The sequence below is a fragment of the Homalodisca vitripennis genome, chromosome X (genome assembly GCF_021130785.1).
Source record: "Homalodisca vitripennis isolate AUS2020 chromosome X, UT_GWSS_2.1, whole genome shotgun sequence".
Classification (NCBI taxonomy): domain Eukaryota; kingdom Metazoa; phylum Arthropoda; class Insecta; order Hemiptera; family Cicadellidae; genus Homalodisca; species Homalodisca vitripennis.
This window is the reverse complement of record NC_060215.1, coordinates 141,990,093-142,051,416: the sequence shown is the minus strand read 5'-3', so window position 1 is coordinate 142,051,416 and position 61,324 is coordinate 141,990,093. Positions and strand designations below refer to the sequence as shown.

The following is a 61,324-nucleotide window of genomic DNA, read 5'->3' as shown; positions in this document are numbered from 1 at the left end:
TTTCTGTCCATAGGTGCAAAACTTTTGTCAAACTCATGGGCTTCTTGGGCATGGGCTTCATTTTGGTAAACTTAGCAAAATTAGGATAATCTAATCCAAAGGAGATTAATAAAGGTGTTCCTCAAGGATCTGTTTTGGGTCCAGTACTGTCGGTGTTTTTATTGGAGACCTTCAAAAGCACCAGGGGAGTGTTGCTATCCAGTATCATATGCGTATGACCCAGTCCTCGTCAAGAACAACAAATCAGTTCAGGCAGTGGAAATTGACACCTACATGTCCATAACTAGAGCTCAGCAATATTGCCTGAACAACAATTTTGTTCTTCAATACATCCAAAACAAAATACATCTCATGGGGAAGAAATGAAGATGATGTATCTTTGGCATTAGATCTGGAACAAGCCCTCTATGCTAAACATTTGACAATCGTCCCTCATGGAATCAACATGTAGATGTATTGTGTTAAACTCAGTACAGCACTTATTGTTTTAAAGAGACAAACTAATTAGCACTCTAGAAGCTACCAGAATAGCTTACTTTGTACTACACATGTTGTGCTTAAATGACTTTAAAATGTATGTGATTTGTATTGTACAGGTACAGGTATTTCGGATAAGACAAAATTTTAATGGGTTTTTAATAAATTAAAATGTGTGCATTATAAACTCTTTTAATAAAAATATAGTGGTTTTAACAGCACTTTATTACAAAACAATACAGTTTTTGGCAATGCATGACAAGTTAAACAAGAGTCCTTCATAAAAGTATAAAATGATGGGCAGCATGACAAGTTATATAATAAACATTACAATTAAAATAATACATTAAACATACATATTTTACTGTGGTTTTGGTCTCTTCAATACTATTTTAAATCCACATTCTAAATAAAGGCTGAATTTGTATTGATAACATTCAATAGCACAAACAAATACATTAGTAATGGGATTAATGGTTCTGGTCCAAATGTGGAGAATTATACATTATAGGAAGATCAGGGATTCCATAAACTAAACCTGAGCATCCAAATCTCATACACTATAGTGTATAATGATTTCAATACATTCAGTATTCCAACTTTACTTATTTCTAAATTTTAAATACTTCATTGATGGTTGTTAATACAACTGAATTATTTATTTTCTTCCATGTAATGGCACAACAAAAAACAGACTGAAGCGGTCAAAAGAAAAGTTGGAGATGGATGAAAATAATTTACATGCTACATACATAAATAATTTATTTAGAGGTATTTTTTATCCTTGAAAATGTATCTAAGTCTGTACACGTAACACCCGTTACAACACAGTGGGTTATGCACAAGTTGGTTACACTTTGTTAAATTAAAAATAAATAAACTAAGATATTAATAACAATGTTAGCATACATTTGTCAATTGTAATTTAATGATGAAATACATGTTTTTTATTCTGATTTCTATACATTACCGTGGAATCCCCGAGATGTAACATCCAAAACAGAACATAATCACCAACCCCATTAGTTTTATAATAAATAGAAAAAAGTATACTTTAAAGTTATACATTTTATTCTTAAGTATTGTTCATTTAAAATATTTTTGAACAATTCCTATTTCTATATATTACTAATTATACATTTCTGCAAGATATATACATATCCCTCTTAAAAAACTCTTCACTTAAAACTACAAAAAACAAACATTTTCTATACTACAATAGTGTGAACCTTGGATAGTTCTATAAATAAAAAAGCCAGCTCAAATTATTCATAAAAGAGCGAACTGTTAACAGTAGCTCTTTCAGGTTAATGTTCCGCCTCTTTCTGACAATGTCATTTCGCCTTCGGTACACCTAACTTCATGGCACACAAACTATAGTTACATATATGGGCCAAAAAAGGCCAAGATAGGCTAATAGAGGATGAGAGCAGTTACCAGCACAGTTCCTGCTTCCGTTCAATCATTATTGAAATTGTTAAGTGAAACTATCACTTACATATTAGAAAGTCTAGATAATAAAATTAACAAGAAACATACAACGCAATTACTAAAGTCTACATTCATTTACAACATTTAAAACTGAGACTTCAATCTAATATAGAGACAAATCTGGCCTACATAATACTAAGATACAGTTTTCCAAAATATAGGTCAATGACAATTTTTTAGTCACTTACTACAGGTATTTTAAAAAGAAGGTAAATTTATTTATTTGTAAATGTTTCTTGTACATTTTATTTCTATTATTTAGATATGTGAGATTGAAGTCATACATCAACAAAAAAAATTACACTTAAGAACACCATAATGAATTCCATGTTGATTTCTAGTGTTAATCAATAATGAACACTAGAAAAAACAACAGTGCTATTATACTCCACCTGCAGAGAGCCAATTTGATCCGTGTAAGCAAACATCCTGGTTTTTCTTTATCTCCCTAGAGAAATTTTTCTTGACAGAGAAAACCATTGCCAGTCGCACTAATTTTGGTTGAGGTCAAAATGAGACAGTGTCAAAAGGTAAAAAATATGAAATAATTTTTTTCTCAGATCACATTTTTCTTAGCTTTACAGACTTAAAGGAATCAACCGTCAGACAGTAAATAAATATTAAATCATTATCAACCAACCATATGTGGACCTTCTAGTGGCGCTTTTAAGACTCTTTTATCTAGTTAGATGTAACTGATATTTATGTGTCTGATGGACTAATTGTAAGAACCTAGATAATATCTAATCTAAGAAATAAATTATAGTCTAATATTTTAACCCTTCGATATCCTCCATTTTGACCCTAACTAAAATTAGGTGGCTGACAAGCAATTTCTTTCTGAGGAAAAATTCCTCTATCGATTTCCAGAAAAGACAGGTTTTGTGCTTTTGCAGAGCAAATTAGCTCTTGGCTAGTGGTCTATTGATGTCAGAGTCAAAACAAATTTCAAAGATTGATTTATTTTGTATCTGGCTACTTTGTCAGTTTAAAATTTGTTCAAAGGAAACTTGACTGCAAAAGCTTGTGCATTACTACTCTAAAATATTTTATATTAAACACGTAATACTTTAATAGAAGGAACAGAAAGCACTGGTTACTTTTTCCATCAATTTTTAACCTATCGATATTATTTAATAACTTTTCAATATGAAAAAGTAACTATACAATTGCTATCTGTAGTCTACAAATGTACAAGTATGGTACAATAAAAGAATGTAGTATTTGGTTCGTTGTAATGCATGTGAGTTATTCATTGTAATTGTAATCTGCTGTGTTTATAAATTATTTCTCAAAGGAATGCTGAGACTGGGGTAAATACAGAACTTGGAACAAATAGCCAGACTGTCTTCATACTAAAGTCTTGGTTAGCTGTAAAGTAAATTACACATTACAATTACACAAAGTAATAAATGACACGGTTTCAGCAAACACTGTGTGTTAATATTGTTCTGTAATTGCTTACATTTTATTATAAAACTTACACTACACATTTATTCAAAAAAATCACAATTACATATTTCAATTAACCCAAAGAAGTGCAAGAAATTAGTTTTAAGTGCATAAGTCTGTAGGCACAATGGCAATACATGGAAAACTCACAATATTAAAATGAAACGGCAACTACCCAACCATGTTAAAAATGAAGGACTATATACAACATAACGTACTTATTCATGACTGCCAAAAGTAAGGATTCATTGCTAGCCTTCTTTCGAAGTTTTGGTACCAGTTGTGGACGGCTTGACACTGGGATGTAGCTTTCTGCTGGGTTGGGCACCATCTGTGCTTGTGTTGTGATGAAACTTGTAGCGTAGTTCATGAAGTTTTGGAGCATCTTCTGAGAAAACTCCATGAACTGTGTTTGCGTGTTGGTCTTGCTGGCCTCCAACATCGTAATCTGCTGTTGGACCACGTCCACTGACTCCACAGATATACCAATCTGGGCGTCATGCGAAATCGCTCTCTGTATGAATTGCAAGAATCCCACTTGCGAATCTGTCTTCTTCTTCAGCCCGGATATCTTGAAGACTGCTGAAGGCTTGTCATTGGATATGTATCCCAGCAATTGCCAGTTGGGCGGTGCATCAGGGTCGGGCCAACTGAAGTAAACTGTAACACAAAACAGTTTGTTCATTGTTTGAAATGCAATAAATGTTACAGAGTCTAAAATAAGCCCAGATGCACACACACCTGACAAAACTTAAATGATTTAACATACTACAATGAGACCCCACCATACTTAAGCCTTTTTTTGTAACTCTAGAAGTGACAGTAATTTTTTCCTGTAATGTGTGTAATGTCCGTCTTTTGTCTAGGGCGTTTTAGAGCTACACACAGATGTTTTTCGTGTACTAAACATCCAAATGAGAAGATAATATATATATTCTAACATTTCTGTTCAGAATGAAATCAAGAAAATTATTTGCATTTGAAGCAAATCATAAATAAATTTTGAAATTTAATTTTTGTAATGATATAAAATAGTTTAAAAAATACTTGATACTCATACACTATATCGGCTACACTTAATTTTAGTGTGTTATCGTTACAAAAATTAAAGAAACATGTAGTGAACAAGAACAAACAACATGAATATGTGTATTGTCAACAGGCTAAAGTTGTCAGATGAGCAGTTGGCGCAGTTGTTTTACTGTACCGGATACTGCATACGTAGTAAACTACCCACTCATATTTTAACCTACTCAATCCTTAACTTGTCTTGAGCGTATTTGAAACCTATCCAACTCAGGGTAAATATACTGATTTTGTCTTAAAAAACAGAACGTACCTACCCGTGAGCACAGGTAGGGTACATCTGGGTATGATTTGGCCTTTGGATAAGGGGGTTGACCCTTGAGTGGGTCAATTGGCTCTTGGGTAGGGTAACTTGGGGCACAAGCATAAAAGTCAGATTTTTTTACTCAAGACCAATATATAATCCCTGAGTTGGACAGGTTTAAGAAAGGACACAACAAGATATGAGTTGGGTAGGTTAAAATATAATTAGGATATGTTAATACAAATGTGGGATAGTGATATTTTTGTTACTTTGAACTGAAAACATATTCATCAAGTAAGTGTGGCCAGTATAATGCTTAAGTGCCTAAATTTATATCAATGGGGGGGGAGGGGGACATGCTTATCAGTTATTGTAAGGAGAATAGAAATGTGAGATAACCATAATGTGTTAAATGTCATCTAGTTTTTCAGAAAAAACTTTATACACACATATCTGAAACCATAGCAAAGCTAAACACAGCCAGATCTGCCACCCATGCGCTATCATGACACCGCTCCCCCTTCAGCAGAAGACCACTGCACATTTATCGCATCGCTTCACATCAGCTTACTATCTTTAATAGTGTAATAGCCTATCTAGCGAAAAAAAAAAAACAGGAATGATAAATATATGATTAGAGCCTATTAATCCTTCACTGCCAATGTGCGCAGTTGCGCACCCTGTTCAAAAACTGCAAACATACTTATTTGTGCATACTGCCTGTTGTGCGAAAATCGCCAACATATGCTATAGAAGCCGTCTCTTATTTGTTATATGCTGGCTTTCAATGTTCAAATGCTTCGAAAGTAAGCTGTTATTTATTACTGTATGTACAACCCACAGAAAAAAAGGTTTTATACTTTGTGGTTAAGCCATTTTCTTTACTGAATGTCTATGGTTTTACTTCGAGTTTGCTTTGTTGTCGTAGTGGTCGATCTCATTAATCGTGAGTTGCTTTGTGTTTTATACTTTATTTGATGTTTCTGGTTGTAAAAATACATATTGTTACGACTTAGACAATGAGAAAAAGGAGATCACCTGTCAGTGAATGCACATTGTTTAATAATCTTGTAGAAAGTGATGTTGCCGTGACAGATGACTCCGATCTAAATGATACGTTTTTAGACAACATTTGTGATTCAGACTCTGAATCTAATTGTGATTTCAGTGGCAATGATTCTGACTATGGCGATTTAGTTTTAAGGGATGATGGGAGGAGAGAACCCTGCCAAGAGTAGGCAAGGTTAGGCCTACTACATAAGACTATGTATCTGTTGATGTTCTCATAGATAGTATGTAAACACTACACAGAAACATTATTGCCAAACAATGATCTCAATGATGTTCCTGCCGATGTTCCAAATGAGCAAATGAATACCAACTTGTCTTATTCTCAATGGAATGTTATTGATGAAAATAATGATGAATTGATCGAAGACCAATTTCCTTTTGATGAAATACCAGGCCCAAAGTATTTCCCTCCATATGATGCCCCCACCTATTTCTTATTTTAACTTGTTTTTTACAGTAGGCCTACTAAATACTTTTGTTGTTAGAACAAACCAGTATGCCAGAGATAACATTGCATCTTGTGGCCCAGCTATATCACCAGGCTCTAGAGCACAGGATTGGAAAAATGTTATGCTGTCAGAAATAAAAGCTTTCATAGCTACCATTATGAATATAGGAATTGTTAAAAACCCCACAATCCAACGTTATTGGAGCACAACTGGTTCTCTTTAAACTCCCTGGTTTAGCCTTAACTGCTTTGAATGTTTACTACAATTTTTTCATATAGCTGACAATCATTTGAAGCCAAAGCCTGGTGAACCAAACTATGACCCTTTTGGTACGTTTCTTCCTTTACTAAATCATGCAAATAGTCTTCAAGACCTATTATACCCCTTATTGTGACATTTCAATTGATGAGGGATTCATTGGAACAAAGAGCCATAATCAAATACTTCAATACATGCCAAATAACCACCACCACTGTTGGGGGATGAAAATGTGGATGCTTTGTGATTCGGTCACTATGTATTGCCTAGCATTTTTCTGCTACAAAGGGAGTAAACACACACACCTAAAGAAAAAGCCCTTGCTTTCAACATTGTATAACATATTTTATAAATAGGCCAGTACCTTCACAAAAGTTATCATCTTTTTGTTTTGAATATGATAAAAAAATTACTTTTTGTGATAATTTGTACATTTTACAAAAAGTACACCTGGAATATAACATGTTTAGGGGTGTTTGCAATATATTATATAATAAAAAATTGATAAATGTGTAGTAATAAATTGAAGGGAAATATTATTTTGTTTTAGGGCAATATAAACTATGTCCCATTACATAAAACTATTCGATATTTATTAAATTAAATATGATAAACAATGCACTAGCCGGCAAGAGCACAGAGAGTATGAATACCTGAACAAGTCCACGTTTGCGTTTGCAATATAAAACTTTCTACATCATACATGCCAAGGGTACAAATACGTAAACAGCGATGTGAAACTATCAAGTACTGTGCATGTTGAATAAAGCACACAGTTATGTTGCGCTCTGTGTATTTTTATTCCATTATATTAATATATATTTCACAGTTTAGCGTTGCTACGCATCGCATCACGTTGCGTCGCTGTTTGTGAGTTTGTAATCTAACAACGAGAGGAAAACTATAGCTTTCATTAGCTCATTTATTCCCCCAATCAATAGTGTATAAATCACATTGATATATTGACAGAGTACATTATAAGGAGTTATAATGCGAAGTCATGTTTGTTCGGCATACTAAGATAATGTTGAGTAACAATACAGAAACGGCAATGGTCAACAAGACAATGTTGATTAACAGTACAAGGGTTAAGTAGATGAACTTTTTGTCCACTGCAATTTTTAAAAGGGGGTTAAAAAGAATACAACTTTATTTTCTTACATGTAACTATGTTTTTCTTTTAACAACTAAACTATAGAAGAGACGCTTTGAAAGTGAACAGTGCGGGGGGGGGGAGTGGGAGAGAGATGTGGAGAGGGAGAAGAAGCGCGGACTCACTTCCCCCTCCACATTCCTTACCAACCACTCCTCAGTCGCCACTTTACCACTCATTGGGTATGTGTTATATAACAGCTGTTTTACAAACCCAGTAATAACAACAACAGCTGTTAACAATAAATGTTTATTAAACACTTCCTAATTATACTAACATATTAAATAGATGCACTATTATTAACATTAATAATAATATTTAATAATATTTGTTATTACATAATAACGAGGAGAATAACAGCTTAGCGTAATGTTCCAAAACGGGGAAGCAGAGAACCAGCAAGAAATAGATGGAGCAAAGAAAGAGGGTGTGGCGGTAGGCGTGGTCAAGCTACTGCTCCCCCCCCCCCCCCATGCGCAAGAAACCTTCGTGCAGGTCGCTTTCAGTGCGGCTCATCTATTGAATTTTTTTTTCCTGTACAGTATACCCTAAGGTTTTCTTTTGATTGTTAATGCTGAGTGCTTTGTTTTGCTAAAACTGTGTTTTGACTTTTGTCAGTTTTAAGTAAGTACGAAAACAATCACTTAGAAGCACTTAAACATTTTAAAGTTATCTTAATACTTTGATCATTGCATATTGAATCTCTGTAAAATTAATGTTTTGTGTTAATGTGAAACTGTCTACTTACTTAGTCCTGCAAACCCGTCCGGGAAGAGAATCTGACCAGTCATGAAGATCACTATGTGGTTTACATTGTCTGCATCACTTACTACAGACACAAACTGTCTCTCCGCAATCTGCTGAAAATTGGTTTGGACCTAAAAAAAACAAATAATTTAAACCATACACTTTTCAAAATTACATAGTAAAATAGTACTAAAATTATACTAGTACAATGATTTATTCAGAGTACAAATAATTTTCAAGCAAAATACTTCTAACAGGCAGTGACTCAGTTAGACCTATTGTTGAATATTATCAGTTAAAATCATTGAAGATTCAATATATTAAAATGGGCATACACAGCAGAAAGAATGTGAATGAACCACCACAAAATTTTGAATTTAAATACACAGACAAATACTGAGTTTTACCAGCTAAAAGCAGTTTACATGTTAAACTAGACTTTAGATTATATTCTTGTCAAACATTTCTAAATACATCCTGCGTCAAATAGAGATTCATTGAAAGAGAAGTGTCCAAAAATAGACTTGGTATCATTATCCATCATTTCAGATTAAAGTAATTAAGCTAGATATATTTAAGTTGAGCATTTAATAATTAACTCTTTTAGTACAGTGTAAAAAATAAATGTATCTCAATCAGTGTCAATTTTACTACACAACAAGATGAATATTTCGAACTAATCACAACACTACCACACGATGAAGAATAATAACAAATACATAGTAGACGCACACTCGTGACAACCGAGAAAGCAGTAATAAACGCCACAGACATGTTTGGTTATAACTCTGTAGGAGACGCAGAACTGACGAGCAGGTGGTCGGAGTTAGACAAAGGGCGCTCCCTTCCCCCTGCCTCAGAGTGAAGGTAGTTTATAAATACTTTCTTGACAACCATGATAAGCACTGAGCGTACACCAGGCATTTCAAAGGCCTTTTGGGAACTAAAAAAACTCTCCAAGAGACATAATCTATAATATCGGATACAACTGTACTTGGCATTTTTGTCAAAGTCTACCATTCTAATATATCCGTCTACGGCAAACGAAGGATTAAGTTTGAAGACTATATTAAGTATTATGGAAAGGAACATTTAATTGGTGACACAACAGAGACATTTATTATTCGACTGTGTAATTCGACATATGACGTCTGATGGCAGCGTCAATAACAGTGAACAGGACACCAGCGAGGACGCGGGAATGGATGATGAGTGTGAAAGGAATTCACCATTGGTCATGCCATTATAGGTAACATAAACTGTAAGAAGTATATATTAACTAGGACAATATAGTTCACCATTGCTTCTAAATAACTGATGCGTACATATGTATCGAGAAGGTAAAAATTGATTTATTGTCATAGGCTACCAGATATTTATTAATTTTGGGACTTTTTTGTAACCTATTCATTTGTTTGGAAATTAGTTTACATACAATGCACCTCTAAAGAAGAATCTATTTGAATATCTATTTGCACACTATGATGTAATTCAACATAATTTCTTTAAAATGTTCAATATTTTATTAACTATATCACAGATTATAAACACTTAAAGTACTTTCATTCTAGTAAAATAATATTATACTACTGTAAAGTGATTGACTATTGAAATTTTGAATAGGAGTGCTGTAACGTGTTTATGTGAACGGAAAGTAAAGTATCAGTAATATTATCCAAAAATTACTTGACTCTAATTGTTTTATATAAACATCCAAAAGTGTAGATAATGTTTATTTTAGCCATGTTACCTAAAAAATTCCTTAAAATAATATACTTCATTTACAGAAAGAATTTTTAAGCATTCGCAAACCATATATTGCCCAAAACTATGATCGTCAGTCACAATACCTGAGAGGACATTGATCTATTTAGTGAGAGGTCAGACGCCATTCTGGAAGGTGACTGTAGTAAAATTCTGCTTATTCTCATGCCCGGATGCAACCTCCACCTTCTCTCATGTTCAGTGCGAACCCACTTCGAGACAGCCCCAATGGATTCACACCTTGGAATACCACAGAACGGTTGAGGGCCTGTCATAATTGACCCTGAGCCCGGTTAGCCATGGCATCAGCTCTTTCATTCCCAGGAACCCCCTTATGACCAGGAACCCAACAAACAGTTACATTGCTGATTCAAGGGAAGAAACGACTTGATAGCAATCCCAGAAGATTTTGGATTTGAACACACAAGAGTCCAGTGTCATCAGTGCTGCTCATGAAAGTATCATGGCTCAGAATATATCACACTGCCAATCAATATATGCGAGTTACCGAAGTGTGATTAATTTATGATCCGTAGAAACCGATACCGAACAGTATTTTCACAGTTGCCCCCAGAATATGAGCATAATTAACATAATCAATTACTGGCTCTCTTAAATATCTTGTGATATAACGCAAGAATAGAATCTCACCATCATGACAACACAACTACAAAGTAAATAAAAACAGGAAAGACTGTTGTTCAAGTCACAATGTGTTCGTTATAGACTCCATTTGTTATACATCTACACATGGCCAATGAAACAACAGAGTGTAAGGCTCCGGACATACGTAAAAATTGGTTGGACAATTTGGATTGAACAGTTTGAATTGGCTGATCGGTCGTCACTTGTGTAAGAAAGTTATTCAGGCAATTAGTTGATCAGAGAAATGATGGGATTTCTACCGGCTGTCGTCAAAGCAATGCTACTCTGACGATGACAACAGATGTGTATGAGGAATTCGGCTGGCCTTCACTGACTGGCGAAAATATTATTTCAGTCGAGGTTTGAATGTGACCTCCAATCGGACGACCAAGCGGATTGTATGTTAGGAGCAATTGTTCGGTTGACTATGATCGCCATCTTGGATCATTGCATATATAGGGGCTTAACGCAACATAGGGATGGAACTAACGAAGGTAAATACACAACACTAGTGGAGGCAACCTTGGACTAAACAGTTTCTTTAACAATGGTGCCTACTCATATTACTTAATTGCGTTTCACTATAATACAGTTAATTGGTTTTGAAAGTATTTTCACATGTTTGATTGCAGATTATGTGAGGAGTTAAAATATTAGGGAATTAATTTACTTCTGAGAGTGTAAGTTCATTGTGTGTTTTTTGTAAATTAAGCTATTTTTATGTTATTGAAATTTACCACGTGGTACGAAGTTATGGTTATGTTTTTCATATATCGCCATCAGCACGGGGAACTGCTTCTGCAGCCCACACTAATCTCATAGTATCAGCAAAGACTCAACATGAACTTGAAGCAGCTGCTTATACGCAATTGTCAAGTATGCAACAGTACTTTTTGGCCAATGATTTAATATTGAACATAGAAAAAACAAACTTTATGTGCTTTTCAACAAAATAAAACAGATATAAACTTCAACCTCATATTTTCATAGATAACAATAGTATTGAGCAACTAGAGAATACCAAATTTTTGTGTTTAAACCTCGATGTTAACCTTAGCTGGGATAAACATATTGACCAAATAATATGTAAAATTAATTCTGGGCTATATGCCCTAAGACACATGTCATATTTTTGTGACATACCTGTTCTGAAAACTATTTTTATGCTCATATTCAATATCATATCTCTTATGGTGTATGTGTCTATGAGGCTACTTCTTCTCAAAATCTTAATAGGATTCTCATTTTACAAAAAAAAAATCATAAGAATAATGTTAAATTTGGTAATTCTGAGAAATTACTTGGTCAACCCCAAACTTTTTCATATTTTACTACGATAATCTAGAGATGTATGTAAAATTTAAAAAAACATAATTTAGGCCCCGGAAAGTTAACGTAAATGAAAAATAATACTGAAATGAGCAGAATTTTGATCCAAATGAACAATGTTTTTCTTAGATTTCAAGCTTCAAATTAATTAGTTGTTATCAAGTTCAGACGAGTGCCTCCGGCCACACCGAAGAACGAAAGAAAAAAATTCCTCAAGATAGTACCTATCAGTAAAATATCAAATTCTAGAGGGCAAACTTTGGTGCGTTGCAAAACGCTGTGTTCTTTCAAAAAACGTTTCAATTTTTCCTGAACTTCACTTGAAACCGTGAAACTAAGTAACGTGTTCTCACACCCATCACATAAAAAAGGATTATTGGAGGAACCACTATCCATAACGGTACTGTCACAACTGGCCTTCCGAGCGTCTCCTGCAAGCCACTGTTATCGCGTGGACTTTGAACCTTCTTATCGCTCGGCAACTTGTAGGACGGCCTTGAACTTGAATTATACGTTTCTTGCTTTCTGAGAACATATCCTTATGACCGTAGTAAAATATGAAAAAGTTTGGGGTTGACCAGTAATTGCTCAGAATTACCTTAAATTTAAAACAGGATGATTCTGTGAAACAGCATTTTTCAAACTTCCAAACTTTAACAATGGACGGCCTATATATTTTAGACAGTATTCTGTATGTCAAACAACAACACAATTGTTTCAAATTAATGGATGACACATCCATACAATACAAGGAATAAAAGTTATACAGTATTGCCTCGACACAAAATTTTTTACCAAAAGACCACTTACTCACGAGTAAATTTTTTAAAACATATCCCTAAAAGTATTACTGACATACAAGATAATCACAGATTTAGTACAGTTTTGAAGGACTATATTGTTGGTAAGGCTTTTTATTCATTAAAGGAACTTTACTGTCAGTAACATTCTATCTTAATGTAAGTTTTACAATTGTAATAATTAATTATTTATTTCGATCAATTGACACTATTCAATGTAAAGAAAATATGAATAAATATTGTTCTCTATTGTCTATTGTATAGAACAATGAAATATTATTCCGTGCAAGAAAATTAGTTCCACTTTTAATGTTCTATAACTTTGTTACTTGTCTTGTCCACCCATTGAAACCTCATATTGTTTTGTTCAGGAAGACAATAGCAATAGGTTAATGACGTGAAACTCGTATTTTGCAGGTCAGCCGTTAACGTCACAATTACCTATAAAATAAAAACAGCTGCTATTAACATAATTATTAATATCTATAGGTCTAATTTTTTTATATTCGATAGTTTGGGTATTTCTAATTGATAGTTGATTTGATTATGTGTGATGGCTATTTATTATACTGCAGCGCATTCCATTAGCTACTATATTCTTTGCGGTGTTCTTTTACTTCCGGCCTTTCTGAAATTGTACTGTTTTCTGTTGGATTTTTTTAGGTAATTGTTACATTAACGGCCGGAGCGGCAAAATACGAGTTTCGCGTTATTAACTTAATAGAATTGTCCTACAGGACAAAACAATATAAGGTTTGACGGGGTGGAAATGAGAAATAACGAAGTTCTAGAACATAAAAAATAGAACAACTGTTCAAGCGCAGAGCAATATTTCCATGCTCTACATCCACATCGGGCATCACGTGACCTTTTGTGACCACGATTCAACCTCGTGATGACGTTATCGGATGCGACGCCATCTTTGCAAACCTAAATGAAAAATAATATTGAAATGAGCAGAATTTTGATCCAAATGAACAATGTTTTTCTTAAATTTCGAGCTACAATTTAATTTGTTGTTATCGAGTTGAGACGAGTGCCTCCGGCCATCAGCGCAGGTTTCGGTCGGTGCTGTCCCGCGCTGATGTCAACGAAAGAAAAACATCCCTCGAGATAGTACCTATCAGTAAAATATAAAATTCTAGAGGGACTGATCAGAAATATAAATTGAATTGTAATGGAAAGGCAATTATGTACCGTGCAAAAAACTTAATAAATCATGAATACCCCTAAAATGAATACGTATATAAATGGACATTAACCCATAGCGGATCGTATTGCTTTGGCGCGCGGGCACCAGCGGGGGTCAGCAGCTGAACGAACAGCAATAGTGCGCCACATCGTATCGCTCGCTATTTTAGGCTATACTAGAAAATTCAGCTGTAAAGGTATTCGTTCAGATGGGACATGGGCCTGCTGGGGTATCCGTGATGTAGGAACAATAACACGGGAGCAAGGTTCCGGGGTGGCAGAGATGATAACTGAATCATAGTCTAAATAAAGCGGTTCCGGCGAAGCGATTACAACATCCCAGCCATTGTATAGACTAAACCCGCCAACATGTACGTCTGCGTTGTTTAGTTCTTTGTCACTAACCTCAAAAGTATTATAATAACAATTGTGGAAAACACCCAATCAGAAGCGCTAAAAAGCAGATAGTAAACCCATATGAATGATTTTTCAACTTCGACATACAACTGCGATCTGTAAGATATTTATAAAAATTTAGAAAACTCTAAACGTAGACCGTTGTTAAACATGGTTGACAAGTGAAGACGATCGCCCGATCTATCAGGCATTACTAGAACTATTTGGAGGGAAACTTAAAAGCGACCGCTTTTGCGAGCTGAGCTCGTCATCGTGCTGTTAGGCCCGGCCGCTGCGTGACGAGCCCAGCTCGTCAGTGATCCGCAATGGGTTAATAGAGAACACTTACCATTAGTGTGTTCCACAGAATGTACAGAAACTAAATAATCTCGTTTCGGTCGAAACGTAATCTCTTAACATGCCCGACAAAACATTCCGACACACCAATTCACTACGATTGGTCGAACTAGTGGACGGTTGATCCATGATCGTCACGCACTCACTCGATCCAAACTACAGTACACAATATCTAGTGAAGCACTGACTTCTGCCCCGGAGCGTTCAGATAACAGATACACTATCAGTCCCAGCCGCAGATAATATTTACAGATATCCAGACACAGCACACAAACGGAACATTAAAACAATAAGAACTTAAGGTAAGTTGCACCAGTAGTAGACACTGTTCCAGTAGTTGTCAGGTTTGATTTTGATTGCTAATAATAAGGAAACCTATCAGCTGATTGTGTTTTATAAGACGGTAAAAAAATATACATATTCATATGTTGCATTACAACTCCTTGCAGCAGTTCAGTTAATAGTTTCCCTCCGAAAATGTTATTGTGAAAAAACAACTCTACAAGGAGCTTCTCCGATTTTACTGTTTTCCTAGAAGAAACCATAAGGAAGGTAAGTTCATCTTTATTTATTTTGTAGCAATAATAATGCTATAAGCATTCAATACTATGAATTTCAGTTTATTAAAAGTAAATACTATTTGTTTTTTAGTTTTACAGTTTGATATGAAAAATATTAGGTTAGGCCAAATAGGTGTGTCAACTACTAACACACAAATTATGCCATTTTTCAGTAGTTGACACCCCCCTGTCAACTACCCAAACATAATTTTTTTTATAAAACTTTGAGGTCATATGTTATTGACATACAGTTCATTTTAATGAATACACTTCCTTAATACAATTGTCCAAATTTGGCCCTTGTTCCAGTAGTTGACATGGGGTGACAACTACCCACAACAAGTCATGTCAACTACTCAAACACACCTTCGTAACTTATCAATTACATTTTGTCAGTGTTTTAATTTGTTTATAATGATTAATCTTTAATCAAATTTAATTTTGACACTAATTGACATTAAAATCATAGCACTAACACCTACTAAAAGGGTATTTATAATCCTAGGCTTATGAATATAATACACCCATACTCTTCTTTAAAGTTCAAACTCTTGTGTGAAGTTATAAGTTATTCAACATGATGATTTTTTTGTAATGTTTTTCTAAAGGTTACATTACGAATAAATATATTCTGCTTTATTGTAGGCCTATAAAAAAGGGTTATTGTTTCAGATCAAGATGCCACCTGTTAAAGGACAAATGCATTCATATTCTGAAGAGCAAATGCTAAAAGCTATAGCTGATGTAAAGAGTGGAAGAATCTGTTGCTTCTGCTGCAAAAGCAAATAGTGTTCCAAGAACCACTTTGCTTAGCAAAATTAATGGAAAAAACACCATACCATCGCCGTATGGGACCAGAGGCAATATTATCAAAAACCGAAGAAAACTTACTTGTTCCAGTGGTTGTTCGAAATGGCAAAGTGCGGTTTTCCCCGTAGGCCAAAACCAATTCTTAGACACTGTCCAGTGTTTAATAAAACATCTAAAGAAGGAAACCCCATTCCACAGATGGTAGACCTGGTAGGTCTTGGTTTGCAGGATTTTGTAAGAGAAATCCTCAAGTAAGTGCTAGAATAGCACAGAATTTGACTGCATCAAGAGCAGCAGTTTCCAAAATAGTTTGGATAACTGGTTTATAGAAGTTCATAATCATCTCAAAGAAGAAGGCAATGACAACATATTGGAAGACCCTTTCTAGAATTTTTAACGCTGATGAAGCAGCATTTTTCTTAAACCCTAAAAGCAATAAAGTTTTGGTGCCTCGGGGATCAAAGAACGTTTATCAAGTAGTTAATACTGATGAGAAGAGTGTCTTACTGTATTAATAAATTGCAGTGCCAGTGGAGCTATTGCACCCCCCCATGATTGTATTATAATTATGAAAGAATCCCTACAGACATCGCAGAAAGTGTGCCTTCAGACTGGGCAGTAGGAAAATCAGACAGCGGGTGGATGACAGGGGAGCTGTTCTATGAGTACATAACGAACATATTCTATCCATGGTTGTTGAAAAGAAAATGTTGCAAAGACCAGTTATACTATTCATAGATGGACATGTTTTCTCACCTCACTTTACCTACTAGCACATTTTGTTCAAAAAATGGAATAATTTTAGTGGCTCTATTACCAAATTCCACTCACCTTACACAGCCAATGGATGTGGCTGTGTTTCGAACTTTGAAAAGATGGCTGGAAGGAAGCAGTGAAAAAGTGGAGGAATGATCACTTTGAAAACCCAGTATTTAAAAGAAGTATTTTGCTCCTGTTTTAAAAGAAACAATAAAGGAAAGAGTTACAGCTCCTGTTCTGAAGAATGGGTTTAGAAAATGTGGTTTGTACCCATGGAACTCTCAGGCTTTAGATTTCTCTAAAATAACTAACCACACACAGCAGATGAAGAACCACAAGTACCTCACGTAAAACCTGCAGTGCAACACCAGCTGTTCCCTCCAAAAGAGACAATAACTACAGTAGGACTAAATATTTTAGAAGAAACGTATAGGAGACATTAAACTCTACAACAGTTTAAAGCAACTCAAGCCAGTGGGAAGGTGATGTCCGGGACTACTCGTTATTTTACATATGGAAGGAATTGTCAACCGAAGTAAGAAAAAAAGGGTGAAAATGTGTGAACATAGCACACACACTCACAATTGAAGATTTTGAACATTCTGACAATATTGAAGCTATAGGTATCACAGGAAATATCCCTCTTGAAAATCTAGATGTAAATTTGTCAGGAGACTTAGAGTTTGAAAGAACATCTAGATTTGTAGAAGATACCTCTCTTGCTAATGTTTTTATTTTGGACGAAGGATCGGATATTCAACCTGTGGAAGAGCTATTGGAAAATGGAGAAAAAAATGTAGACATTATACAAAAAGAAAATAACAATGATCGTAATGGAGAAGAAAATATAATGGTAATTGAGGATGAAGATCTTATAAATGCAAATAATAGGAAAAGACATGATCAATAGTAATGAAGAAGACAAGACTAGTGAACAAAATGAATGTGATGGTGAACGTAAATCTGAAGGACATCCCACTACATCTAAGAGTGGCAACGAAAATTGTACGAAGGGTCGATTTATTCCATCACCCTTTTAAAAAGGCTTTATTTTGGCCAGAACCCAAAAAGTTAATAAAGAAAGAGAGAAAAGAAAAAATACCAGTGTTGCTTCTGGAGAACAATGGAGGAAATACCATCAACAGAAACAACTGATAAAGAAAGAAAAAGAGGAAGCTAAAGCTAAGCGAGCAGCAAAAAGGAAAAAAGCAACTAGAAGAAAAGGTGCAAAAGAATAAGTGCAAATTGAAGAACACTAAAACCAGGGATTATTTGTGTATGAGCTGTAATGCTTCATGGAATGAAGAAAATTTTATTAGGCATTAAATCTGTTTGGATTGATTGCGATAAATGTCATGGTAGCATCCACGTCAAATGCGTTACCAAAGAACATGGAAGTAAATTTGGTTTGGATGATCCAAGTTTTGGAGATTCAGATTGTGATTTTTGCTGTGAAAAATTGTGAAAAATTTTGATGATCTAAACTTATTCTTAAATTAGATAAATTATTTGTTATATTTTGAAATTGGTTAATTTTGCATTACATGGAGTATAATAAAATGAAATTATAAATAAAGTTTGTATGCGGTAAAACCAGAACAATTTCTGTAACGGTACGTATATATACAGTACCTTCAAATATTTATTTATTTTTAACTCTCCTACCTCTTAACAGTTTATAAATTAAAATGGGTTATGTAATACAGCAATCCTAAGCAATATAAATTCATTATTAAAAATGTAAAAGCAATACATAAAAATTATCGGTTGAAGTGTCAACTACTAGCACAGTTAGATGTCATCTACTGCAACAATAATAACAATTAGATGTCAACTACTAAAACATTAACAACACTTTTAATTTAGTACATTATAAAATAATACAGAAGAAAAAAAGTAAATATATAAACTGGAAAAAACAACTCTGAAATGTTATAATATTGGGGAAATAATATAATTTTGAGTCATAGTTATAAAGAAAGGAAACAGATTTTTTTAAAGTAGTAATTTCCCTTATGGTGTCTACTACTGGTACACTTACCTTAACTATTTATGTATATAGGCTACCCTCTAAAATCATGTTATTTGTCATTTGCACCCCCTAAAACCATGTATATTTTTTGTTCAGGAGGATGAGCAGAATACGATAACGTCAAATTCGTGATTTGCCACCTCAACCTTTAATCTTAAAATTTCCTTTTTTTATTTACTTTTAAAGCATTTTTCTTTTCCAAAAATAATAATATTGTGAAATGGCTAAAGTGAACATTTACCATAATTTGTACAATTAGAAATTTAGGCTATGCAGTTTGGCTCTTTTTTTCTCTGTTTCTATAGTAGAAAAATGATAATGATAACACTTATACTAAAATTATAAAATATTTAATGAATTTCAGAAAGCATCTAAGCCATATTAAAAACAGTTTACCCCTCTTAGGATTTCTTACAGACGCTCATAAAGTAATAAAATACTTTCAAATGTTTCAAACTGTCAGTCAGTTTAGGCCGGTGCTACGTACAGTCAAATTTCCTATAGGCTAACATCGTACTAATATTGAAATTTCAACATTATTATGAATATAATTTTCTGATCTCGCTTACCATACGTCCACTGACGATTATTCCGAACATCTTAGATGATATCACTCTAAAGTTCGAATAATTTAAAATTAATCTAGCACAAGAAAAGGCACTTTCAGACTGAACACTTCGTCCAACAACTCTTCAATAAGAATAAGAATCAACAGTAACGAATCTAACGATTCCACTTCCACTATGCCAAACAACGGTTTCATGGACACACAAACAGATTTGTTTTTTCTTTCTTTTTTCTTGCCGATGTAGTCGTTGCAAAGGGCTTGTATAAATCCCATGTAACCTATTTTAAAATATATAATTATCAATATATTACGGTTGCCGTTCTCCACTATTCAAAATGTAATTAATTGCAGTAAACACAAGTTTTATAGAGCATATTTTGTTGTATATCTCTTGAAGAATTACATCCCAAAAATTGAGAGTTCTAAGTTAATAAGTGAAAGGCTTATTAATTTCTTTGCAAACAAAATTGCCTAGTAGTTATTATTTTGTGATTTTGACAACACAAAATTTGTTCAATTCTCTCATTTATTAATAAAACACATGTATACTATATTTTATAAATTACGTATTTTTTGTTAAACACATTTTATAAATTTGAAAAAATCAGTCACTTTGTAAAGAATTTTTATTTAATTTGAGATATTTTCATTTTTCGAAACAGATTTTTCATTCATTTGTAACAGATTTTCAATTTGTTTTTAACAATTTTTATTCAACAGAATTTTAAATTTCGATTTTTACAACATAAAAGATATATATATATATATATATATATATATATATATATATATATATATATATAATTTCTATATTATTTGGCTTTAAAATTAGTCAACATACGCTATTTTGTTAATATTAAAGAAAATAACATAATCATTTTTGTAGTTTTTCTGTTAACTATTTAAATCTGTGTGCCAAATTTGGTTTCTTTAGCTTTAACTAGTTTTAGAGATAATAATGTTTTTGTACAAAATACAAATACAAAGTAGCGGCAAGACATTTCTTGACCTATGTTAATATGTCATTTTTGTTTTAAATATTGAGTTCTATCCGCCATAGAAGTTTGTGACACCCTTTTGTGAACACCCTGGTTACATAACATTATAATTAAGGATTTTTATATAAAGACCAAATTTTTCAATAAATACAGTGTCTTTATGAATATTTATTAGGTAACTATTTATAAAAACTTTGTTACTACAACAAAATAGTAAATTTTATCATAATTGTCAATACATTTTCTTCACGTTTATCCAATTTTATAATTAGAATGTGTTATAGTATAGATTCGTTGATAAACTGTTCTAATTTGAAATTTTGTAAGAGGATATAATTAAATGAATAGACTTGTTATTCACTTTGAAAATATTTTACGTACATTTTTAACAGATGTTACTTGTATATTCCTTTTAAAAGGGCTTACATCCATGGTTATAGATTTTTAACTTTGTTTTTAACAGAATTTTTATTTAACGGGATTTTAAATTTTGTTTGTTCGATACAAAATTATTACTTAAGGTAAATTTTACATTTGGTTTTTTTGAATGATGTTGATTTAACAACATACATTTGAAATATAGAAGTTCACAAGAGAAGAATATAAGATTTACTCCTAATTCATTTATGGTATTTTGGGCAGTAAGTTTGCGAAGGTTTTGTTCCTTTCTTAATAAGATTGTCTGTTCATTTATGGAGATTGGACAGAAATTAGTGATTTATGTATTTTGCACATAACACCTCCATAAACATCACCCTTTCTAATCTAGCAATGTTGTAGTTACTGTCATTTAACCTATCCAACTTGCTTAACCAGGTTGCCTGGATTAGAGCAATACGTATTTTATTTGTAAATAAAGTAATGGCATTCGTTCTTATCACTTACCTTTATATCCCACGCGTTTCATTGGAAAAGCTTTTATTAAAATTGCTTGCTATTTTACGCGAGTGAATTATGTTTATTTGTTTTTTTTATAAGTTTTTGATTATGTTAATTTATCCATTATATCACATCAATTCTCTATTTTATATAACACCATTTAGCCTTTTCAAGAATAACTAGACGATTTTTCTTGTGGTATCTTTTGTATTTAATCCTTAATTAATTCCCTTAGTAAAATATTTAGATTTCCCCGATTAAGTTGAGGAGCTTATGTTTTAGGCTTCTTTTTGGGACTTTACTAATATTCACTTAAAATTATCGGACATATATACAGGAGGTTTTTGTTTTGATTATTGAATTTACAGTAGAAAGAGTATGGAATTACTAGCTCTTGAAATTAATGAATGGCAACTGCTAAAAAACTGGGGTAACATGCTCTTAATATCTGAGGCACAATTTTCGATATGTAAGCTGTAACTGAAAATTTGGTATACTCTTTTTTCCTTGTCAGGAAAGAATTGTTTTCCTTTAAAATCTTCAGCTGTGTATGTAAACAAACGTTAGAAACAGCTATATAATCTTAAACCACCCATACGTTTTTATAAATATAGCTATTTCTTTACTGATAAAGTAGTGGTTACAACCTTATATAACTTGGCCAATCAACATAACAAAATTAATACAGCACAAGTAATGAGGAGTGAGAGATGAAGGGCACTGAACAAGTAATGTAAACACAGAGATCACCTTCGACTCGTAGATGAACAGTCAAAGCTTGTCATAAAGAAAAAGTAAAAAAAGATTGAAAGTTTGTCGAGTCGTCATAGTGGCAGGCCTTGACTAACAGAATCAGTAAAAAAATGTTAAAGTTGTCGTTGTGTAGGGTCAAATTCTGTGTTGAGTGTATTGTACAGTACTGTGTAATTCTGATTAGTGGTTGTCATAGTTGTGACTAAATAGTTGCTTAACATATCGTAATTTAATGTGCGTTTGAAAGCAATTGTTTGATTAACTTTTCGAACTGTCTGATTGTGCCGTGTAATATTGACTTTAGACAAATATTTCACGATTTCAGCTGCTGGATTACTGAGAATTTTGGTACAAAGAACATCTGAACATGTCAGGATCTCAGTATCTAAGCAATACAAAGTCTTCACTATTTTCAGTAGAGGATGACGTAGATGATGAGGAATTTTTAAGACACCCTCCTTCTGGAAGATCAGGTTATATGATTAATAATGGACAGAGTTCATATAGTAATAACCTACAGGATCTTCATCAACAACGCTTGGAAACCCAAAGAGAAATTCAGTCAAGAATAGTACAGACATCACAAAGATCATTAAGTCTTCTCAGAAATTCGGAAGAAATTGGTGTGTCTACAGCGGAGGTAAGATCCTTTATAGGGATAATCCATTTCTGTACTAAATGCAGGCTGATCAAGAAATCTGCCACTAACTAACAATTGTCGTAGTTGCGATGGATTTCTGATAATTTGGGTTAGGGTGACAAGACATTCAGTATAACTAGGCTAACTCAGTCTTCCAGGAGACATTTAGGATATATGTTTATGAGGAATCCTAAGGCTGCAGTATAATAAGCGGCCACCAACACAGTCCGATAATGAAAATATTGAATGATTCGAATCATCGATTTTCATGACCATCTAAAGGACTGAAAGCAAGGTGTCCGACCAGATGTCGTAATAGATATCTCAAAGAACAATATGGTTTTGCTACTTTTCAATCTTAGACATTAATGTATAAATATTAATATAATTGCAACTAAACAATAACATTTACGTCAATTATGAAATACATGATTTTAATTTGGAATTTATTTACAAATACGTTTTTACTTCGAATAAAATTTTGAATGAAGTTTTAAGCTTTAAAATGTTAATATGAAGATACTATATTTTTATATGTAAAAGAAATTAATTTGGTTTTAAAATAGTATGAAATAACTATAGTAAAAGTACTCTTGAGTTGGTGTTTTTAATACATTTATTAATAAACTTGGCTCCGCACGCATTTTTCAAGTCAAAGGGCATAGTCTTCTTAGTTAAAGCATTCATGATGTAATATGATGATGCCCTATGATGTTTTCAAACAGAATAAGGCACAGATCTAATAACTTTAATTCAGTCTGATTAAGAGATTCAAAAGTTAATATAACGTTTATTGGTTCTTATTTCAGGACTTGCACGTGTAAGATTGTGTATTGCTAGTTCGAACAAATGACAATTCTGATCCCACTGTTGGGTTTTCCTGCCCTGATGTAACTATTAAGAAAATGTAGGTATACATATAAAGGTCTCCGAAAACTACTTAGGTCAAAAAACCGTCAACCTCCGGCCGTTTACATTCACTTTCAAGCTCTGGTATTTACAGTGACATAGTTCAGTCGACCTTGCTGCTCCCAAGATGAAGAAAATATATTCAAACAGAAGCCTACTCTGGTCAAAAAGCATCACTTCCAGCCCTAGTGATCTATTTCCGGTCTTGGATATCTCCAGTGCCATAAGTTGAGTTTGCCTCAACAAAATATACTTGTTCATACATACACAGTTCTAAGAAGCCCATTTATGCCTAAAAACAATTAAGATTGGTTTTATAACGGCCTTAAAATCTGCTATCCAAAGCTAAACAGTAACATACCAAATACTGCATACTTAATCTTTGTTAAAATATATAGTTACCGTACCTAAAATTTCCAAATTTATCATCTGAAAAAAAGGTTGGATTAATAATAATGCTTACTTTTAACATTATTCTATACCTTGGAGACTATAAATTGACACACATTTTTAAAATTGGAATTAAGTTAATTAAACATTTGATAGTTTTAAAACAGTACCGTAGTAAATGTTATTAAAACAATATTTTTCCAATAGTTTATTTTTTGGATGAGGCTTTTTGAAACCTTGTGGAGTCACCTGATGATGAAACCTTTGGTTTCTAAATCCTCGTCCAAAAAAACTATATTGGTAAAGTATTGTTATAATAATACTACTATTTTACAATTTTTTTTTTCCACCCTAAGAGTCTTCAATATGACAGTTTTGTTGTAATACAACGTTGACATAGAACATTTGTTTACACTAAGCTAAGCAGGCTTTTTCAATTTCATAATTTTAGGGACCAAGATGGGATTTTTTCACTAGTTTAGAGATCAGTGGGCGTAGCCTGGAGGGATTTTCGAAATAATATTTGGGCTATATTCATACAAGAGACGCTAAAAATATCTATGATAAGTTTAATGAGAATCGGTTGAATAGTTTGCTTAGAAAAAAAAAACAAACAAACAAAGCCAGTTTCAAATTTTTAATATTATTAGGATTTGTAAAGTTTGTGTATATTATATTATAAGTAAAAAATAAAAATTTATAAAGAGGTAATTGAGTTTTATCTTAGACCTAAGATTAAGACTGCTTGAAATTGGTTGATGTTGATTTATTAGATATAAATTAGGTTCACCTACAGGATTCATCTCATGTCGCTCTTTATTCATATTTTAATGTGTAAATAAAAAGAAATAAAGATTATGATTCCTAAAATGAGCAAAATGAGGTCCAGGGTTTATTTCTTAATGATAAATTGTTATTAAGTTTAAGGAAATGTATTGAATCGCATGTGCAGGTAATGGTATCTCATGTTACGGCATCTTTACAAACATGCTCATAATCAAGACAGGTACACGGCCGCAAGGGCCTGGACGCAGGGTTGTGCCTCAGAAGGATTCATAATTGCGGCGAGCAGTTATGGCAACTGTGCACGTGGGTGTGATAACATCGCTCCACCATTTACTAGTTCTTAACTGTACGCGCTGCACTAGTTCTACGATAATCCGCTTGGCACTGCTCGCCGGTCACTGATAGCATGTGTTTCTAGCGTTAGCTACTAGGTGGCACATACATTGAGGGATTTAAAACACACTATAATATGAGCGGATCCTTAATCAAGGGCGCAGGTATGAAGTATCCATATAAACTAATAATTAATTCAGTCATTCATACCTGAATTTTAAAATCAAGTGAAGATCCCTATAAATTTTTTTTTATTTCATAATTGACTGTATTTAAAACTGTAGTACACTTCTAGCAAGTCTGTGAAAACTTTACAATTCAAATGTTTGTTTTGATATTTATAGAGACACGAGTAAAATTATTAGATTCAAGTTGGGTTTATTAAATCAGCATTGACTGTATTTTCTGTTTTTAATGTGTAAAATATGTCTTATTTAGGTTAATTTTAAAACTGTTACATTTAGGTTAGTAAGTCAAACTATGAATATATAAAAAATGTAGGGTAAGATTAAACCTTGAAGTAGACTACGCCATGCAATCTAATATCACCATTTTATTTAACCTGATATGTTTTCCCACTATTATCATTCTTTGTTTACGTAAGACCAACAAAGAAGTCTATTGTAAACTAGGTCTAGATTAGTTGCCATGAGTCCTATTTCTTACACCAATTTTAAATGTATGTTTAATCAAAATTTTCTGGTTCACATAGTCAGATTGCTATGAAGAGGTTACAGATAACTCATGAGTAAACTGCCTCACCAGCGTACCAGTGATGTCTTTCTTTAAACAGCCTTTAAAACATGTTTAGAAAGTGAACATATTACTTTTCGAAAATTGCTTCTTAATTCACCTCATACATTTTAAAATAAATTGTATACATATAAAATGCCCTGTATAATCTAGGTTTATAATAGGATTACAATTTGGCAATTACTAAAAGATTGCATGCAAAATGTTGTGTAACAAGTACATGTTAATATAGATCAAATGAAATTAAATGTAGAAATTTATTTTGCAGGAACTTCTTCGACAGAGAGAACAACTCGAAAGAACTGAAAAACGCTTAGATGAAATCAACACAACCTTGCGATTCAGTCAAAAACATATCCAAGGCATCAAGGTTAGTGAAAAGATATTTTAATTTTTAAAAACTATTTAAAAGTATACTGGTATCTTGTATTTTATATAAAAAAAATGAAAACAAGTGCGTAATAATATCCAATTATGTTGAAAATGCAAAATAATTTTGTATGATATCTTTTTAAATTGTGTTTTATTTACTTTAGTTTCACTATCCAGAGATTTCAGTAGAAATTACCATTTTGATTTAAGTCCCATGGAAACAATGCTGGATCTCAAACCATATTTCTCCTTTAGTTGTAGAGTTTTACATAGTTGTGTAATTTTAAAAGTACAATATGTTCAAATCATTTATGTACACAAAATACTAATGTATTGCAGATGACAATTAAAGTACAAAATCAATCATAAAAATGTTATAAAACATAGCATTGTATAACTAATCTAAACTGATTATCTGCTGAAAGAGTTCATTACAGATAAACTATTATTGTCTTCTCAAATCTATAGCTGGTAAAATATGGTGTCCCACAAGGTCAATTTTGGGACTTTAGCTCTTTATAACATATCTGAAGTATATAAATAATAAATCATTTGTTGATCTAAAAGACCTATACTCAACTTTATTTACTTGCTGTCTTTATTCAAATCTGAAAATAACATCAATCATATTAGATCAAACTCGAAATTTGAACGAGAAAAAGTCTCAGAGGGCCAGATCTGGGGAATACGGTGGCTGCGGCATTATTAGTGTGTTGGTTTTGGCAAAAAAATTACGCACAAGTAACAATGTGTGAGCAGGGACGTTATCGTGGTGCAAAAGCCAATTTATGTTCTTCCATAAATCCGGGTGTTTCTGATGGATTGCTTCGTGCAAATTGCCCATAACATCCAGATAGTATAATTTATTGACAGTTCCACCCTGTGGCAAAAACTCATGATGCACCATGCCCCTGCAACAATCGAAATAAACTGTAAGCAAAACTTTCACATTCAACCGAACTAGGCGAGCTTTTTTTTCAGTCGTGGCTTGTGTGGCAGCTTCTATTGAGAAGATTGAGCTTTGGTTTCTACGTCACAACCATAAATCCATAATTCGTCTCCAGTTAAGACCCTCTGGACCAAATTTGGATTTGTAAGACAGAGTCCAACAGCTCATTAGCAATGGTAATGCGCTGCTGTTTTTGGTTGAAATTGAGCAATTTTGGTAAGATTTTCAAGGCGACCTCAATGCCCAAATTATTGGTGAAAATCTAATGGCATGAGCCAGTCAATATGTTCAGGTCCTCGGCAACTTCTCTAACAGTGATTCGACAATTGGCCAATACTATTTTCTTTACATTATCAATGTTTTCGTCAGTTCTTTACGTGCTCAGGCGATCGGCACGCTGTTCGGTGTTCACATCTTCTCAATCCTCTGAAAACGTTTTGTACCACAGATGTAAAGTTCCTTCGGTCCAAGGTAGCTTCTCCATAAGCCACAGTCAACATTCAGAATGTGTCCGTGCACTTAATTTTGTTTTTAAGACAAAATTTGATACAGATTCTTTGATCCATTTTTTTGAACAGATGCAAATTGAAGACAAACCATGACATGTTCAAGCAAATCAACTGTCAGCAATTAACTGAACATTCAAAATAGCCAAACTTGTTGGCATAAGTCAGAGACATGTGTACCAATGTAACACCACCAAAAATTTAAAAACGAATATACGTAACCTGCAGAAATTTAAAAGTTGCAATATTTTTTGAACAGACCTCATACATTTTTGTGGAATTAGCAATTATCTATAATTACCTTAAATCACAGTTTCTTTAAACACACAAAAACTAACTGTATAACATTTAGAATTGCTAATAATATGAAAATCCATTAAAAATGTTTCATTCATAGTTAATTAAGGAGAATAAATCATGTTTTATTGGTCTCATACTTTATGAAAATTTAAGTTGCCATGGATACATAGATTAGATTTAAAAAAGAAATAACTACTTAATCTATATGGTTCAGGAGATGTCCTATTATTTTGAGTAGAAAACATTAAGGTATATTTACTATTGTTGTATTTATGTTCACATCAGTTTTGACCTAGGCTTTTTTGGACCATAAAACAATATATTTAGATTACATTTTAAAACATAAAACAGGGTTTCATGGACTTAAAAAATGTATGTACATCTAAAAATGTTCTTAGTTTGTGGTAAGTGTATTATTACTAACGACATTTCAATTTCAAAAGATAAAACATTAAATTCTAAATCTCTCTAATCTCATAGGTACAATAGATACATCTCGTAGATATGGAGGTGAAATTATCTGTTTTTCATAGGTTACAATTTTATAAAAACAAACCAATACATTATAAAATACTTTTAATGTTTATTTTGTTATATTAATATTTATGTAGTATTAAATAAGAAACTAAAATTTAAAAACTAATCAATAAACCTATTTATTCGTAGGATGAATTTTCTATAGCTCTGTTTACAGTACTAGTAAAAACTGTGCATATGAATTGTTATAGAATATTTATACTTGTAGATTTAGTACTTTGACCATGGATTAACACTATATAAATATACTCATGTTCAAGACGAATATATCACTTTTTATTGGGATGTGATACTGTGTACATAGATTCATTGATATTATGTTGGGCTGCTTCTACTTGCAACACAATATCTGGTGTTAGGGTTGATTCTGTACTCACAACACTGTGAATGTTCAGTTAAATGTTACTTCTATACTATCAGTGCTGAATATCTGGTGTAAGTTACTTGCATACTGGGAATTAGGAAATTTTTATGATTTCTTGTGAATTTCTAATGTTGTTTTGAGATGAATGTCATTTACCCTAAAGAAAAGTTAATCTCCGGAGTGGGATATGTTTCCACTTGGTTCTTTTAACTATTTTTCTATTTGAGAAATTTCTGCAAATTGCTAATGAAAATTGATTTATAAATAATTAAAATCAACAACAAAGTATGCAGTAGTTTTACTATCTACATTTTAAAACTACAATAACGTCTGTACAAAACTTGGTATATCTTATCAGGCATTTTAAAATAACTTGAATTTATTATTAAAACCCAATGAGGCTGTCATTAATAATTTAAGAAAATCCCTAACATGGCTAATAGTGTTTACAAATTGTCAATCCAAATGTTGATAAGTTATATTTTTGTATCCAACATCTCAACAGTCAACCATTATAAATTTACATTGAGGCTCAATTTTAAAAATGAGGTTAGTAAATAATTCAGTTTTTGGGCAGTTTTTAAGCAGTTGTCATTTTTCAGAGTGCTTTTGGAAGTTTCAAAAACTATTTAAGTGGAAAAACTGGAGAGGCACAGAGTGCCAGGCCAAAAAGTGAGTCCTCATCGACCTTATCCAGTCCAATGCTGTTAGATGCCGTCGAAAAAAACCAAACCTTTTGCAGGATCATCATCTCAAGATCATCCTGGTAAGTTGTTTTTTATTAACTCTTTTATTTGGTGTGTAATTTAGGCCCCTAGAGAGCATAACATTTTGTTCTAAATTGTATTCTATTTAGTGTAGCGGAGCTCTGAAACCCGGTCATTCGGAAAGGTTCAGACGATAGTGTAAATTCCAAATTCACAACACGCTGACATTACACAAACAGTCAAAATTCCAAAATCATAGCACGCTGACATTACACAAACAGTCAAAATTCCAAATTCACAACACGCTGACATTACACAAACAGTCAAAATTCCAAATTCACAACATGCTGACATTACACAAACAGTCAAACTGCTAACACGAGCGGCCGGCAGGAGTATGCAGTCTAGCTGCTCAGGTGTTTCACTATATTTATGTCCATTTGTACACATAACCTCACTTTGTTTCGCTCGCATCAGTGTTGTTTTGACTGTCTGTGCTGTTGTTTATTTGCTGTGTGATGTCTAGCAATGTCGGTGAAACATATACATGATGTGCTCAGTTTTTCTAATAAACTTAAAACTATAGAAAAATATTAAAAAAAAGGTACAAGTGAATCAAGCTTAGCTGCTGTCATTGACACGTCTGTGAGGCTTTGCAAAACCCAAACTTAAATCTTAAGCAAACAAACATGCTTGGCTGTTTCATTTAGGTTAATTTTTTAATCACATATAAGTCTTTAAATAAAAATGCATTTATTTTTCAAGTGTTTCTCAGTACTCAACTGTTTTTCGGAATAACTTGTGTCAAATGGTATATACCTAATAATAACATACGTAACAACACACAAACTATAACAGGTATTATAAAAACAGTTACAACGCTGGACTTAAAAACATTTTGAGGCAAGTTAAATACAGAAATAAAAATTATGTAAGTATAATATGTACAAGTTCTAAAACCTACAAACTATTGTTTTTTAACTCGCTACTTAATATGACATTCCCTTAGTAACATCTTAGTTGCTACTGTCGTATAACTTTTTAATTTTCTTTTCGAAGATGCTAGCAGCATAAGTCTGAATAATGTTAGGAGGGAGGTCATTATACATGGTTGGGCGCCATTGTACAAAGTAGCTGAAGCTTCTCCCAACAGAAGACGTACTTGGGGAAAGTGAAGTTTGCAGTTTTGGCGGGTGCTCCTTTGAGTGATCTCTTACCGATGCGACAGTTTGTGTCCAAGATACTGAGGCTCTCCAAGATGTAGGACTTTTTGAGTCATGCAGTTTGTCAGGACCCTGCATACGTCTTTCATTGGAGCCAAACCGACTCTTCTCTCTAAAGAGGGATACATGTTCCTGCCAATTCAGGCAAAAAATTAACCTAACAGTAGAATTTTGCACTTTATGAATTCTACAAGCAATTAAAAATTTTGCTAAACACCAACTATTTGTAAAATTTCATTACAATCCAAAAGGTACTTGTTTCAACGAAATCAGTCGATACATAAGGAAGCACAACCACTTTAAAAGTACGCTTGCACAAGCTGGGAGCAGCAGACATTTTGTTTTTTGATAGACGTCAGCTGTTTTACATAGGTTATGCAAATTTTACAAGATACTACCGATTTTAAAATTTTTGTAGCAATTCCAATGGTACTTTTTTAAAACAAAATCTGTTAATGCATAAGTGAGCACGGCTACTTTAAAGATACACTTGCACAAGCTGGGAGCGCCAAACATGTCACAGTTGAGAGGTATCAGTTTGTTGCTTGAATAATATAATTTTCAAAATGCATTCCTCCTGCATACACTTAGTTCAGCGCGTCTGCCACTTGTCAAAATCCCTCTGGAAGTCGGTTTCCGGAATACTGTTGAGAACCTTTGTTGTCACCTCTTGAACCGCCTCTATGGAGTTGAACAGATGTCCTTTGAGCTTCCTTTTCATTCACGGAAACAAGAAAAAGTCTGGTGGAGCTAGGTCTGGGGGGAGTGAGGTAACGTTGCCAAGCCAAAGTTCGCCAGTGGCTGTTGCACAACAATTGCACTGTGGCACAATTTGCTGCACTGTGGACTCCTGCTTGTGCCATTTTGAACTTTTACGTTTTGTTTTCGGGTCGCACTGGAAAACCCATGATTCATCGCCGGTAATAATGTTGTGTAGAAGGTCTTCATCTTCCTTAATCTTCTTTAGTTTTTTATAAAATAATAAAATATGATACAATTTAAAACTAACATGATATCGTGCTAATCAATCACAAAAATGTCAGCCATTTTTAGACTGATCTTGTTATATTATTTCTATTTTTAACTAAACAGCTGATTCCACTATGTGCAATTTGTTTGTCTTGTTATTACGTACAACTTTGTCCTTTTAATCTTTGCTGTATCTCTTAGTTTCCAATATCCCTTCAGAGTACATAAAAATTGGATCACACTTTATATTCTAGGATGATGGTCTGTGTCACCCTGTATATGGTAAGAACATGTAAAACCATTCGGACTTTCAAAATACCATTACAATCAGGGAAGTTATCTACATGGTATTTACAAGCACATTGTAAGAATGCTTGGTAAATCATAATTAGAGTTGTACAGCATATCAGTGAAGAATTTTTCTGGTGTCACAATGTTTAAAATAACACTTATCAGAAAGGAAAGAGGACTGGTGTTCTGTTAGTTGCGTTGACTCAGGGGACTGATGGTCTGTCTCGGTGTCAGTTGTGCTGATAACCATGTATCAGGGGACCTGTAATCTATCCCATTGCCGACAGTCGGAAATAATTTACTGTGCATAAACTTCCAACTTTATAATCTTATTACATAGAACACATGCAAATTTGAAATAATGATAAGGCATGTTTAAAAAGTATCCGAGCTTGATTTTTGGCAAGCATATGAGTTACTTGACGACAACCACAACTCATTTCCCTTCAGAGTCAAACCACTACATTTGATTACCTTTTCCAGAAACATTCCGTGAACTAATTTTTGGGAATGACCAAATAACCGAGACAACTCGCTTTGGATTTTGTCTGATTTGTTCTATATGCCTAAATCTTATCTTTTTCAGGGGAATTTACAATTTTGGGAATAGTCAGAAACCTCATGAAGCTGTCAGGAATATGTAAAGAGCTGTATAAATAGATTTGATATTGTGTTCCGCTAAAAAGTGCTGTATAAGATTTGGTTAATGAGCTGGTAGGTTGTGATACAGGATCCAATCACAGTTCTACAGTTTAGCCTGTTTCGATCAATCACACTTTGAGAAACAAGTTGTAAAGTCCGTCCTCCAGATCACCATTACCCTCCGTCGCATTCAGTTTGACTTTTTCAACTGCTTAAAACCTGGTTGTTTCCTTTGAGCAGGAATTTAAATTTTGGGAACAGCCAGAAGTCGCAAGGTGCTATATCAGGAGTGTACGGAGGATGTGGCACTTGACTGGTGTAGTGCTTGGCAAAAAACTGTTGAATCGTGTAAGAGGAATTAGTTGTGCATTATCTTGGTAGAGTCTCCACTGGCCCACAATTCAGGATGTTTTCACTGCACCGCACCCCTAAGATGTTTCAAAACTTTACGCTAGTACTCCTTGGTGATAATGTGGCCTTCTGGATGTATTCAAAGTGCACTATGTCTATTTAATCTAAAAACACTGTCATCATGATTTTCATTTTGCTCTGAACTTGCCGAACTTTTTTCAGTAAGTTCCAGGTTTTACCCAGGCTGATGAGTGGGCTTTTATTTTGGGATCATAGCTTAAACCCATGTCTCATCGCCGGTGATCACTTTATTGAGGGTCAATGGTCATGGTGTTGTACAAGTCTTGTGCGACTTCAAAACACTGCTCTTTTTGACCTTTGGTGAGCAATTTTGGGACAAAATTTGGAACCACTTCAACCCCAAATCCTCTGACAGAATTTCAAGTATAATGTTTTATTTTGGAATGTCCAAATCTTCCTCCAACTCACACACTGTTTAGTGATTGTCTGCTTTGATATGACTGTTTAATATTTTTGGGAATTGATTAAGGCTGATTGAGTGTGAATCACTTTTAACCGAATCACGGCTTGAGAATCACGCACAATGAACACTGACTGGCATTTGGCTTATTGAAGGTATGAATGAGAGCTATTCTTGGTCCAAGCAGGAGCGTACAGAGATAGCCTTCTGAATCTTGTACAGTAGATTGTAGATAAGGAGTAATCACTAAATATTAAATACTTTTCAGACAGCCCTCATATAATGCAAGGTTTTTTCCGTATTCAGCTTTTCAGTTTATGTTAACCGTGCGTATTGACTTTATTTTTAAAATGTATAGGATTAAATTGATTTATTTATTTATGATGTGTTGTTACCACATTTATATTATTATGATTGACAGGGTTGCGTGTGAGAGGACTCGTGGAGGAACCGAGTTCCAGTTATGCCGACAAGAATGATCCCGAAAAGCAAATCAACGAGAACCTCAATGAAATGGTTCACTCCATCACTAGACTGAAAGGTATGAGTCATTATCGAGTATTAATTCAAGATAGAAGAACATTTAATTTACATTATTACTTGTATTTATTGCAGTTACTATATTTGCTGTTGCTTTCAGGTTTGGCCTATGGACTCGGAGAGGAAATTGACTCACAAAATGATCTTGTAGAGAACATAATTAGCAAGACAGAGCGGGCGGATATCACTCTTCAGCGCCAGAACAAAGATATGACTCGGTTATTGAAATGATAATGAATCCTGTTGACCAGTTAATTTTGTAAACCAATTACTTCAAATGTTAATTTAAATGCAAGCTATTCTTGATTTCTTGGTATAATATTTTATAAGATTATTTGTATCCTACATTATAAATTATAGTAGAAATAATCTGTGATAATACCATCATAACATCAATAAGCATCATATTTGTATCATAGTCATATTTGGTTTCTTTTTTTAAATTTGTAGAAAAACATTATTGGTGCCTTTGGTTCAATTTAATTCATATATATGTTCTTATTACATTATTCTTCAAATTGTTAATATGTAAAAAATGCAATGTTGATCATCAGTTGTATGTATGCATGTTTTGCTTTTATGGATGGTTTGATGTACTTGATTGAATGACTTTTGTTATGTTACCAGTTTGTTTATTAAATAAATTTATATTAAATCTATTTTGTTCAATACATAAATTTATATTAAGCCTTTTTTGTTTATTACATAAATTTATATTAAACTGTTGTACTCTTGTGTAATGTTGAAAATTCTTTGTTTCCTATTGTTCTATTTTTTTATCGTTGACTTCTCAATAATTTGGACAGAACGTCCACTTAGCGTAGGTTAATGCAGTGGTGGCTCGTAAGTATGAACCTCGGAGGGGTTTTTGAAATTGCAACCGTTAGGGGTTTAAAAAAGTATTGGGGTAGTTTTTTTCTAATTAGTGATTAAAATAGATTTTTAAGGCATTTAGGCATGAAGTTCACATTATGATGGTACAGTAGTAGTTATTTCACTAAATGACTTCTGTCAGTGAACATTATCATGTGTTGGCTCACTGATAGTTGATATATTGATAATGATAAAACTTCCAAGCTTACCACATATGTTTAGTATCCTTACTCTAGTACATAACTGTTGTTTTTATATTCAATTTAAAGAAACTATTTGGAACAAATATTTTGCATAGTAAATAAGATTAAAATTCAACAGTAAGTTGTTTGCCAAAATGGTTTTAAAAATTTTTGTTTGTTTATTTCATTATTATAGTACATTTAGCCACACAAGAGTTATAACTCTAAAGCTGGCGAGTTATTGAAACATTACCTAAGATCTCTGCCAGGCAGGGTACGTGTTGTGTATACCAAATCGCTCACCTAGTCTGTTCTCTGCTTATTGATAGGAACACTGCAATGCGAATGCACATGATTTGGCTGACTCATTCTTGTTGGTCATGAGCTTTCCTATTGGAAGCCTTAGGGCGACTTTGACTGCCCTCGGGAAAACTGCGATGGAAGCACTTTTAAATGTTTTGCTATTGCGATTTTATTGATTTACGTTGATTGTTTTATAAATGTTTTTGTTATTATTTGTAGCTTTTATTTTTCTTCATTTTACTTGGGGGGGAGGGTTCTGTCACAGACAAGCATACAAGCAGCAATGCACAAATTTGCATTGTTTATATTCAAATTTGAATTGTGAAAGCACACAATCTATGAAGGAAACAGGATTTTTCCGGACATTTGCCATCGTTCAGTGAAACAAGAAAACTGTAACACTACGTTTCGAGATCTGCAATCTGATCTCTTCTTCAGGTAAAGAACTAACCTAATACATAATTACAAACTAGGTTAAAATAAACAAATCTTACTAAAGCGTTGTGGCACGCCTAAGTCAGGAATCACAACCTACTGTTGTATGTCAACTTCACTAACACTAAAGACATGCACTTAATACAAAACACTAATCATTAACTAAACTACGGAATACAGGTCACAATACGTCTTCACTCGTCTACTAACCACCTACGACTGACCATAAGGACTAGCCAATGGTAATCGTGACGGCTGGCTAAAACAAGATGGCGGAAATACAAGGGAAGGGGAACAGGAATGGGCCCTTTCGTTATTATTGGTTCATGCGAGATGAACTTCTTAAAACCATATTGTGACTCCGCATTGGTTTATTACAAATATCCGATCCGTTTGATACTTTTGGTTTTCTCTTTAGTTCATTTTTTAGAATTGGCAACCAAAGCGGCCTAATCTCGACTGATGGTTGACTGATCAGTTGGTTTGCCAATTTAATGTATGTTGCCTCAATTAATTTCCTTTTGAAGAAATGTGGTTCCCGATGTATTATGTGGGCTTCATCCCAATTCATATGATGGTCTTCGGACCAACAATGGTGTGCAATTTTTGACTTTTCTGTGAAACCCTTTCTCGTGTTTTCTTTGTGTTCTTTTATCCTTTATCCTTTATCCTTTTTAAAAGGGTTTCACAGAAAAGTCAAAAATTGCACACCATTGTTGGTCCGAAGACCATCATATGAATTGGGATGAAGCCCACATAATACATCGGGAACCACATTTCTTCAAAAGGAAATTAATTGAGGCAACATACATTAAATTGGCAGACCAACTGATCAGTCGAGATTAGGCCGCTTTGGTTGCCAATTCTAAAAAATGAACTAAAGAGAAAACCAAAAGTATCAAACGGATCGGATATTTGTAATAAACCAATGCGGAGTCACAATATGGTTTTAAGAAGTTCATCTCGCATGAACCAATAATAACGAAAGGGCCCATTCCTGTTCCCCTTCCCTTGTATTTCCGCCATCTTGTTTTAGCCAGCCGTCACGATTACCATTGGCTAGTCCTTATGGTCAGTCGTAGGTGGTTAGTAGACGAGTGAAGACGTATTGTGACCTGTATTCCGTAGTTTAGTTAATGATTAGTGTTTTGTGTAGTTTTGTATTAAGTGCATGTCTTTAGTGTTAGTGAAGTTGACATACAACATGTAGGTTGTGATTCCTGACTTAGGCGTGCCACAACGCTTTAGTAAGATTTGTTTATTTTAACCTAGTTTGTAATTATGTATTAGGTTAGTTCTTTACCTGAAGAAGAGATCAGATTGCAGATCTCGAAACGTAGTGTTACTGTTTTCTTGTTTCACTGAACAATGGCAAATGTCCGGAAAAATCCTGTTTCCTTCACAATCCTTCCATCGTCAAAAATAACCTTCACACAATCTAGTTTTTTATGAAATTGAGTGAGGAATTTTCGTTAAGAAAGAAAACAATTGTCAGCCAGCGAGATGACGAAATAATGATTTAATCCAACACATAATTACAATTAATAATTGAATAACAACAGAACTACACTAACCACATATGCAAATATGCCTAGTTAGTGGTTGCATTCAAACAACAATCAACCCTTGGAACTGGCGGTCAAATTCCTCTAACTGGAAAAGTGCTCTACTTATTTGTTAAGTTTTTTGTGGGTTAAACCAAAAATATGATGTTTAACTACTAACCATGTAACCAATAAAACTGAAAGTAACAATCTAAATGAAACACAAGAAGAATTTTTTATTTGTAACCAAATATTTTTATATAGTAAAATCACTGTCACATTTGCCAAATTACAAAGGTTACTTTTTTGCGAACTATTTCTGAAATGAAAAACTTTTTTATTTTAAGATAAGAAAAGAATCAGTTTCTAATTACAAATTTCCCAGTTGCAATAGTTCCCTTATTACCAAACGTAAAGATATGTAAGGAAACATAAAAATGATCAGAAAGTTTGTTATTTAAGTAAAAAATAAGTAGTGTTTCTCTTTCTATTAGTATCAATACAGATACGTTTTGAGCATATTTACAAAACTTAATAACAAAAAACGTAGCCCCTGTTAAAATTCCCAATATTAGGCGCTACCATCTAGAGTACAACTAAAACGCCTGATACTGAAATTTTGCTAGTTGCAGGGTTAGCGTTCACTAACTCACAGCTGACTCTTCTGTATGATATTGATATTAATCCTTGCAGCGTAAGCATGTATAAGTGCGAGGGCTGACCAAGCTCTAAACGCTGTAAGCGTGTATGCACATCAAACCATTGTTCGTTATGTTTTGTGTAATGTTAGTTCTGTGTTAGTCCACTAGAGTGTGCGGGATGTATGTAAAGTAGTTTAAATTATCGATTGATGCTAGACTGGCTTATGTCTCACAGGTGGCAATTTGGTAGTACTGCTCAATGCCAAAAGCACATATATGCGTATGCTACTGCTGCGCCGGGAATAAAAGATCTAAGGAATTAAAAGAATTAAGGAATAAAAAAATATATGCAGTTTATTTTTATTGTGTTACAAAGAAAAATAAATTAAGCATTGGGAATATTTAGTTTTCATTTTTTTATAATTAATAAGCACTAATCTAAAGTTAGGCAGCAGCAATATGATGTCAAGAAAATAGAAAGTAGAAATATATTATAAAAATACTACACATAACATAGCTATGGTAGAAAGGGTTAATCAATTGAATTTTTAGTTTAGCTCCAGTTCACCTTCCTTTTAATTGCAGTGTCTGATATCTGACGCTATCTCAGACTTGACTCCTGGAATCTGGAGTCATGTTCGTATGAAGAGATCCAAAGAAAGTCGACGATGAAAAACATCATTTCGACATCAGAGACACCTATAAATAGGTGAAGTAGGAATCTCATTGCCTTATCAGGTATACAATTGATGCACTACGATGTGATAGACAGATCTCTAAGCAACCGAGTTTTCTACAAATAACGTAGCTATGGTAGGAAAAGTTAATTCAATACTGTTAACTCAGGAATTACCTCTTGTGAAAAAAATGCATGTATGCTATAATATTAAAAAGTTATGATTATCACTACATCCAACTAACCAAAACTGTACATAGTTACAGGTTACTATTACTAAATAAGTTTATACCATACAAAATTAATTATAGATTAAAAAAAGTACATCACTAAATCTAAATAACAAAGACGACTCTATTATATAAAAATTATTATTTCATAAGCTCTTTATTGAGTCCTTTTCTTCTCATTTGAAATGATTCTCAAGAAATAGTTCTGAGTAATTCTTAGTTTATCAACTAGGCATTTATATGTTCCTCCCCAACAAACTTACCCATATTACAGTATAGAATTGATTATTGTAAAGTGTAACATTCTGATTAATTGTATGGAACAAAGATTTTACAGAAAAAAGTTTATTGTTAAACGATCTTCTGTGAAATGAGTTTACTGTCCAAAGTGATTCCAAGATATTTGAAATAGTTTTCCTTACTAATTCACAGCTGCAACCGCCTTTACAGCCCGAAACATATGAGTATTAAAATCAGAGTTAACGTATTTAGTTTTACTATATATGTTTAAAAAAAGGGTCACTTAAACCCCTGTGCTGTGACGGCTAGGGGTGCGCTGAGGTACTTTCTGATTTGCACCAGCTATTCCGGCTGGTTCCAGACAGAAAGCTTTGGAACCAATTAAGCGCATTTCCCCTTACATCCGTAGATTCTATCTTGAGTAACAAAATTTTATAGATAACCAAATATAAGGCATTTTTGAAATCTGTAATCAAACCCGTGGATTTTTTTTCCTAAATTTAAACCTTTATAAATTGAATCAGTTACGTTTACAAGTGCATTTTCATTACGTGTACACTTTATAAACCAGTATTGGTTTTCATTTAAAGTATTTATATTATTTAATGTACAATTAATTAATTAAAAAAAAATTGTTACAAAAGTCTAATAGACTAATAGGTCTTAGATTAGGGTACGAATACACCGACAGTGACATGATGTGATAGGATGAAGCAACATGCAAACACAGAGTAATGTGGTCTGAAGCGACTTGGAAGCACAACCAATGAAGAGTTTGTAGAGTCCGATGTTAAAGTCCAGACAATAAGACCGTACTTTACTTCTATGTGACAATCCCTTTAAAACATAATTTGTAATGTGGTTTAAAATGAAATTGATTAATTAGGTGTGTGCAGGAAAGGAAGTTTAAAGAGAAAATTACCATTTATTTCCCATGTTAAACGAGAATATACCACTATCTTTGCGGTACATTGACTGTCTACAACTATCTTCGATTATATTGTGAAAAGTAGAGCATTCCATGCAAAAATAAGAAACCCTATAAGTGGAGAAAAGTGGCTTGTTGTTATTATCAATCTGGTTCAATAACGTTTAGTATTACGCTCTTAAAAATCTGTTAAAAGAAACTATCAACTAAATGTGTGAAGTTTTGCATATGGGTTTTAAACAAGTAAAGGGCAACACAAGTTTTACTGTGTTTGTAAAATTATAATAATTCAAATGCTTATGTTAATACACTTTAGAAATTAAGCTGAAATCTGATTTACTTAACAAACTACGTTAGTACTAAAACTGTAGGTTCTTTAAAAGAAAAATGTTATTCCATGATTTATGAGAGGTTTATAATGCAATCCACCTGGAAGACGATGGTCGTAGTTGAAGTTTTGTTAAGTACTCCCCACTCTTCTTAAGTTTGGCATAGATGATTACATGGGCAATTTTTTCTCACTAATGAATTACCTATCATCATAGCTAAGGATATTTATGTCCTTAACTAACCATCCATCTTGGCTACTGAACACTTCTGTCGCTTGTGGAAATTAAAATGGTTTCAGAGGTTGTCACATCGTCTGTATACCCATATCTATTTTTATTGACAAGCCCTTTTTAAATATCTGAACTACTATACCGATCTTTAGCTTATCAGAAATCCCCCATAAATTGATGATATGTGACAAAAAAGGGTGATATTATTTGTGCAGTGTGCTTTGATAGGCTAAACTGATGCCATAAAACTGCTAGTTACCTATTTCTCCCATACCGTCATCTTCATATGGTCAGCTGTACCTGATTAAATTGTTATTTATGTATCTAATAGTTTGTTTTAAGTGTGTCAAGATATCTAATAAAAAATTATCGTTTGATGTTCAATAGGTACAGATACAAAGGTGAGATAACCGAATGTAGCAATGTCGAGCGTGGCTACTGCTTTGATGGGTGACCGCTGAGCGATCCTGCCCTTGCAAGCAGTCCACCTGTTTGGCTATCGGGTGATTCAGAAGCCACCTTTAAGCCGTTAATTCACTGGTTGTGTTACGGAGGGTTTTGCTGGTGAATATAAGACATTCTTTACTTTACTTTTCCAACCATAAAAATAGTTTTTAGGTAACCTTTAATATGATTTCTTGTTTCAGTACTATTCAATCATATTTTTCCTAAATTCCGCTTTTAGGTAGTGCATTTTTCTGAAGTTTTCAAACACATCTTTTACTTAAATACTGTTTTATACTCCTTCACAAGATCCAAATAGGGCTATTACTTTTTCCCTTTTAACGTTTTGAGTTTGTACTTTATTAAATACTATACAAAAAAAGCATTTGTACTTGTATATCAGTTATATATACTGGTAGTTTGCACATACCTTTTCATCCCCTTCAAAAACTTGACTCTCATTTGACGAAATCATTCTTATGGGGAGGTGAAATTTGACCTGACCCAATTCTTCACCAGCAATTACAATTTCTGAAATAAGCTGTTCCATGAGGGGTAAGTTCAGGAACCCATTGTGTGTCCATTATGAACTCGGAGCAAGACACTCGCCATATCTTCTCCTGCAGTAGTTGGAGGAGCTCAAGATAGCCAATGCTCAGCCTTCACCAGACTCTGTTGTCAGTAAACGATCTCCGATTGGCAGACATGTAGATATTCCATTTGTAAACTGGGTGCTAGAAATGAAGAAAGTTAATACTGTATAGGTGTTTCTCAGTCCAGTAGAGCACAATAAAAGTTGGCCAAGAGTTTGGGAGGAGCATATGAAGTCATTTGTAATCCGGTCTGAGGAAGAGTGCAGTACCTAGGACGATCGGTTGTTTAGTGGTTGATTACGTTCTTTGTTACAAAACCTTAAAACTTAAGGCCTGGATTCCTTCATTAAAATTCAAAAATTTATGTATCCTCTTCACATCGAGTAAAAAAAAATTACAGGGTACACCTCGGTACATAAATGGTTTGGTCTGTACAACCTCGGTTTTATCCAGAGAACGTTAGTATACTTGGCTTTTATCCAAAGAACGTTGGTATACTTGGCTTTTATCCAAAGAACGTTGGTATACTTGGCTTTTATCCACAGAATGTTAGTATACTTGGCTTTTATCCAAAGAACGTTGGTATACTTGGCTTTTATCCAAAGAACGTTGGTATACTTGGCTTTTATCCAGAGAACGTTAGTATACTTGGCTTTTATCCAAAGAACGTTGGTATACTTGGCTTTTATCCAGAGAACGTTGGCATACTCAAGGGTTTTTGAGTAAATCTATAAGATGCAATACTGGATAGAAAGTTGCTAGAGACCCAGGTAACCAAATTTAAGTACCACCCACTTTTAATAACCAAAAAGACCTCCCCATTGGATAACGATTTACTGCATCAGATTTTACTTAACGTGTGTGTGTGTGTGTATAAACATTTCTTTGTACAAATTTCCTTTAATATTTCAGCATTTGCCGTTTTCAAAAAGTTATAATAAAAAATTATACAGCAAACAAACAAAATTAACATAGGTAAGTAGAACTTTACATAAATAAACAGAAATTTTTGAACATCTGATTAACAGCTAAGAGAAATATCATGAACAGAGAATTTCATAAAAAAATACAGAATGAATAAAATTTATCAATTCATCTTTTATTCAGACTAAAGGGTACTTTTGATTCCAATATTAACTGATGTACCGGTTCTATATTTTCTAAGTAAATTTTTTCCCCTTCTTCGGGTACTTTGCAAATATCTTTCAGTGAATAACATTGTTCAAAATTTTGTTGATGGCCTAATACATATTGAGAAACCAATTTTTCATCCTGTTTTTTGGATGAACAACGATGATTATTCATTCTTATGTGCAATGGGTTTGATATCAATCCAACATAATCCAATGCACAATTTTTACATGTTAATTGATAAATTACATTTTTACTTTTACAATTAATTTCTCCTCTAACAGGATAAGTTTTCATTGTTTTTCTACTAGTAAAAGAATTGGACGATTTTATAATTTTGCAAGTATTACATCGTCTGCCTTTATAGGGTTGACACTTATAATTTTTCTTCTTTTCTGAATTTTGATTTTCAGTAGGTGGCAATTTGGGCCGTACCAGAAGATTTTTCAGGTTAGTATTTCTACTAAACACTAGCCTGGGTGATTTTTAAAATAAGTTTTTTCTTATTAGTGAAGATTCATGAATTTCGTGTGCCGTTCCTAGATATATATAATACAACCTTCTTTGGTAAACAATTTAATGAGGTACTAGACTGTGTTTCTTTCAATTTGAAACCATAATAAATGAGGCAAAATGTATCTTACTATACCACATACCAACTAAGGTATTGTTCTAAATTTCTACACTGCGATCCATACGTTCCTACAATATGTGTGAAATCATACAAAAGTTTAAATAGCAATTTGAATCCATGGGCCAATTCATCTAGCTCTTCTTCTCATGAAGAAAAGCGTAGTAAGGTTGCTTTAACAGATGTAGGGCATCATTATTAGTATTTCTTTAATGTTAATTTTATAATTTGTTACGAATTATAAAGTTCATGTGTGAGCAACAAATTCAAAAGTGCCTTGCAATTTTTATAGGCTTTACTCTCTTTTTATTTCTAAAATGGTATGCAAGAAGAATTATGTTTGCTGTAATGTGATCTAAGGCAGACATTTAACAATAGTTGTGGAGTTGTTCTCTTGACATGAGCAGAAAAAACATGAGAAATTACTTTATTTACATCCCAATTGTTACTTAGTTGTACCATATAAAGGAACAAGAACAAACACACTAGTATGCTGTGGAGAAAGATGTTTTATTATAAACTACAATCATACATAATTGACAGTAAGTTAAAAGAGGGTTCGTGAAAAACCATGTGAAGAGTTGTGTGCTTGAGTACAAACATTGCCTTCATGTCACAGAGTGTTAAGTATACAGCAAGGAAAAACATACAGCCTTTTATATATAAAATTTCCAATTTTAATGGAATTTCAAGCCCTTCAAATCATATGTGAAGTGAGTAAAAACAGTTGTCACCAACTTACTACAATAAAGTTGCTACCATATTATCTACATCATTATTATCCTTCGCTCAGGGAATGGATTTTTTTCTTTCCTGCCAACCTCTAACAAGTTCTTGTGAATTTGAAAGAGTAGGAGGGGACTTTTTGATGGTATATGTGTTTCACTCCTAGTGAATTTGGGACAGACCCAGGCTGTTGAAAGTTCTACTTTTCAAAATGAGCAACAAGTAGTTCTTTCAACTCCTGAAGTGTTATTAACCGAACATTTTGTTATTACCAAAATAAATGACTTCTGGTTCTGTTAGAATTATAAATAGGTTCACACTGTATTTTCTGGCTGCCACATTAATCTATTTATTACTGTATCAAAGCCTCCAGAGAAAAAGTAAGCAGTGTCAATAATATAGCATACTTTCTCTCTTTAGATACTAGCATTGTATTCTACTCACACGGAAGTCATTTGGGTTATCAGATTTGACCAGTTTTAATTACATAAAAAATACTAATCTTGAAATAATTTTTAAGAGAACTTTTATGAAATTGGGGTTATGTTATTTTTTAACTAAAAATTGGAGAAAATTTAAGCAATCGTTATAAGCTTATAATTTAAATCATTTCTATAAGTAATACATCATTTTAGTATATGATAAATTTGGCCAAAATTTATCGCATTGTTTACATATGACTGATTCTTAGATGCACACAAAGTTACAGATGGACATTTTTATTAAAACCCCTTTTTTACAAGTGTGGTTCCGAAATGGATTACTATTATCAGCTTCTATGCTTTGATGTTTTATTTAACAAAATCTCTTTTAAATCTTATTCCATGTGCAAAATCTAAATTAATGCAACGAGCACGTCTGCATCGTACAACAGTAAATGCTTGAAACCTCTTAAGTAAGATAGTTCACAACATTTATGCTGGACAAGTACAAGAAGTAACCTCATTAGAGGAAATTTGTGTGCATTTTAGCCAATAAAAGTGATGGATAATTTGTATGGAGAACAGGACTGTTCCAAATATTTGTAATCATTCATAGCCCTATATCTTTTACACTTGACAATAGAAAAACTTAGTGCCAATAAAGACAAAGTCTACCATTTGTCAGACACCAATTATGAACCAATTACTACAGCTGAATAATGGTTCTTATATTATAATCACATCAATCTGAATACCACCTATAAGTACATGACATGGTAGCAAATCTCTACTTTTTATTCTAAACATAGTATTTGCTTTAAAATTAAAGCAAGTACTACTTTTTACTCACTTCACCAAACATTTAATTGCACCAACTGAAGAATGAAACTAATACAACAAACACTTTGTAAGGTTTGAATTGCTATAAAAGTGTGATACAATTTCTACACCTACTACAGAACATTTCTCACTACAGAACAAGATCTAATATTTGTGCCATTGTTTGTGCAACTTAATATGATAAGTCTTATACAATATGATTAAGGTACGACATCGAAGTTGGAACTGAAACTACTGTAGTTCCCCAATGAATTAGTCAGTCTTTAGACAACAGTCTATTTATAATGTTCAATTCATGATATTTAACTTCACTTTTAAAGTGTTCAAGTTTAAAAACTGACTTATGAATAATACTACACAATGTTGAGCTGTTTTCTACTACCATAGAGGGGAGAAACAGAGGGAGTAACTACCTTCTGGCTAACCAGCACACCTGGGGGATCCAAATAAAGCTTCTTACAAGGGTATACTTTTGGTCATAACTTCACTGTCAAATCAAATTTTACACTTCAGGTTTTACTTAAATAAAAACAAGAATATTGATTTAGGAGTAATACATTTTAGTAGATTTCCATACCCAATCCTAAAATTAGGAAAAGACCATCTGAAATGGTTGTTACCAAATGAGCATGTTGAATCATAATAATTTGAAACATTATCAGAGTACGTGTAATTTTGACCGTATGTGTAACAATACACTCAGAATTCTGTTCCTTTTATTTTAAACCTGTTAATATAAGTATCATAGAAAAAGTTATCTATCAATTTAAATCGTAACATTGTCCACTCTCTGCTTGGTTAATGTAGTTTGCATAAATTTGAGTAAACATTTTTATAAATGACATAGAGCGATTCTGAAGTACTCTTAGAGAGTGAGAAAATGTTTTTTTTTATTAAAAGTTGTGCAAAAATAATATACTAACAGTTTTTCAATTGAGATGAATACATGTTTAACATAATCATCACTAAATGGTTTTTTTTTTGTAGTGATTTAGTGATTTTAGAGCCTACTACAACAATATACAACTTGTCTGTCTCACATTTTATGTTTACTGGTCCAACAAACTACACTACTAACAAACCATGCGAGTGTCAAGAATCACAACAGACATGGCGACAAAAAGTAGCACTGGCACAGTAAACATTACGAGAATCGCTTGCAAGCTGTTTCCACCACCATTTTCGTACAAACCGAGTGTAACTGAAAAGTTCAGACACAGCAAGCATTGCGAGAATCGCTTGCAAACTGTATCCACCACCATTTTCGTACAAACCGAGTGTAACTGAAAAGTTCAGACACAGCAAGCATTACGAGAATCGCTTGCAAGCTGTTTTCACCACAATTTTCGTACAAACCGAGTGTAACTGAAAAGTTCAGACACAGCAAGCATTACGAGAATCGCTTGCAAGCTGTTTCCACCACAATTTTCGTACAAACCGAGTGTAACTGAAAAGTTCAGACACAGCAAGCATTACGAGAATCGCTTGCAAGCTGTTTCCACCACAATTTTCGTACAAACCGAGTGTAACTGAAAAGTTCAGACACAGCAAGCATTACGAGAATCGCTTGCAAGCTGTTTCCACCACAATTTTTGTACAAACCGAGTGTAACTGAAAAGTTCAGACACAGCAAGCATTACGAGAATCGCTTGCAAGCTGTTTCCACCACAATTTTCGTACAAACCGAGTGTAACTGAAAAGTTCAGACACAGCAAGCATTACGAGAATCGCTTGCAAGCTGTTTCCACCACAATTTTTGTACAAACCGAGTGTAACTGAAAAGTTCAGACACAGCAAGCATTACGAGAATCGCTTGCAAGCTGTTTCCACCACAATTTTCGTACAAACCGAGTGTAACTGAAAAGTTCAGACACAGCAAGCATTACGAGAATCTCTTGCAAGCTGTATCCACCACCACTTTCTGATGAACCGAAAAGTTCCGACACAGACTAGAAGCCGAATAGTGCTTGGGTGGGGATAACAAAGACTACGCAGCTGAGAAAATAACCAGCCCACATAACGGAACTCAATTCTACTACACAGGAAGGTCTATTGCTCTTGGCTGTTATTATCAAGTTTATTTTCTCTCACTTTTAGTGCCTCTACAGGTATGAATAAAATTACAGTGTTTATTACAGTGCTATCAAATATAAAGGCGGCCATGAACCTGGGTTAGTTCTAGTCTTGTTTTTTTTATTATTCTAATACACTGACGCCTCCCTTGAAAATCTTATATGCTCCCTCCCGCAGAGAGATACACCCTTTACGTTGAGAACCACTGATGGATATCAAAAATTCAAGTCATATTTAGTTTACTTAAAGCACTATATCTCAGACTGAAAGAGGTTTGCTGGGAAAGGAAAAGGGAAGATACAAAATTTGTAGCAAAAAATTCTCTACCAAGACACTTACATTCAGGAAAATTACATGATTCCTTTCGTCCCCCCTCCCTCGGCTTCTAATCTTCTGACGTCCTAGTGACTTTGTTTTTTACAGATGAAAGGGGATGTAAAGAGACAGTGAAGGGATAAAGAACCTAAAAAATCCACCATGGCAAAAAAAACCAAGAGCAATTAAAACTCTTTATCACAAATTAACTGTGATCAGACATAACCTTCCCAAGTGCTGCCAGTAAGTGTACTGGCTTACAGAAAATAATTTGATGCTTGGAAGCTTTGCTCGGCACAAGCTATTCCAGGAGCTGGTGGAGATCCCCTTGTATAACAAAATGCTATAATTCAAACTTGGTACAGAGTACCTCTTGAATAAATAAACATTTAACAAAATCAACCTAACTATCTGATGCCCGGACTATCTCCTCAAGTGGAAAACTAACGACCAAAAGCGGGCTAACAACTTCCACATATATCACACTGCACAGAATAACAACTAACAACACTTATAGTTGAAAACCAATGCAACATTTACTGATAGCTTATAGTTAAGAGCGAAGAACATTCACAGACAACCTTAGAAATACAAATACACAATAATTAGCCTGTATTTCTGGTAATGTAGTAACTTCAACAAAAGATTTGTCTTTTTGTTCCAAAACGTACTGTACATTACATCAAATGTGAAATTATAAATAAATTTAAATAAAACCTATGTTCAGTCTATGATAGTAAGCGTACAGAACTGTTTTTCTGTTTAGAATATTAACTCTGCTCTTTTACCTTAAAACTATTTATTTTCCTTATAAATTTATTAACTCTGCAGGTACGCAGAAATTCAGCTTTAAAAATCTTTTCCTTAATACTGATTTTTATTACCATACAGAAATATTGTTTATGAGAAAATAAATGACTACAGTAAACAATTGACTCATACTTAATTATCTATATATTAATATAAACAAACTAATTCATATAAATGCTGTATATCTTTACCATGGAATTATAATTCACAAATGAATGGTGATGGATTAGTTAATTTTAAACCATATTAGATGAAAATTAATAACTATATATTAGAAAGTCACCCATAACTAACAGATGGATCCAAGGGAGTATTTGAGGAGCCCATGTGACAAACTTCTATGGTCAAACCTGAAGGCTTAACAAGACATTTTTGCTCTATCAATATTAAAAAAATATATATATCTTGGAACTAAAGCTTTTCAAAATTTGAACAAATGAATCATATTCTTTTAAAGGTATGACAGCTTTGATTAGGTGAATTTACTGTAAATATTGTATAATGTGTTTTTCTTCACTTTAATATGTTTTATTTTAATTTCATTTATTGATTTTGGGGAAGTTATGTCTGGCCGGCAGAACACGATCAAGGTCATTGGCTCCCACAACGGCAGTGCATATACGCAACCCGTCCATGTGACTAGTTCTTTCCGTACTTTAAACTTTTTTAGCTATCCCAAGCATTCTTCATTAAACTCTCTAATCAGATTTTACTGATCTATACTCTCTTGAGGGATGTTTTCCGTTTGTTGCCATTAGCAAGAGCCATCTTCTTACTGATGGCCGAAGGCATTACTATCGGCCCGTTCCTTTAACAAAGGTTTTTCAAATTTTACAGGCTTTTCAAAATTTACAATAGGAGTAGCGTGCTTTGAATGTGTGACCTTAATTTGATCAGAAAATACCCTTTTAAATAGCATCCAAACTATCCAGAATGATGGTAAAAAATAAAAGTTTCTAGGTTTGTAACAGTTTTAAAAACTAATATTTGGCCAATTTAAAGGATATTTTGAATTAGTGAAGTATGCACATTCTAGCAATGAATTGTGTTACTGACATCTCTAGACACATAGTAAATAAAACTTATTCAGATGTAATATATTACAACTGCACTAAATACAATTGATGTAAATGTTATCTGCATTCTTCAAATTTTCATTATGTAACTTGATCCATAGTAACAGCAAAAAAATGTTTAAGGCACATTAAAATGTCTAATTATGATTTTATTGTTAGTATTGTAAATGTCAAATTTAAAGTAAGAAATTTTGATTTTTTATATTTCTTGGCAACACAATGTTTCATTTTCCAAGATGCGGAGCTTTCTCATGTAACTTTGGAAAATATTCTAAAAAACAAAAAAGTTTGTTTTATTTTTTATCATACAGTTAAAAAATTAAAAAACTTTGTCACATGGGTTCAGATACAACTTGTTCTGGTAATATTCATACATTCCTACGATTACCAATGCTTTCAAAATCAATAGGTACAGATAGCCCTTACTATACCTTCATACATATTTCTTTAAAAATAAGTTAAAATATTGAGGTGATATAATAAGAGGTCCTCCGTGACTTCTCAATAATTGACCACGTGTCCACTCCTCATAAGAGGAGTAATAGCGAAGACACCGACTCTGGAATCAGTGCGTGTTTAAACTTACTGTACTAGTGTTAAACTACTTTCATAGAGGTTAAGTACAACGGTTAAAACAGTGACACTAGTGTCATCTTTGAGTGAACTATGACAAATTCCACTACCATTAACTTTATTTGAAGATAAAAAATGACAGTATGTGGGTGGGGCAAATAGCATAAAACTTAGTTCTACGAGATTCTATTTGGACACCTGCATTATTGCAACAGGTGTTAAAAAAATATTAAACAGACAATAAATATTTCACACAAAAAACACGATATACCTTACAATTAACAATATAACATTTTAAAACCATTACTAATTTAAAGTATATACACATTTAATAAATGATTTGGCTTTAAAACGGTAACTTAATAAAATTATCACAGGTATTACATTCATACTTTTCGGTAATCACATAAGCTGGTATGTCACTACAAACACAACATGACTGCTCCTTAAAATACATAATGTAAACATATATTCATAGACACAGTGTTGCAACAGTCTACTCCCCCCCTCCCATCCCGTCCGCTAACTTTTAAAGACGTCACAATGAAACTTCTGGGATATTTTTCTATCTGTTTTTTAACGAAAATTAAAATAAACCATGATACTTTATCTAGAATATTAATAGGTCTTGACTAAATGGATGATTAAAAATTGAAATATAATCAACAACAATATTGTATTTGAAAAGAAACTGATTATTATAAGTAATTTATGACAGAAGGTCCATATGTTGATTATAACGTGAGAAGACCTCACCGAGATACACCCAGATTTTGTATCTGTCAGAGGGTAGTCGAAATTAATCAAAAGATATCCCATAAGTTTTCTTTTCTATTGTTGTTCAATATTATACGTGGGAGACTAGAAATATCTTGTATTCTATATACAGGGTGTCCAAAAAGTCCCGGGTCGGTTAAATATTTTTCAAAATATTTAAAATAGAGCTACAAAACCTTACACAAAGTTACTGGACATAAAAATCTATTTTATCACATGTTCAGTGATCCGCTACTTCCTCAGGGGGGCGGCCCGCTAGGAGTCAGAAGAAAATCTTAAATGTAAGCATAGGTTGATATGCATATCAAATTAAAGGTCTATATTAGTAGAGTACAGAGCCGCAAACCCGACCTCAAACGGATAACCGAGTCAAAAATGACAGCCGTTCAAAGATGGCTAGAGTTTGCAACTTAGGTTAATGTAACAAAATACACTGATGAGCTTTTTGATTTTAACTTTACTAACATTAAAAAATGGACATGAGGTGTTTCTTGAGGTGTTTGAGGGTCATTTGAATGACTGATTCAATTGTAAAAAGTTTTGGGTTAGTAAAGTTAAAATCAAAAAGCTCATCAGTGTATTTTTTACATTAGCCTAATTTGCAAACTCTAGCCATCTTTGAACGGCTGTAATTTTTGACTCGGTTATCCGTTTGAAGTCAGGTTTGCGGCTCTGTACTCTACTAATAAAAACCTTTAATTTGATATGCATATCAACCTATGCTTACATTTAAGATTTTCTTCTGACTCCTAGCGGGCCGCCCTCACTGAGGAAGTAGCGGATCACTGAATATGTGATTAAATAGATTTTTATGTCCAGTAACTTTACGTTAGGTTTTGTAGCTCTATTTTAAATATTTTGAAAAATATTTAACCGACCCAGGACTTTTTGGACACCCTGTATAATAATTTATGAACTTTAAGTTTATGCCAGATTTATAATTATAAAATCTATGCCAGTCAAGTTCAGAATAGTATGTGTGTTTTGTATATTTTTACCACTATAAAAATACCAAAAGATGATATTACTTAAAGGTAATAAATTTAATTCTATTTTTTTGGTAACACACACTGCCACCCCAAACATGAAGTGGGGTAAGTGCCGAAACACAATATTTTAAGGGAGAGAAAGCAAATTATGCTTTATTGTAACCTTTTTTTCATGATCTACAGTTGTAGCCATGGATATTGTTACATTTGTATCTCTAAAGAAACACACAACACAACTCTTTATCATGAGTGGTTCATAAAGAGTCATTGCATCATATGGTTAAGTTTCTGTCAGATGGTTTTAAGTTGATGCCTAGAAATCATATAATATTCAATTTACAGCCGTTACGTCACTTTGTGTTTGGGGCGACCATATTTTGTTCAATAGAAGCAGGATTAAATACGAACTAGATCCTTATCATTGTACACCAGGTGGAGTACACACCTACACAAAATGTGATATTGATAATCATAATCTCAGTTGGTACAAGCTGGAGATCCTATTGTTGTACTGTAATAATTGACAGCACAATTCAACGATAAGTCCCTTCTAAGAATCAATCAAGTCTACACTGAAAAAAAAACAGATCTATAAAAATTAGAGGTAATCAACCTTGAACAAGGGATATTGCAGTGAATACTGTAATCTAAACATCTTTAATTATTCAGCCAATCACGGTATAAAAGTCTTGCAAAGAAATACTTAGAAAAACTAAATTTTAATGCTTAATTTTTACAAAAATATCAATACATGTTTTGTCAATTTACATTTTTATTTTCCGACAAATTTATTTGATTTCAATTTATATTACTTATTTCTATTTAATTTATTATGACAGTGTTGGTGAAAACTCTAGTTAATATTTGATCCACAAAAACGGAAAAAACATATTGAAATAGAAAACCCCTTTATTAGTTACAAATCTCAAGAATTTAAATGTAAAAGCCATGTAAATTAGCTTTTGGCTGAGACTATTGTAATACTAGCATCCATCATTTCCTACTGTAGTATTAGCATAAAACGATATCAAAGCGGGTCTTGGCACATATACAAAGGGATAGAGCACTGGTACGTTGTTTTCTTTCAGTCTTATATTTATTCAACAATTAAGTGTTAACTTTAACCTGAGGCCCATCATTGAAATTTGAGCAAGAAGAAATAACATCAACATTTATCAGAACTTATATTTTTGAACAACAGTACTGCAAATATTACTTATGAATAAGTTGTGGAATAATTCAAACATTATAATATTAAGATTCCAAAAATTTATGTTTTTTTGGCGAACAAAACATTTTTAAAGTGATGTTTCCACTGAATCAATGAAATGTCATTAAACATTAAACTTTGATATGCTTTTCGGCACAAACTCCTTTTAAAACCAAGAGATCATTACAAAACAATCCTATCTCCTTATATCCTATCTTATATTTTGAATAATGTTAACCTTTTTACTGAAAATAAATATTAGTATTCTAAACATTTTGGAATTTTAAGCTAAGTCAATATCACTGGCCTTATTTACTTTTAATTTTTACCGTTTAATTTACACAAAATAATATTTCTTATTACGTTATATATAGCTAACCATCAAAACTACAGTAAATATTTAATAAAGTTTTATTACTAACACAAACACCATATATTTTTCACCGCACAATACATTAATTAAAAATAATAAAAGGCTGATAATACTGTTACAGAGTATGTAAAACCAACAACTGATGTCCATAGCACTTTCACAGGTTTAGAATGTAATGTTATAAGTTACATTAACCATATAAGGTATAAAGACCTAACTTTTGAGCTCAGTGCCTACTACATAATGCCCTCTATAGAATAGGTAAATAACATACTAAATAAAAATAATTTAAGGTACACATTTTAGAATATTGACAGGTAACTAAATGGTGTGCGTTTATTGATAGCCAATAAGTTTCATCCGCAATGCTCGGCAGCGAGTCTGAACCTGCGCAGTGCTGTCACGCAGAGAGTCCTGCACCTGCTTCTGTAGCTCCTGTACCTCGGAGATCTCCTTGCGCAGATTCTCATAATGTTGCTTCACTTGCGTCACGGTCTCCAACAGATGTAGGACTGACTCAGATTCCTATAACAACAACACACATGATCTTCCACAAAGTGGTTGGCCGGGCATCATTGAAACCTCTGCCCCAGGTTCTTGTGAACAGTTTATGTCTGCCTGATTTTTCACATGTCCACACAACATCAGCCAAATTTAGGACTGCAGGTGCTTAATGCACTAATTGTTAAATTTCAGTATTGGTTATTTCAAATACTTTAAAACCTAGTGGTGGCAATTGAGTTATTTTTCAAAATATGATTTCCAAGTCTTATAAATTTATTTTTGTGAAAAATTTAGTTCTAGGATTCTAGATTTGTAACAGTAATGTCAAGTGTGTGAAATATTTGTCTAGAGTAGCTGTTTTTGTAATTATTTCAAAAACTAATCTACATTTTAATGGAAGTACCATAACAGGTCATGTTGTGTTGTATGGTCTAATCATTGGCTGATATATATATATACAGGGCGTTTGAAAAGTATGGGTACGGCTTAATATTTTAAAAACCATAGGAGATAACATCTACAAACTTTGCACAGTGTCATATGGCTATGTAAACTATTTTTCCTTGCTATTACCATGACATGCCAACCATGGGGGGACGGCCCACAGAGGAAAACATGGAAATCTTAAATTGAAGCATGGGTCGAGTGATACCTCATTTGAAAGAGCTCACTTAGTAGAGTTGAATTCCGCATTCCATATGACACTGTGGAAAGTTTGTAGATGTTATCTCCTATGGTTTTTAAAATATTAAGCCGTACCCATACTTTTCAAACGCCCTGTATATATATATATCACAAATTTTCTTTGAAACCTACCTAAAATTCAGCATACTTCTTGAATAATGTGCATACAACTGTTGAATTTAGTTCAGTTATTGTTTATTATTCTAAATTTTAGTTCAGTTATTTAATTTTTATTATTTGGGCATCAGTATCAATTAGTTAAGTACCATAGTTGCCCCCAAATAAAATCACAACAACACAATAGATATATCGAGAATAGCCTATTTTTCAATATTTGAAGCACATTTCATAATAGATACGAGGTAATGTATGCGGATGAACATCTACCATAACAATCAGTGCAATTGCTGGACTCTAACCATTAGATTTAGATTGTCTTTAAGATCTAATAAGTTAAGAATATAATACCCAGTATTCTCTCTCTCCCACACCACGACAGCTATAATACCCAGTACCCTGTCTCTATCCACAGACTACCTATCACTGACAAAAAAACATTCATAAAGAGGATGAACGTTTTATAACAAAACCTCTGAAAGTATCAGGAGAGTAACTTATAACATTACGGTATCACGGTTACACAACATATACATTATAAGCTGTAAAAGGAGAGGGTAAAACATTAGGTCATATAACTTCAGTGGAAGGTTTTCTCTACATATGGCAACTCTCCAATAAATTGCTAAGATATTCCATCTCAGTGAACAATGTTAGAGTTGAGACCATAAATCGATTATGGTAGTTCTGAAACCAGCTGACTATATTCACCTGTAGTGCAAAAGTGTTTTAGAAGTTTGACAAGCATATGTTGAAAGTAAATAATAAGTACATAATTAACAAAGTGCAACATATTATTTATCTTATTTTCATTGAAAGCTACAGAATAAGAAAATAATAATTACAACTACTTACTGTTGCGTGTTAAAAGGTTATTAACAGGGTTTTTTCTTTCTTTACACTTAGCACAGCATAGCACTATACTAAACTCACTCAAATAAAAATCCAAAATATACTAAAAATACCAATTTATTTAAAATATAAAAATATAAGCAAAAACTGAAATTACCTGTAGCCTAGTGAAAGTATTTAGGAAAAAATAAAGAGGGCATGTGGATAAATTAATAGTGCCATTTTTCTAGTTTATTACTATATAAAATACGTTTAAAAATATCATAAATTATGGATGTTATGTTTTTGGTAAACATTGACGTAACCATGATTGTACTAAACTAAACAAACTAAATGATACCGATCAAACAGATTCCAGGTTTATTATAAGTACTGCTACTCAGACTTCAATGAACAATTTACCAACATCAGCCTCCTCATCTCTTGTGTTAGAAATGGCACAAATTAGAGCCCAGCAAAGAGTAATAATATATTCTATAAATTCTTCTGAGAAACAAACTCAAAATCACCATCCAAAATTATTCAAGACAATGGAAACTCAGACTGTGAACACAAAGCTGGAAATGTCGGATTCAACTCAACACGAATTGGCTCAGACAGGACTTGATGGAAAACACTCTCAAAACACTGGAGGCACAACTAGGCAGTAAAGTTTCAAAAAATATTTCTGAACGATCAAATTCCACCTCCTCAACACCAAAGAAAACATTAAACAATAAAAGTACAAGGATAGTAGCTAAGCGGAATGCATACAGCATGTCATTGCAAACTGCCAAGTACAGGTCCAATCATACAGCTTATAGCACTGCAGAACCCATTAATGGACAATTTAATTCAACCAACAATGCCACAGAATCACTAGTGTCAAATGCCCCTCAAGATGCAACTCTCTATGGAAGTGGAACAGTTAATGAAAAAGTTTTTATGAAACTAACAGAAAAGAAACCACCAATTACAGCAATAATCCGCTGTGAGGAGGAAAACCTTGAAGATTTCTTCAATAATCACATAGACGGCTATAGAATAATTAATGAGCAGTACCAAAATGGCCCTGTTGCACATTGTTTAGAAGCCAGCCATTTGAAGACGTTCAAAAAGAAAACAGACCAAGAACACCAAAAAGAGCCTTAGCACCAAAGCCAATTAAAGACAAAAAACTGGCAATTTCTCATCACAATGCTGATGAAAATCTAGTTAAACCGACAACTACATCGAATTCACCAAATCGCACAAATAAAATTTCTGTCCTACACCAAAACATGCAGGAAATGAGAAACAAAACAGACAGGCTAAATCGCGTCCTTGAGGAAATAAATCCAGATATTATTGCTCAGTGAACATGGATTAAAAAAGGATGAAATATAAAATACCAGACTACAAAATTACTGTCTAATACCTACATTTCAGTCGTAAATCCCACAAAAAAGGAGGAGTTGCCATTTTTGTCAAAGATGAACTGGAAACATACGTACAGCCTACAAACATAGAAAACAACCAAGAACTAATATGTGAACTGGGAATGATCAAATTAACCTCGGGGAAAAGGCAGTTGTACATTCTTGGTGTCTACAGAACTCCTGCAGGACAACTTGAGGAAGCACTAAATCTACTTTCTGCACCAATTGAGAACACAAAAGCGGAAAACCACCCACTTATAGTTATGGGAGACATTAATGTTGAAGGCCTGAAATCAGATAGGAACAATCAAATGTTAAACAACACCTTGAGCAGCCACAGCATCTCAAGACTACCACTACCCCCAACGCGAGTCACCCCTACATCCATCTCATCAATAGATTTTATCTGCACTAATCTAGACAAATAACTTCAACTGTGATTCATGCTGGAATTTCTGACCATACTGCTCAAATCTGTGAAATAAAGTACATAACAACATCATCATCTCAAAAGAATACAATACTCAAAGTATTAAACCAAGAAAATTTAAATCTTCTTAAGGCTCAGTTTGAACAGGAAAACTTGGAAAATGTACAAAACGCGGACTCTGCAGAAACCGCCTACAATGACTTTTTATCAACTATTGTTGCCATTATGAACACAGTTTGTCCTAGAAAGACCGTGTGACAGAGGAAGAGAAAAGCACCAAGATACGCAGATGAAGAGGCTAGACGTCACAAAGCAATATATCTGACATGTCTTCGAAAACGTGAGCTTACAGGTGCATAAGCAGATAAAAATGAAATGTACGAGGCCAAGAAAGACTATGACAAGAGGCTAAAACAATCAAATGGCAAGCAGCTGCAGATCACAAAGGAAATGCTGAAAACAAATCAAAAGCATTATGGCAAGTTATAAACAGTCAGAGAGGTAAAAAATGTTCAACTGCTCCTCCGCCACAACTCAACGTAAAAGGAGAGATCACCACCAACCCCTTCAAATAGCTAATCACCTCAATGAGTGTTTTACGAACATAGCAGGTCATACCCTAAATAGCCATCCAAGAACAAAAAAGCAGACTGCAGTCCAACCACAAATCATAAACCATGATCTAACTCAGTTGCTTCCCACTAATGAACATGAACTTGAGGCCATAATTAAAAGTCTTAAACCTAAAATATCAGCAGGGTTTGATGAAATCTCAGCAAAAATGTTGAAACACTGTAGTAAAGCATTGACTCGGGCTCTAGTCAAAATAACAAATTTACCCCTTGCTCAAGGACAATTTCCATCAGCCCTCAAACGTAGTAAGGAATATCCAAAGCTTAAAAGTGGAAGCCACACAGAGGCTACTAACTATAGGCCCATATCTCTGATCCCAACCTGCTCCAGTCATTGAGAAAATAGTTTTGAAAAGACTATTGGATCACTGTGAACTACACAACCTTCTAACAGATAATGAACATGGTTTTATTAAAGGAAGGTATACAACATCGGCCATTATCAAACTTTCAGAATTCATCATTGATAACTTAGAAGGAAAAAACATGGTCACTGGCATTATGCTCGATTTCAGCAAAGCTTTTGACTGCCTAGGACATGACCTGATCCTTTACAAACTTGAAAACAGAGTTAAAGAACATGCCAAAAAATGGTTAAAAAGTTATCTAGAGGGAAGAGGCCAGACAGTAGATATTCAATATACACAAAACAGGTTCTCACAAACAATAAAATCAGAGTCTCTGCCTGTTAAAAGAGGCGTACCTCAGAGCTCAGTGTAGGGACCGGTTCTGTTTATTCTCATGAAAGATTACATGCGGCAATACTTAAGCATGTACTGTGCTCCCGTGATGTATGCCGATGACACATTTCTAGTCCGAATCCTCACCAAATAACTTAGCTATTAACTCCTACAATGCATTAAAAATGCTTATCAATACTATCATGAAAACAATTAGTAGTCAACACTGCAAAAACCAAACAATTAGCTTTTGGAAGGAGACAAGAAGTTCCATCACTGCCTGATGTATCAATGGAAAGTCAGACAAAATTCTTCGGAATGACTATTGATAGCAATTTATCATGGAACAATCACATTGATATATTCTCCAAAACACTGAATTCATGCCTATATATTTTAAAAAGAGTAAAGCATGCCAGTGATGAAGCAACTACAAAAATTGCCTATTGTGCGTTATTTGAGTCACACTTAAGATATGGCCTTGCAGTTTGGAGAGGCACAACTGCATGAAACTTAAATAGAATACTGCTACTACAGAAAAGAGCAGTCAGGATCATATCTGGCCTTGGCCCAAGGGAAAGCTGCAGAGGTGCCTTCCCTCACCAGGGAATCTTCACGATTATCGGCCTATACATCAGAGAAGTCATAGTCCATGTTGACAAAGAGCAATTGGAACGAGGCCATGACTTCCATACCTACAACACCCGCCATGCTTCAAATATTCTCCTGCCACTACATCACACTGCACTATTTTAAAGGAAACCATCCTACATGGGCAGAAAAATCTTCAACCATCTCCCGGAAGATCTAAAAATGCTACAAGGACAGAGAATGAAGACAGCACTGACCAAATGGCTCTCTAGCTGTCCATTCTACACCATGGATGAGTTCCTGAACTGGAAAAGAGAAGAGCAATACTCTCAATAAAAACTAACCGACGCAATTGCATTTCTTGATGATTTGTAAATAAAGAATTTGTCTATTGTCTTAGCGTGATGTTAGCACTACTAGGTGGCTCACTGAAATTGTGTGGCATGATGTCAGCACTTTTAGATTTAAGTATGAAGGAAACACAACTGCAACTTATAACATATGTACATATAAAAGGGCTATGATATGGTAGGTATATGCAAAATATGTGCATAAAGAATAGAAATTTGAAATAATTTAAAAGCTTTTAGTAAAGAGCCATTTAAAAGATGCCTTTGAAAGGAATAAAAAGCCACGGTTAGATCTTAGGACCTCCATGCTTGATACATGTTGGGATGATTCTGCCTAGATAAACAGTACATTTAGTAGACACCGCAGTGATAACAGCGACTACTGTCCGCATCTCACTTGTTTGCGAGCTCAAGGAATGCACCTGCCATTGGCTGAGGCTGTCGACCAGGTGTCACTTCCCGCACTACTACCCGGCCTAAAACTATTAGTTATTTGCCTTGTCACATTATAACGCCAGGAAATTGGTGTGTATTTAAGTAATTCTATATTTAGGGTATAATGACATTTTTTGCATGAGCTATAACATTGTTTGCTCTTATCCTAAAACTGTAAAGTAAAGTTTTTGGAAGATGTGGCAATAGTTTTTCGTGAACCCATCGTTCAAAATTAACGCTATTCATTTAACCATGGTAATCACCGGTAGCTCTGCCAGCTTTGAAAATTAAATTGCAGTCATGAAGAAATCCATCTTTCGTGCCGGCACTAACCACTATTAGTCTATTACATGAAATCGTGTTTGCCAAGACGCCAAGAACACCAGGACCACTCCAGCATTTTCCAAAAGTTAAATTGTTGTCCACCCACGTCTCGTCTAGGTACACAATAACTTTACCCTCGTGCCTACACTTTTGTATCTCTCGCAAATAACGAGCACCCCAGTTTACTATATCAGGCCGTTCTATTAAAACGTTCCTGATTTTTCCACATCTCTTCCACTTAAACCCCATGGTATGAAGTAAGCGTCGTAAAGTGTGTACTCCCCAAGGAAAGTTAATCTTTTCTTTAACTGCCGTTAGTAATTTATGTACCGTTGGCACTTTTTTTTGTACAATGTAAAAATCATTGATGGTATCACGAATCACTCTCTGGTCAAATTCATCGATGTGAAATTTTTTTCCT

General features: G+C 33.6%; 3 protein-coding genes across 3 annotated transcripts in view; 1 reads left to right on the top strand and 2 right to left on the bottom strand.

The window, feature by feature from the left end:
- Positions 1 to 653: 653 nt before the first annotated feature.
- Positions 654 to 19,824, bottom strand: LOC124369939 (protein OPI10 homolog). Its single transcript, XM_046828140.1, is given in 4 exon segments — positions 654 to 3,711; positions 3,713 to 4,080; positions 8,430 to 8,559; positions 19,641 to 19,824. Coding segments are annotated over 4 exon segments (597 nt in total). The 5' UTR covers positions 19,671 to 19,824; the 3' UTR covers positions 654 to 3,642.
- A 2,541-nt stretch (positions 19,825 to 22,365) lies between these two features.
- Positions 22,366 to 35,052, top strand: LOC124369938 (synaptosomal-associated protein 29). The gene is given in 6 exon segments (XM_046828139.1): positions 22,366 to 22,909; positions 26,349 to 26,450; positions 29,711 to 29,856; positions 29,858 to 29,874; positions 34,194 to 34,313; positions 34,413 to 35,052. Coding segments are annotated over 6 exon segments (789 nt in total). The 5' UTR covers positions 22,366 to 22,636; the 3' UTR covers positions 34,544 to 35,052.
- Positions 35,053 to 53,929: 18,877 nt separating this feature from the next.
- LOC124369937 overlaps positions 53,930 to 61,324 on the bottom strand; it is a 17,134-nt gene continuing 9,739 nt past the window's right edge. Inside the window, exon 3 of the mRNA XM_046828138.1 lies at positions 53,930 to 54,432. Within this exon, the coding sequence (XP_046684094.1) occupies positions 54,244 to 54,432 (189 nt within the window). The 3' untranslated portion in view covers positions 53,930 to 54,243. The remainder of the gene's footprint in view (positions 54,433 to 61,324) is intronic.